This window comes from Coregonus lavaretus (assembly GCF_964263955.1).
Source record: "Coregonus lavaretus genome assembly, chromosome: 35".
NCBI lineage: Eukaryota > Metazoa > Chordata > Actinopteri > Salmoniformes > Salmonidae > Coregonus > Coregonus lavaretus.
This window is the reverse complement of record NC_140022.1, coordinates 2906142-2978230: the sequence shown is the minus strand read 5'-3', so window position 1 is coordinate 2978230 and position 72089 is coordinate 2906142. Positions and strand designations below refer to the sequence as shown.

Here is a 72089-nt window from a genome sequence, read left to right as displayed (position 1 = left end):
AACCAATGGGCTTTACTCAAATCTCCAGCTGCTTGACCCCTGACCCTGATCCTCTTGCACTGTTGACCAATGATGACATGGCATTAGACACCTTTTTGTAACATACAGCTTGTACAGTAGAGTGGTAGATATACATTTACTGTGAATATTTTGATTACTGAAAATGCCGTTTGAAAGTCGGCCTATTTTTTTACTGTCTGACTTGCCATATATCAGCCTCTCCTTTACTGTAGATCTCCTGTGGTTGTTGTAAATATCAACACTGTATGCAGGCTGCACATCTGTTATGGAAATACAATTGTATTATACATGTCTCAAAATTATAGCTGTTCTGTTGTTGCTTGCTGATGGAACAAAGCATGTTTCTGTGGCGATGACCTGATCCCAAAATCATAACCTTTCCCCAGGTGCCAGTTTACATGTCCTGTCATAAACATGAATGGAGACATCGGTAAACTGCCACTGTATTCATATTGTAACTTTAGAAAACAAAAAATTAATGCAGACCTACTTCATAGTTCATGTGCTTATAAATATTGGTAATAAAACACACAAAATAACAATATGATGTGATTTATATTGTGATTTATTAGAACTGCATTTCCAAAAAAGTATTGTAAAACAAAATAATGTAGCCTATGAACTTCTGTGGATGCAGGGCCAGTCTATTAAATGAGTTAACTGTTTCATGGTGCCCCTGCCTGTTGTTTCCTTGCTGCACATCTCAGTAAAATTAATGTGTCCCCTAACTTTTTGAATGATTAATATTTTTAACAGAAGTAAACTCTGCTACTAAAACAATACAAGTCATATTCTGTCTGTTACTGTAAGTATCCTCTGGTTTGGCACATTGAGACAGAGCTACGTCAACACTACTTAAAGGCTCTGCATGGTCAATGTGATGTCTGCAGTGGCCGTCCAGCATTTTACTGGGATACTGCCGCTGCAGAAGTCAGGGCATTCATACTTCTTGCGCTTTGGGGAGCTGTCATACGAATCCAATAAATTGGTCTGCATCGCACCACTCGAAGAGATTCAGGGCTAAACTCTATAGCCATCCAGCTAATTACAAGCAACTGGCTAAATGAAAAGACAAGACCTTACCACTTCTGAGATGTTAGAGTCCGTTTCCCGGTGCTTGCATAGGAGCTCAGCCAAGATAGCATGAAGTAAAAAGGCTGCACTGTTTTCCACCTGCATCTCCATCCCGAATCTCCTCATTGCCCCCCCAACTAAATTATCCTACATTTAGGCTATTGTTTCTATGTGTATTTCACACTATGTTGAGATAAAACTTGAAGTATAACGCTTATATGGATGTCAACCCCAACACATGTTCAGGTCATCATCATCAATCAACTGCATTACAGTTAGAAACTACTTTGACTATCACCACCGATTTCTGTATGCTAGCAGCTATGCGACCAGCTTATTCGAATGGGAGTTAGAATTTAGCAGTCATTTTTTCTAAACCTGAAATGTTATGCTGCGACAACAGCCAATTATATCCAAATCGGATTTTAGTAACCACATTGTGGGCCTGTTACAATACATCAATGATGGATTTGACAAATATCCACTTTGTTAGATCAGATTTGTTGAATGTGCGCCAATCCAGCGTCCTTCTACCTATCCCCTGCGTTCTGCAATATATTGACCTCTTTCCCGCATCTGTTCCCATTACCTCCCCGATCTCTTTCCAGGAGTTCACTCATTCGTGTCTTTGAAATCCCTACACGAGGTATCATAAATATGTTTTTTATTTGTGCACTTGTTCTGATAGCCTTTCGTCAAAGTTCTGCATGTTTGTTGTCAAGGAAGTTGTCAAGGAAGTGAGTTTGTGTTTATACAGGATGTACTTCCCCCACCTACCGTCAACCAATCATGTCAATGCGGAGCTATACGGAGCCCTCCACTTTGTTACAACATTTTGTAACAAGCATCTGGAGGCAAGCATCTGGAGGCACTGCAATTGCGTCAAACCCTCCTCCGGACCACATTTTCTGATCAGGAATAAATTGGCCTTTATAGTCTACAGTTTATGCACTGAGCCAGTCCCAGCATTCATGCTTAGTATAAGAGGTGAGAACTCTACTGTTCTACTCTCACTCTTCTTTCTGGTGTGTTTTAATAAGTAAACAGTAGGTGGTGCCACAATCTGGAGTTTGTTTTTTAGCCCAACAAGCCCAGCCACAAACTGAGGGATGGAGCTGGAGAATAACCACTCTCAAATTCATCAACACAGCTACAGATGCAAACCAAGGACTGACAATCTATGAGATTGACATGACAGTTAAAAATATTTTCACACAATAGGCTACATTGTTTGTTTTTTCTTTTTACAATGGATGAATGTTTTATTGGTTCATTTTAAAATCACAGGGAAGTTTGGGGTAGTGCAAAAATAAATAATAATACAAGAAGTGCAGAAACGTTAATGTATCTAAACACTGAAAAATAGACATGGCGACAACAGATACATAAAACAAATGGATAACAGCAGCTGAGACTAATGTGAATACAGCACAGACAGGAAATAACCCTATTAAGCTATGGCTCAAGTAAAGAGAGTGAGACAGACAGACAGTTTTGAGTTTTTTTAAAAACCAGATTAGTCAATAGTGATTTGGTGTGTGTGGCAATGTGATTAGAGTCACTCAGTAGTCGTCATCTTCTAAAAGGTTCCTAAAAGATAAAAAAAGAGAAGCAAACAAAATGGCAAAATATTAAATGGATGAATACACAGGTCATTGTGACTAAGAGTGTTTCTTCTGTACACACAGTAGCCTACAGAAATAAGATGTATTGACAAAACGTGAACATGGTCTGACAGCCATTGTGGGAGCAAATGTTTAACTGCCAATTTTAGTCTTAGCTTAATGTAGTAGGTAATATATAATAAATAGAAGATATATTACATTAAATAAAGATTATGTGACCTCTGGTGGTATCTTTGAATTAGAATGATTTGAGCTCACCTTGTTACACCATCATCTGATTCTTGAATGGAGATACTGTAAAAGGAGAACAGAACAGAAATGTGGTTTGTATTAACAAATGTAACATGTTGAGTAACACAACCGAACAGATATTAACATGCAGCTGAGTGCATTGATGCAGACAACATGACCACTATGACCACCACAAAAGTACACCATTTCAGAGCTTCTTCCTGAAGAAGAGAGACTACAGCAGACAGTGAGAGAATGAAGATGTAATACCTCTTTACAGCCTCCTGAGCTTGATGAACCAAAAAGGCAATTTTTTAACTATGTTTTTTTTTTTTTTTGGGGGGGGGGGTTATTGTAATTAATCCTAACATTCCCAACATCGTCTGTTTCAAGCTTTCCATTAGGATAATCAAATAAGGCTGTAAAAATACTCACACTGATGGACTGGAGGTTGGTGTGTCCCTGAAAGAGATCAAAATGGACAATGGACTGACAAGAACCATTTGTTTTTAACGTCATTGACTGATGTTAACATGACCACTCTATGACCACAGAAATACACATCATTACAAAGTTTGCTCAATGAGAGAGAATATAGAAGAAAATCAGAGACTGTGAGAAAATGATAAGGTAAGTCTACTTCTTAGTCATCCTACGCTTGGTTGACGAGCTGGTTGACGAGTGTGGCCTGAAAAACAGAAGGTACTTGTTGTAGTTATAATTCTTAAAAAGCTATTTCAAATAAAAGTATTTTAATCTCTTCAGGTGGAAGAGATACTCACATGTGTGATGGACTGGAGGTTGGTGTGAAACTGAAATAAATTAAAATCAACAATGTACTGACAAGAACCACATCATCGGTTTCATTATTATTTTATTACAATTATTTAATCATGAAGAATGTGTTTTAACCTGTATAGCAAATAATCTCAGGAAGTGAATGTAATTGTCATGTTTCCTTTCAAATAGGTATCAATCATGATCCCTTAAATGTTCTTCAGAATGAGTGTCTTACTTGGATGGTGGTGGTGTCTTTAAGGGAGTTCTGCTGGTTTCAGGGTCCGGTAAGTTTTTTTTCCTGCACATCAGAGATCAACTGATTAAGTAAACAGAAGGCAGCTAAATCACGTATTGAATTCACAGTAACTGTTTTAAGTTCCAAGGAAATATATTTTTTATCTCTACCTGGAGGAGGTTTCTTTTCTCCTCATTTTCAGCCACATTACCCATAATACAGCAATGAGACACACTGAAACTAACACTGAACCCATCACTGCACCAACCACTGAACCAACCACTGTACCTGTGAATGACAGAGATGACAAGAGAAGACGTATGTCAAATTCCCAGGGACACAACACCAAAGCCTCTTACATGTAAATATGGCTCTGCACTACACCTGAAAGTTAAATAGTAAAAGAGCCAGTCAATAGGTTGATTATGACTTGTCATTATTAGAATAACAACCACTTACCACTGATCCAGTCATCATCAGAGACCTGAGATTGACCTAACATAGAAATACACAGACAGTACTTCATCATGAACACAGGCAGTACTTCATCATGAAGACAGGCAGTACATCATCATGAACACAGGCAGTACTTCATCATGAACACAGGCAGTGCTTCATCATGAAGACAGGCAGTACATCATCATGAACACAGGCAGTACTTCACCATGAACACAGGCAGTACTTCATCATGAAGACAGGCAGTACATCATCATGACATCATCCTGATCATGTCAATATATTATGGAGGTATAAACCCTAACTATTTCTCACCTGCAAATGAAGCTTGATCCCTAGCTGGAATCACCATGGAAGCATTATTGGTGACATCACTGAAGGACAGTGAAGCAACACACCTAACCTCTTTGTCAGTTAGACTGGCCACTGCCACTGTTGCTGTAGTTGTCACAGTGATAGTTCCATTGGGATGGGTGACATCGACCGTGGTGGAATGTTCTATCATCATGTCATCCCAGGTCACTATAGGAGCAGGTCGTCCAGTAGCAGAACAGGACAGAGTGGTGTGACTGTTGTTGGTTTGTGTGATGAGGAGTGAGGGTCCATACAGCTCTACAGAACAACAACAGACACAGATCACAGTGAATGTAAATACTATAATGTTTTCATTTACATGATTTACTAAATGATTCGCCATCACTAGCCGGCTACCACCCGGTTACTCAACCCTGCACCTTAGAGGCTGCTGCCCTATATACATAGACATGGAATCACTGGCCACTTTAATAATAGAACACTAGTCACTTTAATAATGTTTACATACTGCTTTACTCATTTCATATGTATATACTGCATTCTATTCTACTGTATTTTAGTCAATGCCACTCCGACATTGCTCGTCCTAATATTTATATATTTCTTCATTCCATTCTTTGACTTTTAGATTTGTGTGCATTGTTGTGAATTGTTAGATACTACTGCACCGTTGGAGCTAGGAACACAAGCATTTCGCTACACCCACAATAACATCTACTAAAAATGTGTATGTGACCAATACAATTTGATTTGATTCCATTTGATAAATGCTTGCAAGACATTGGATGTATGATTTGATAAAATGGCTCCATGAAATTCTGAAGAAGTTGTTCTGGGTTAATCATTTACAGTATATAATGTAACCAGTTTTTACCATTGACTTGGAGACAGGTCCTGCCACTGATAGCTCCATCTGGAAAGGTGTTAAACAGACACTTGTAGCAGCACTCGTCTCCCCTTGACACTCCTCTGATGACGATAGAGCAATTCTGCAGACCCTCGTCTTCAAACTCCACTTTCCCCTTAAAAGGTAGATTGACATCAGGACCGTATTTGCTATAGGAGGCCACATTTTCATTCGCCCCAGTTGTCAGTTTTTGCCAGGTGACTTGCCGCACGTCTTTGGGTTTCTTGAGCTCACAGTTTAAGATTGCATCTTCTCCCAGGGTTGCTGTGACAACGTGCTGTGTTCTCACCAACTGAGAGAGCCCTGCATGAAGACAGTTACACACTACTTAGTACTTCCTACATTACAAACTCACACACACACACTTCTATCAATCTTTAGGATACAATACAGTGTATGGAGTACAATATTGTGGTGTAGTACTCATAATGGTCAGAAGGAGGAGTATGGAGGTAGGGGAAGTCCAGTCTAGGCTGGAGGAAGTTATTAAGTTATGAATGAAGACACCTGTAAACTGACTGCAGTATGGGTTCCACGTGTTGAATTATTAAAGTAACATCAACTACAGAACGTGTGGACATCAGTTAATATATAAGGAGCTATGGCTATAGATCAATCCTCTTAGTTTGTTCAGTGACTTTCACTACACTATACAGACTATACAGTGACTTTCACTACGCTATACATGCATTTCACTGCACTACTATAATTTAATTTATCTGTATAGCTTTTAATGTATCTGTATAGTTGAAGATACATTTAGTTATGAATCTAGTGTCGTGAAATAAACAGGTTTGAACAGTAAAGCACTACATTTCATACGAAAAGCAACAGTATCAGCAATATTCTGTCAATAAAAAGCTGACAAATGCAGCATATCAGGCATAAAACTGATTAGCTCACCTTTAGGGAGGACTATTAGAAGAATAAACAGGTAGTTGTAGAGTTAGCTCACCTTTAGGGAGGACTATTAGAAGAATAAACAGGGAGTTGTAGAGTGCAGGAGACATGGTGAACATGTGAGTTCTCTTATAGTCACTAGAGAGTAAAGAGAGGGATTTTGAATTTCCCTCTTTCGTGTGTCCAACCCACATGGGTTTGAATGAACCTATCACATATGGACGTTTTTGGCAGAGGCCCCTCCCCACACAGTAAAAGTGAAAGTAAACTCGGCTGGTGCAAGTTTTTCTACCATAGTGTAAGCCAATGTCAGAACTATTGTTTTACCTGTTTTAGTCGAGAAGGTTAAAGGAACTCTTCTCAGGACATAAAACAGATAGGAGCTGAAATAGTACATACATAGCCAAGTGAGCCTGGCGCAGAGCTATAACAAGCTACCCTGATTTTAAATGGTGATTTTACTGTAAACAGAGCTATAACAAGCTACCCTGATTTTAAATGGTGATTTTACTGTAAACAGAGCTATAACAAGCTACCCTGATTTTAAATGGTGATTTTACTGTAAACAGAGCTATAACAAGCTACCCTGATTTTAAATGGTGATTTTACTGTAAACAGAGCTATAACAAGCTACCCTGATTTTAAATGGTGATGTTACTGTAAACAGAGCTATAACAACCAACCCTGATTTTAAACGGTGATGTTACTGTAAACATAGCTATACCAACCTTTAATGAGCCAGTGATGCTTCCCCTCCTACAATATTTCCCCAAAATGAACCATAATTTACAGTATACTGCATTAAATATACAGCAAAACAGCATTTTTTTTTTTTGTATTGAAAACTACTCAGCAATTGCTAATAGTGAATATGTCATTATACAGTTGAAGTCGGAAGTTTACATACACTTAGGTTGTAGTCATTAAAACTCGTTTTTCAACCACTCCACAAATTTCTTGTTAACAAACTATAGTTTTGGCAAGTCGGTTAGGACATCTACTTTGTGCATGACACAAGTAATTTTTCCAACAATTGTTTACAGACTAATTATTTCACTTATAATTCACTGTATCACAATTCCAGTGGGTCAGAAGTTCACATACACTAAGTTGACTGTGCCTTTAAATAGCTTGGAAAATTCCAGAAAATGATGTCATGGCTTTAGAAGCTTCTGATAGGCTAATTGACATAATTTGAGTCAATTGGAAGTGTACCTGTGGATGTATTTCAAGGCCTACCTTCAAACTCAGTGCCTCTTTGCTTGACATCATGGGAAAATCAAAAGAAATCAGCCAAGACCTCTGAAGAAAATGTGTAGACCTCCACAAGTCTGGTTCATCCTTGGGAGCAATTTCCAAACGCCTGAAGGTACCACGTTCATCTGTACAAACAATAGTACGCAAGTATAAACACCATGGGACCACGCAGCCGTCATACCGCAGCCGTCAGAACGCGTGTTCTGTATCCAAGAGATGAACGTACTTTGGTGCGAAAAGTGCAAATCAATCCCAGAACAACAGCAAAGGACCTTGTGTAGATGCTGGAGGAAACAGGTACAAAAGTATCTATATCCACAGTAAAACGAGTTCTATATCGACATAACCTGAAAGGCTGCTCAGCAAGGAAGAAGCCACTGCTCCAAAACCGCCATAAAAAAGCAAGACTACGGTTTGCAACTGCACATGGGGACAAAGATAGTACTTTTTGGAGAAATGTCCTCTGGTCTGATGAAACAAAAATATAACTGTTTGGCCATAATGACCATCGTTATGTTTGGAGGAAAAAGGGGGTAGCTTGCAAGCCGAAGAACGCCATCCCAACCGTGAAGCACGGGGGTGACAGCATCATGCTGTGGGGGTGCTTAGCTGCAGGAGGGACTGGTGCACTTCACAAAATAGATGGCATCATGAGGAAGGAAAATGATGTGGATATATTGAAGCAACATCTCAAGACATCAGTCAGGAAGTTAAAGCTTTGTCGCAAATGGGTCTTCCAAATGGACAATGACCCCAAGCATACTTCCAAAGTTGTGGCAAAATGGCTTAAGGACAACAAAGTCAAGGTATTGGAATGGCCATCACAAAGCCCTGACCTCAATCCTATAGAAAATTTGTGGGCAGAACTGAAAAAGCGTGTGCGAGCAAGGAGGCCTACAAACCTGACTCAGTTACACCAGCTCTGTCAGGAGGAATGGGCCAAAATTCACCCAACTTATTGTGGGAAGCTTGTGGAAGGCTACCCGAAACGTTTGACCCAAGTTAAACAATTTAAAGGCAATGCTACCAAATACTAATTGAGTGTATGTAAACTTCTGACCCACTGGGAATGTGATGAAAGAAATAAAAGCTGAACTAAATCATTCTCTCTACTATTATTCTGACATTTCACATTCTTAAAATAAAGTGGTGATCCTAACTGACCTAAAACAGGGAATTCTTATTAGGATTAAATGTCAGGAATTGTGAAAAACTGAGTTTAAATGTATTTGGCTAAGGTGTATGTAAACTTCCGACTTCAACTGTATATTACAGCATACCAACTGATATTTGGTGTTTTATATGACTTGCTATTTTTGCTTTAACAAAGGCTTCTAAACTGACAGTGACTACAGGGCAAAACAGAGCAAAAGGACATCCACTCAACCATTAAAGGTTTGAGACTTGCTGCCACTCTGATCTGTCCCCTATATAAATTAAATTGTTGGGAACCACTCCCACACATCAGTTAAATTTGTACTCACTAGTGTTGAAAAGGTTTTTTGCGGTATAGTACTGTATTCTGAAGTACAGTAAATTACTGGTAGCAATTGGCCAGTAGGGTTATCGAGAGTTTCAGGACAAGGTTGGTAGAATTCCTACAGTATATTCCTGTATTATGTGGGCGTACAGCATTCTCAATCACAGGTGCAACAAGTATAGCCTCTTACAAGGGACGCCTTAAAATATGTTAATGCACCAGACTCTTTCCCACAATGCAGCATAATGAATTCCGTAAAAACACATTTAAGGTATTTTACTGTACATTCTACAGTGTTTTACTGTTGAAATTACAGAAAAGCCTTACAGTCTGCCTCCTCTCCTATCCCTTACAATCCAAGCAGCTATTCTTTGCGCACATAGAACCTAACGCTTCAATATAGCCTAAATATTGATACTTTTAAAATAATGTATTAACTTTTCTATGTGACAGAAACACAACCAGTCACAATGCTTTAATCTGATTAGGCTACTTCAAAAGTCTCCTGTAGGCCTGCGCATGTTCATCCAAAATATAATTCCAGCATCCTCAAAATGGCTCGACATTAACCAAGTTTCCATCCAACCTTTTCATGTGAGTAAAGTAGCCTACATATCGGGTAAAAAATGTTCACGACATCATGAGAAAGCATTCAGTTTATCAGGCTACAGATGAAATAAGTTATAAGTTCACAGGGTGGTGAAAGTGCACAGTGTTGAGGTTGATGCTCCTTTCAATAAATATTGAGGGTCTTATTCTGGTGACATGATGATCGATGCTTGGCTGCCATTTGACAAATAAAAATAATCTCGCACTTTTGTCCACAATAATCTCATCATGTAGAGTAGCCTACCTGCACTGTATCTGCAAGGTGTTGGTTAGAGCGCACGTGCCATTAACAGAGAGGGCACATTCCCTCTAACGTGCCATTAACAGAGTGGGCACATTCCCTCTAACGTGTCATTAACAGAGTGGGCACATTCCCTCTAACGTGCCATTAACAGAGAGGGCACATTCCCTCTAACGTGCCATTAACAGAGAGGGCACATTCCCTCTAACGTGTAATTAACAGAGTGGGCACATTCCCTCTAACGTGTCATTAACAGAGTGGGCACATTCCCTCTAACGTGCCATTAACAGAGTGGGCACATTCCCTATACCTATAAGCAACTTTTATTTGTGACAAAACCATCAGTAGGTCTAGACTTGAAAATGCGATGGAAACCCATTTACCTTGTTGTTGTTTTTCGGGTACAAGGGAATTTAACCTCCAATGTTATTTTTATGTGCAACAAGTCAATTTGATGGAAACACAACTCTGATGGGAAAATGCGCCAGGGTTTCCCTTAGCCGGTAGGCCTAATTGCTGTCTTTTGACTCCCCCAAAATGAAAAGCCTGATAAATACAATTGTAGTGGGCCAAATGATCCAGGAGAGTCTGTCAATGCCTACACCCCTAGGGCAAAAACCAAAACGTGCACGCAGGACCAACTTTGGGAAACCCTACCCTGGGCCACTTGACTGAGAAGATGGTGGGGGGAGGGGGGGGGAAACCCTGGCCTGGGCCACTTGACTGAGAAGATGGCGGGGGGAGGGGGGGGGGGGGGGGAAACCCTGGCCTGGGCCACTTGACTGAGAAGATGGCGGGGGGAGGGGGGGGGGGGGAACCCTGGCCTGGGCCACTTGACTGAGAAGATGGCGGGGGGAGGGGGGGGGAAACCCTGGCCTGGGCCACTTGACTGAGAAGATGGTGGGGGGAGGGGGGGGGGGGGGAAACCCTGGCCTGGGCCACTTGACTGAGAAGATGGCGGGGGGAGGGGGGGGGAAAACCCTGGCCTAGGCCACTTGACTGAGAAGATGGCAGGGGGAGGGGGGGGAAACCCTGGCCTGGGCCACTTGACTGAGAAGATGGCGGGGGGAGGGGGGGGGGGAACCCTGGATGGAATACTTTTTCATAGAAGTAAAACAACAGTTAGAGGATAAATAGTATGCTTATAGTGGAAAGCCTACAAGGGGAATTTACACTGAACAAAAATATAAAAGGCAACGTACAACAATTTCTAAGACTTTACTGAGTTAAAGTTCATATAAGGAAATCAGTCAATTGAAATAAATTAATTAGGCTTTAATCTATGGATTTCACATGACTGGGAATACAGATATGCATCTGTTGGTCACAAATACCTTTAAAAAAGGTAGGAACGTGGATCAGAATCAAATACGTTCTAATAGGTATACTATACCTTGAGTAGAATGGAATCTACTTGCTAAAGTTAGCTAGCTTATTACTTGTTAGCCAGTAACATTTGTAAAACGAAAAGCAGACTGCAGGAGCCACTATTTACGGTATTAAGTCCAAGGACACACACACACACACACAAACACACACACACACACACACACAAACACACACACAAACACAGCACATGGGGGTTTTGAATTGTATGAAGACAGAAAGGTGAGAATCTGCTACCTGCTACCGTTCATCCAGTACATAACCAGTCCCAAACAATACAATGTAAGTGTCACGCCCTGGCTCGGGGGACTCTCGTATGTTGAGCCAGGGTGTTAGTTTCTATGTTTTTGTTGTGGGTCTAGGTTACTTATTTCTATGTTGGTCTGAGTGACTCCCAATCAGATGCAACGAGTGTCAGCTGGTTGTCTCTGATTGGGAGCCATATTTGAACAGTCGGGTTTTCATTCGTGTTGGTGGGTTTTTGTTTCGAGTCTGTTTATGGTAACCGTGAACTGTCACGTATCGTTCGTTGTTTTGTTCGTGTTGCCTTCAGTAAGAATAAATATGTTTGCATTCAACGCTGCGCATTGGTCCACTCTGTTAGACGATCTTGACAGTAAGCTGAGATATGACAAACCAGCTCAACTCAGATGAACAAGACAGAATCAGCTTTATTCGACATGTACAGGAATTTGACTGTGAAATGCTGCTGCCACAAACTGAATATACAGACAGACGGACAGAATATACAGACCAAAACATATATAGATGCAGAATTTCCACAGATCTACATACAGTATGTACACTTTGAACACTAAGCTACATTATAAATTATGCATGTAAGAGATGTGCAGAGTGCAAAGAGCAATGTGCAGTTCTGGGATGATAGTGCAGGGTGCATAGTCTGTGGATGAATGGCGCAGAGTGCAAAGTCCATGGATGAGAGGATCATCGTGGACCAGGTGGTTGGTTGGTGAGGGCCACGGCGCGGGGGAAGAAACTGTTCAGGTGGCGAGAGATTTTGGTCGTGATTGATCTGAACCATTTGCTAGAGGGGAGTCTTTGGAAGAGGGGGTGACAAGGGGGGAAGGTGTCGGCGATGATCTCTCCTGCACGCTTCCTTGCCCTGGAGTCGTGCAGGACCTCTGTAGGCTCTGCCCTAATTTATGTGTTCTCTGTCACCTGGAGCTGCGTGGAAGATGGTCCAGGAACAAAAGGACAATGACCAAAGACTAGTCAGCGCTTCCCCCTCTGAGGGGCCTAAAATGTATCTCTGTTACAGAGGACTGACTATTGAATTAGTGCTAGAATAATACTATAGTATCCATGTTTGGTATCTATCTGAAACTTGTTCACGGAGGATAACTCTGCTACTATCTATATGGATGTATTATCTCTGTGGTAACTTGTTTCTGTACAGGGTGAACTCCTTTAATACTCTCAAAGAGGTTCTATTCTGTCTCATTTGCATTGGTCTCATCCCCCACACAAGCCTTTAAATGCTGTGACAACCTGTGGAGATTAGGCCTGGGAGTGTTTAGGTTACTGTAAACCTGGTATCGTTTGATTGCTCAATGGTGGTTGGTTTTGGGTTGAAAGGTTACACCTTCAGATGTTATAAATGGAACGTAATGCCTTTTGTTCTCTCATCCTGTATTTCCAAGGCTTCTGGGCCTCTGGCCTAGTAAGCATCTCTTTGTTCACGTTTTGTCCTGTAAATGAACCTTAGGATCTATATGCCTAGAATGATGCTTTAATGTCAGTATTGCCTTGTAACTTAATCTTTATGCCTTGTACGTGAACCCATTCATTTTACAAAGTTATTAAATAATACTTGCTCTGATATTCGCTTCAAATGACCATTCATTGATCTTAGTCAGCTAAACGCATAATACTTGATTGCACATGGTTCAACTGTAGTCTCTTGCATATTGCTAATTATCTTTATGGAGTCAGATAAACATTTTAATAGGCTAATTGCTTAGTCTTATTACTAGTCACATGTGAGGTATTTATAATATCATATACAGTGCATTAGGAAAGTATTCAGACCCCTTGACTTTTTCCACATTGTTACGTTACAGCCTTATTCTAAAAAGGATTACATTGTTTCCCCCCCTCATCAATATCCCATATTGACAAAGCAAAAACAGGTTTTTAGACATTTTTGCAAATGTATTAAAAATATAAAACAGAAATACCTTATTTACATAAGTATTCATACCCTTTGCTATGAGACTCGAAATTGAGCTCAGGTGCATCCTGTTGCCATTGGTCATCCTTGAGATGTTTCTACAACTTGATTGGAGTCCACCTGTGGTCAATTCAATTGATTGGACATTAATTGGAAAGGCTCACACCTGTCTATATAAGGTCCCACAGTTGACAGTGCATGTCAGAGCAAAAACCAAGCCATGAGGTCGAAGGAACAGTCCGTAGAGCTCCGGGACAGGATTTTGTGAAGGCACAGATCTGGGAAAGGGTACCAACACATTTCTGCAGCATTGAAGGTCCCCAAGAACACAGTGGCCTCCATCATTCTTAAATGGAAGAAGTTTGGAAGCACCAAGACTCTTCCTAGAGCTGGCCGCCCGGCTAAACTGAGCAATCGGGGGAGAATGACCTTGGTCAGGGAGGTGACCAAGAACCCGATGGTCACTCTGACAGAGCTCCAGAGTTCCTCTATGGAGGTTGGAGAACCTTCCAGAAGGACAACCATCTCTGCAGCACTCCACCAATCAGGCCTTTATGGTAGAGTGGCCAGACGGAAGCCACTCCTCAGTAAAAGGCACATGACAGCCCACTTGGAGTTTGCCAAAAGGCACCTAAAGGACTCTCAGACCATGAGAAACAAGATGCTCTGGTCTGATGAAACAAAGATTGAACTCTTTGGCCTGAATGCCAAGCATCATGTCTGGAGGAAACCTGGCACCATCCCTATGGTGAAGCATGGTGGTGGCACCATCATGCTGTGGGGATGTTTTTTAGCGGCAGGGACTGAGAGACTAGTCAGGATCGAGGGAAAGATGAACGGAGCAAAGTACAGAGAGATCCTTGATGATAACCTGTTCCAGAGAGCTCATGACCTCAGACTGGGGCGATGGTTCACCTTCCAACAGGACAACGCATACAGTGCGGGTAGGTTCTGCGGGTAGGTTAGTCTACACAATGAGATTATTATGGATAAGAGCGAGAACCTTCTTATTTGTCAAACGTAGTCAAGCATCGGTCATCATGTCACCAGATTAGGACCCTCGACATTTACTGGAAAGGAGCATCATGCTCATACCGTGCACTTTCACCAACCTGTGAAGTTCATCATAACTTATTTCATCTGTAGCCTAATAAACTGCATGGTTTCCCTAGTCGTAGTGGGAGGACCACACAACATATCATCGCGTGACTCCAAGTTTACTTCGATATGATAGTTATTATATCAATGTTTGCGCTTAAGGGCGTTTCCACCGCCATTTCTCTCATAATTAATTTTACCGACACAAAATGATCCCACCATGTCGAAAGAACAAATTATATGTAAGCATTTATAACATTTTATCGAAACTTCCTAATTCCATCACAGCTGTCGTGATATTTCTTTATATGGTATGACTTTACACGCAAAAAAACTGGATGGAAACGTGGTTAATGACTATCACATACATTCAATATAGAACCGTATTTCTATCCAATAGACAGCAGCTGGTCATCATCATTATCTATGCGTGACAAATGTCCCATTTAGAATGCCTTCATACAGCGTCAAAGAAATTAGAGGAACTATCAGTACCAGTAATGATTAAGTTACAGGGGTGATTGGTGGACGTCATCGTTACCTGGACTGTGAAGAGACACACACAAAGGTATAGACACATGCATACGCACACATTGTGATATTGATGTATGGTGGTATTAAACATTTTATATTGTAGATAGGTAGTGGTGTAATAATGTTATATGATGTGTTTTAACATGCTTGGACCCCAGGAAGAGTAGCTGCTGCCTTGGCAGCAGCTAATGGGGATCCCTAATAAATATAAATACCTGCAAGAAGTCCCCAGAGTGCTGTGAATAGAGGAGAGCCAAGGTAACCGACTTGGAACAGAATGGACTCTTGTATCTTCAGCTGAGCAGAGAACAACGTCACCACCACATATTAGAGCCCGTGGACCTGCATGGAAAGAGGGATGGAGAGAGAGAAATGGTTTGAGGTCATTCTCATTTATTGGAACTGCACAAAAACTGACGGAGTAAATTATCCAATTTTTATTTAATATCAGATTGTATCTCAAAGTATGCGGTTTACAATATTGGCTATTATTTGGTTCAGAGCCTGACCTCTGCGCACCCACAACAATATAGATTTATAAACCATACATACGCATGTTTACAATTATAAATCAGACCTGTACTGAAACTGTACGCTCGTGAACTCCGCCTGAAAACGCTCATCAGTCAGCTGTGAATGGTCCTGGCTCACCCCCAAAAAATACTAATCGGCCCTTTCCTAAATTATCCATGGATGGAGATAGGGATTTGGACTTGTGGTTTTACTTAATTCTCCGTACTGGCTAATGATTATAACAGCGATTCTGATCCAACCATTAATTCATAAATTGTGCCCCTGGCCTGAAAGGATGGAAGTTCAACATGAAGCTAGATGTAAACGCTAATGTTAACTAGCTGGCCTGGCGTATCGTTGCCCATGAAAGGAAGTTAGTGTCGTATCGGGTGAATGGTGGTCATTATTGCTGTCAACAAAGAGTCCGTTTATGCTGCATCGTGTTAGAGGCTTTTATTAAAATCACGAGATTACAGCATAAATGACAGGTGACATGGCACCCGGAGAGCGACACCTCAGAATGGCTGCTCGCTCTGCTTTCTTCTTCGTTTAACCCCCCTATTTATAAACAATGATGCTCCCTCTTCTGGCCAATCACCAGTCTCCCCTGTCTACAACACACTTCCGGTCTGTTGTATATGACGTCACACCCAAAACATTCCCTCTTGATACTAACACAAACAACATTCCATTTCTTCATGAAAAACATTTAACAAAGGCATAATCTTCAGATACGATATTCCCCCCTTCGAGACGAACTAAACGTCTCGAAAACAAACAGAATAGGATTATGACTAGTAACAATGTCTTATTGAGTATCTTTAACATTAAACCAAAAACATTCTCCTCTAGAGTGTAAATACCTTTCTATGAAATAACTGTTTATGAAGTGTGAATACATTACTATGAAATATGAACAAATCTCTATGGAGTGTAAGAGCGAAAAACTGTCCGGCAGCCATCTTTTCAGATATCCATCCATCAATCAAGACAGTAAAATTCTCTCACGGTCCCTCTGCCCCAGGCAACCACCTCGGTACTCCAGATAACCTCATAAACCCATGTAAATGCATTTGAAACTATGATGCAATTAAATACACATGTAAGCCCCTGCAAACAAAATCCTATCCAATAACATCCACTGTAAGGCTGGTCAACCCATAGGACTCTACAGTGAATCTCTCCCTGCCTAGCCTCTCTGTCCCTAAACATTCACGAAATAAACAAAAACATCTAAGATCCTCACATGTATTCAATAACATCAAACATCATTCTACAAAAATTAATCCCTGAGGCTATTACACAAATTATGTATTACACATGTCTATATTTCATTGCAGACACTGGAATGTAGTCCACTACACTTCATCTCCCCGTAGTCTCGACTTCCAATGGACTGTTGATGATGAAATCAGAATCTTTCCACACCCTCTCCTTGTTTCATCTCCTCCAGTCATTGTTGTTTCATATTGTCTTTGTTTGAGTATTTCAATCTCCACATGTCCCCCAAATGCTTCTGGAAGAAAAGAAAAGAAACCAAACAGTATCTTTTCCAAAAAAACACTTTCAAATTGAACATCAATATCAACTAAGAATATAGAAATGATCTATAAATGATGTATGAATCACATAAACCTATTCCCCCCTTTGATTCATAAATCATACCAACATCACCCTAATATTGAAAAAAAATTGAAAAATGATCCAATAATCAAAAATGATATTTATCCATCAGTTCCACTTGTCCAGATCAGGAACAGTCACCACCAGCATCTGAGTGTTGTCTCCAGGCATCACTCTCCAACCTATCTCAATATCATAGCTTTCTCAAAGGTCAGTAACAAATTACAAACATCACACAGTGTTATCAAAGCTGAAACTAAAATCTGACCCATCACTGCCCCTACTGGGCCTAACTGATTTTGCAACCAAGTCTTCTCAGATCTCCCAATCCTTCAATGATAGGCTTGAAGACTATGACATGTCGCCATGTCACCCTTTTAACCCTAGATTTAGCTGTGTCCGGTGCTATCCCTCTTATAATGATAAAACCTCATATGGAAGCTTCAACGTTGACCTGTAACCAAATCCTATCCATCCATAGGGTAAGAATATATACGTTTTATCATCACAAACCCACCAAATATCTCTAAAATTCCCCATAGTCACATTGTCAGGCAAAACTAATCCTTTAACCATCAAAGTCCTGCTGTTCCTACTAACTGGTCCATAAAAATTACATTATATTTGTCATCACTACCCTTAATGTCATGCTTATCCAAAGTCATCATATAATCATCACAATCTGATATTCCCATAAACATACCCTTTACCTCATATGTTTTATTAGAACAAAAACAACTTTTAGCCCTCAATGTTTCACCTGAATACTTCAGGGTTCCGTTGTTACCTGATTTTCCTTTCCCATTTAACAATTCCCATAGGGTAATTCATTTAACCAAGAACACTTAAACCTAGGCTTAAACCACTGTTCTGACAACGACATTATTTTATCCGTCAATGACTGTTGCTGATACCACAGTCATGACAAAGCATAAGACTGACCCATACCTGATAGAGGCCGCGCGACCGTCTAACATGTTTGGTGCTGGAATTCAAGATTCCTCACTGATCTTACAGAATGAGTTAATCTATCTCTAATTTCCACAACAGAAGAACGAGCGGTACTGATCAGATACCTCTCCTTGTCTGTCATCAAAATCAAAGACCTCATCCTGTCCTCCATGATGAATCTATATTCTCTCTACTACTATCTGTTCTCCTATTTTAACCCTATTCGTACTATCATTGACAGCACTTTCCATCCGTAACATAACCCCTTAATTTCAGAAACGTTGTTGTCGATGTCATACTCCCTACCTTTGCTATTGCCATCGTATCACTAATCCCTTCCAAAGTTACCATTAAAGTAGTTGACTTAATTGCTGTATCAACCCTAATTACTTCTAGTGCAAAAGTTCCCATTATCCTCTGTGTATTATCTACTGTTGGAGTGACTACTTTAACCTATTCTTCCTGACCTCCTTTGGTGACTGTGGAACTTCAACAGATTTCAAATCTTACATCATAAGCGTCACTTTACGAATTACATAGCCTTTTAACCAATAATTCTTAACCGGAACAACTTCTAATGCTTGCCCTAGATAAGTATACATATATTCTCCTGACCTTTCTCTGTAACATTACGCCAAATAAGTGAACAGTCACTCCTAACCTCTTCCACTTCATATCGTTGTACAACCTATCCCTCCTTTGACTAGGTGCAACAGCTTCTACTCCTGGTCCTGATAACAATACTTATTCTCCATAATTATCTCTCCATATGGGAGGAACGTCCCCATCCTAACCCTAATAAGTATTGTTTCCCCTAACATTGGTGCTGTATTGGTTCCCTTATAATCAAATGCGATATATTTATGGCTTTAATAACTATCAATGTTGAAAGAGTTAAATTGCTTCTCACTGTTGTTATAATAGACTGAAGTGTTAATGTCCTTATTGTTGCTTCATCCATTTTCCCCAAAGAAACATTGTCTCTGCTTGTACTTCCATCTATCACCACTAGTGTCACTTTTTCCCCAAATCTCAGTCCTATCCCTAATTCCTGACTTTCAACCTTTTGATTATAAAAATACACCTATAATTACCTTGATCTCCCTACTCTAAAGTGTCATTCACCATTGTTCTCTCTCTTACTACTAACTTTGAAACTTAGCTTACTGTCTCAGAGTTCCTTCAACCCTAATCTACTCCTAATTTATTTTAATCCAATCTTTCCTCTCATAACATTTAAAACTTTTTCCCTTGATTTAATCCCAAAATCTCTTACCACCAAATTTTTAGAATATGTGATTGGGACAGTTCCCCACCTGCTTCTGACTCATTACACACAGACTTGGCAAACGACTAAACACCTTTTAGCCTAGCCTGAAATCTCTTAGTGTAAGAATGTTACCCAGAATAAACAGTCACCCCTTTTAACTTTTCAGACAGATTGTCTAATAGACAGTCGTCTAGTGTACATCTTATTGTACAATTCAATTCGCTTCCCAACACTGCAATAACAGTATCTTCTAATATTAGTACCTTAAGAGTAATTAACTGTTTTACTACCTCAAATCCCTATCCTAATTAGTTATCAATTAGTGAGATGTTTAACCTCTTTAGGCTGAATCCAGATAAGTTTTTCCACTATTCACCATCACTTCTAATGGTCGGTTGTTTTTACTTCAATTGTTAGCTATTTTCTCTTCTTCTCTAATCGATGCTCTCAGCTGATACCCCCCTTCGTCTCTTCTAGGCACTAACAGGTGATCTTCACTTGCTCCTTTGTCTTCCTCTGTTGTTTTCTCCTGGCGCATTTCCATCCCAGGTAAAGTAACCCATCTGTCCACAATTATAACAGTCTTCTGAAAGTTGCTGGAAGTGTAGCTGAAATCTTCCTCCTTCTTCTATTTCTTCTTTGTTCTTCTCCAATTCTTGGGATTAAAAATGTTCTCCCCAGGTTTTCTCCTTGTCTCTTCTGTATCTTCAGCGTCTCGAGCTGTTCCTCTAGCTCTCTTACCTCTCCCAAAGTCGTCGCTTCCTCCAGGCCTGATACGCCTCGATCTATATCTCCTATTTCTTCTTTGCCAGTCATTGTAGGATAAAATCCTCTTGAACATAAAGCACCTTTAATCTCCAAATCTTCATCGCTTTCTTCATCAGAACTCGAATCTCTTGTCTCCTTCTTCGTTCAACTTTCATCAGAGATCAAATCTCGTGTATCCTTCTACGTTTCTCTCTTGCCAACTTCCTTCTGATCACAGAGTCATATCCACCCTTGACCTCTCTCAATCACTCATCTTCATCATCCTCATCCTCTTTACCCTCACTCTTCTCTTCCCAACATCTCATTTTCTTCCTTCTGGAGTTTTGGATTCATCTTCATCTCTGATGTAATAATCACCCTCCTGGATGATCACTGAAAGCTTCCTTCTCATAAAGTGGGTGTCTTTTTGCTGAATCCGTATGTGAGAAAGGTGTACTAACATCTGCCATTAGTTTCTCCTAACCCTACTTTCTAACACTACTTTAATTAAAGGATTACTATTTTTCCCCTATATCAACCCTTTTATATTCCTTTATTGTGAACTATTTTAGACTATATAGCCTATGGCTTCCCCACTGTAATTATTTTTTAAATAAATCAATTAAAAATCATGAATGATTAAAACCAATTTGTATTCCTATATCACCAATTTATCAATTAGTGTTGGCTATCTTACCACAACCCATCAAATGCAAGTAAATTAGTCAACTTCAAAGCAATCCCAAAAACAAAGCCTATAACCCTTCAATACTACAACTCCCATCAAACCCCAGTGATACAGAGCCTCCAAAATGCAATTTTTAATGAATCATTTGCCAAGCCTATGTGAAATTGTCATACCATCACATATTTTGTAAAGGATGATTTTGGGAACTAGCCTGATATCTGATCCTCTCGTCTGACTCTGCCGCGTCACACCTTGTCACGTGACGCACGTCAGCCCCTTCTCTCTCTCTCCTCTCGTTCCATGTTCCTCTCATATTTCAAAAAAACATAGAAACAGACAAGATTTCAGCAGTTAATGCAATCACTGAGTATTTCCAACCATTCAATATTCGTTCGTTCTACATTATTCACTCTAAGACTAAACTCAGAACTAAATAGATCGCTCAAAATACATTTTTATTTTAATCCGTCTTTAATTTAATTCACTTTATTATAATCCGTTACCATATATCTAATTTATAAATTCAATAGGTCACAAAACAAGTTTCATCTTTAACCCGCCGATGTACCTAGAATACTCGTGTTAAAATTTATCTTTGTCTGTGTGTTTCTCTGTCTCCCCCTGCAGCTCCCAGATGGGACCTATGACCTGTACCCACCATTTTGTTTTGTAGTGTTAACACACAACCGCATGTCGTAGTTTTAGTGCCGTAAACCAAAACGTGTCCTAATCTCGTGTCATAAACTCCCCCTTTCTGTAGTGTAGTGTCGCAAAATCATGCACATGCGCACAGCCATTCAAAAATACCTTTTCACCGTGGAAGGAAGATTTTCTACTCCCTCCCCAAACAGACAGAATAACAGTCCCGCTTTACCTCTCGTTTCCCCCTCCTAGTCAAACAACATTTAACAGCGCTCACAAAACATATAACCTGACTTACAGACAGTGACAAGTTTAAGAGACTTTAATCCATCGCAATGGCGTCTCTAAGGATACGTTAGCATGTAGCACACAACACAATTAGCATTTAGCATTAGTCTTAGCCACGATGTACCATGTAGCATGAAACACACTCCCATTTAGCCCTAACATTAGCCTTAGCCTCTAGCTAACTGCGGCCTACCCAGCCCTAAGTAACCTGCACCGTGGCCAAATCATTATCCATCATTATCCATCATTATCCATATCTCCGCCTAACTTTATGCTGCCTTGAGTTCTGAATAATTATATGAGCGGTTACCCCAAAACGAATAATTCGTCAACTATAAGATGAGCATAACATACAATATCCTCGTCCAGCTCATGGTTCCCAGAACCAACCTGACAAAATCTAATACTTCGCCCCGGATTTGTAGCCCACTCCTGCGAGTCGCCCCCGCTGGGGGTCTTTCCAGATTCACGGTGCCCTAAAGAATGCGCATATCTGCCTTAATCGTACACTTCAATACTTAAATCCTACCGTTTAATGCTCTACATTCCAATTATCTGCCGTTTCAATGGAATAACATTTTAGCAGACTCTAGTCAACAGCAACAACGCCACCCGAGGCAAGGTCGCATGGTACATCTCTCCAGTGTACACAAGTCGTATCCAATCCAACAAACTCCGAAGCGGTAAGAAACACTCACCCTTTTTTTGGCCATGCTTCAAAGCGAGTTAGCCTGGCGGTTGACTGAAACAAGGAAGAGACGCAAACCCAGCCCCACGTTGGGCGCCATTATGTCGTATCGGGTGAATGGTGGTCATTATTGCTGTCAACAAAGAGTCCGTTTATGCTGCATCGTGTTAGAGGCTTTTATTAAAATCACGAGGTTACAGCATAAATGACAGGTGACATGGCACCCGGAGAGCGACACCTCAGAATGGCTGCTCGCTCTGCTTTCTTCTTCGTTTAACCCCCCTATTTATAAACAATGATGCTCCCTCTTCTGGCCAATCACCAGTCTCCCCTGTCTACAACACACTTCCGGTCTGTTGTATATGACGTCACACCCAAAACATTCCCTCTTGATACTAACACAAACAACATTCCATTTCTTCATGAAAAACATTTAACAAAGGCATAATCTTCAGATACGATATTAGTCTAGCGAGCAACTATTTTAGCCAGGTAGCCTAGGACAACAAAAACTAAAAGCGTGTACTGTATGACAGAGTCATAGACCGTTTAGGCAACATGAAAGAGAATGGCATTGCTGGCGTTTCTCTACAAGTAGGGTGAGTCAACATGTGTTTCTGCTTGCACAAACGCACACACACACACACACACACACACACACAGAGAAATCAGTACCATGGACAGCCACATCATATTTAGCTTACGTTGATTGGACTAAATCGTTTTTGGTATATTTAGTTGTCACTGTATTAGACTAAGCACAGGTGATTAGATGTTGAAATGTTGTAGTTGAAAAATGGTACTGGAATAGTGGAGGCAGCTCCTGTTATTCTTTGAGACTTGCGGGAACTCTCCGTGGTTCTAAATCAATAGTTGTTCAGTAGAAGCATTACCTTGCTTGACCATAATGTAGGCCACGTAACTGTTTACTACATGCAATATGTTTTGTGGACTTCACTGGACAGAGTTTGCTCTCCGGTGTTGTAATTAAATACAGGTGTGGTTGAATTTATTCAGCCACGGTTTATTCTTATTGTCTTGGCCTTTAGGCCGATATATCACGGTATCAAGGCATATGAACAGGTTATAGCGCAAACAATGCAATTATCACAACACATAGGTTGGAATATGGCTTTTTTTCTGGATTGGCTTCCCCAGTGATTTTACCCGCGCACACGCATTCTGAGGTCTATTTTATAAGTACGGAGTGTTTATAAATGAGGCCCCTGGACTTTATTGCCCTGTTGCAGATGTATCAATAAGGCATTGGTATATAAAGGTAATAATTGAATGATTATACTAATGTGATATCATAAACATAGCACTTGGTAGGTTCAAAACCTGGAGGACCAGATCTAACCATCACTTACATACACTTGATATAAACCCCCCTCAGTCTTGGGGTAATGTCAGAATCTATCATTGTTGCTAGAGTAGGGAAGATGACCTCTTGACATGTAGTTTAATATATGTGGTGGTTGCACTGCATAGCCCCTAGACACAGCCCAAGAGATGTATTGTCATTGTGAAAGTAACCCATAGAAGCTAGAATACATTTACACAGCACCATTTCCTCTTCTCGGCTGTCTCGAGATTATGTGACTGGGTCTAAACTGTCAAAGGACCATCACTTTGATGTGCTTAAGTTTAACTTTTGATCTGTTGTAGGTCTGAGCAGAAAATATTGGACTAACGTTTGGTTCTGCAGTTGGTCATTATGTGTGGAAGACGTGCATTCAGGCTTTCTCTGCTTCTGCTGGTGTGGGGTGTGTGCACAGCCTTTGAAGGTAAGACGTGTCCTTTTCTCAAACACACAGCATGCATGTACAGTTTGTACAACACTGAAAAAGGAGAGAGGTCCTGTCCTCATATTTCATTTGTGAAATGTTAATGCCATTAGCATTACCTCGTATAACAAAAGGAGTTCCACTCAGCACAATTTGAACTGCATTTAGGGAAGCAGCAACATTTGAGTCAGAATATTGTCATTAATTTATATATGTGTAATTATTTTTTATGCACCTTTCTCTAATGCAATAAATTGTGCATTGCAATTGTAATGCTAGTCAATGCAAAACAAACATTTTAAATGAAACAATATACTTACAACCCATTTCCCTTCCAGTGGCGGCTCCTGAAAAAATTCTCAGGAGGGGCAATTTTTCTGATGATTTAGGTGACCTACACACATTTAAAAAAAGATATGTCCAGCAACAACATGAAGACAGGGGCAGCATATAAGTCAATACCAGAAGCATTTATTGACTGATCTCAAAAGTGTTGGCTTACCAGGGTTGGTGGAGCCCTCAGTTTCATCTTTGCCTCGCAAAGCTAACTCAAACACTCCGCAAAACTTCACACACTGGATTAGCCGGCTGAGGATGTGGCGGTTCTTGCTAATGTCGTAGTAAATATATTTGTTATAGTGAATATGGAATATGATATGTTGAGTAAAATGTTGTGCTAAGATCTATTTAGGTCAGGAGCTGGTTATAAGTTCTGTTCCTATCCAATAACAATGGACAAAAGGGTCCTATCTTGTCAGCCTTGTCAGCAGGTGGCCAAGGACAACACCCACGCCATAGGCCTCTCAGTTCTTCCAACTCACGAGTTCTTGCTCTGAGGACACACACACACACAAACACACACACACACACACACATCATCACTGTTAAACACACACACACACACACACACATCATCACTGTTAAACACACACACACACACACACACACAAAAATCCCCTCTCTTAGGCTGAACATTTGAAGACAGAGAACCCGACTCAGAGCCAATGCAACAGTGACAGTAGCCTGGAGGGGACCTCGCCCAACTCATCAGGACCAATCAGAAGATCAGAACTACTAGATTCAACCTACTTCATTTATTGCATAAAATGTCTGCACACAATGTTTCGGGGCTCTCTTCAGATAATAATAATAATAATAATAATAATATGCCATTTAGCAGACGCTTTTATCCAAAGCGACTTACAGTCATGCGTGCATACATTTTTGTGTATGGGTGGTCCCGGGGATCGAACCCACTACCTTGGCGTTACAAGCACCATGCTCTACCAGCTGAGCTACAGAAAGTGGATACTCATGGATGCGCATTGCAATTGTAAAATGTCAACACAATTGGAGACACCACGTCATTTTTGGAGACATGTTATTGACAGTAAACTATTGTAGATGCGACTGCTAACTAAATAAAACATTTTAGCTGGCTAGCTAATCATCTTAGCTAAATGTGGGGCAAACAATTCAGTTATTTACCGTTAATTTGAGGGATTGGGGTGAAAGAAATCGAGTTACATAGTGATACTTTACGATATACTGTATTGACAATATCGCAATATTTTAGCGCTAGTTGGCTGTACCTGCACCAAAACACCATTATTGTTCCTTCATAGCTTGTTCTCAATCTTTTCACATTGGGAGCCAATTTGTTTTCAGCACTTTTATTTCCATGACTGATCAAAACTCGTTCTCATGGCTTTCTGATCCCTCTGCAACAGACATATGGTGCGCAATAAAATCACAGTATCGAATCGCAATACGTATAGAATCATGAGACTCGCAATGCTGATGCATATATCTTATCGTGAGGTTCCTGGCAATTCCCAGCCCAAGTTCATTTGCCACAACAAATCTCTTCGCTAGCAAACGCGATGTCTTCTCCAAAACGGCAATGTGTCTCCAGCAATGTTTACTTTTTTGACGTTCTATGGCATCTCCACTTTCCAAGCATATATGACCACATGTAATATTTTGGTAAGTGATGCAAATAGTGAACTATGTAGGGCCAGGATGTAAAATATATGTAGCTGCAGCAATTTCTCTTATCTGATATGGTAAGTAATGGGGCTTAATTTATAGCTCCCTAAGAGTTTGACGAACGGGTCCGTGAACGCGATTCCAGATATCTTTACCTCTGAATAAACTGCCTTTATTACACCATATCCACCCTGTCCAAAGTCTCTACTTGGTCTCAGTTGGTTCTCCAGTAAACTTGTGATTATCAACACTAACCTCATCGTTGTGGCGGCGGACAGCTAGCCTGTATCCCTCGTCATCCAGTTGAGTGAGTGGCAATGTCTTTTTTCGTTCGTACCAATTTTTGGAAAATCCTCGGGTGTAGGACTTTCCGCCTTTAGTAGAAACCTGTTGAATTATTAAATTTGGTCTGGGAGGTCCTAATTGTTTCGTTGCCAATTTATCTTCATTTGTTCGCCGACAAAAAGGAACTTCTTTCAAACAATCCACTCTTTTCTCAGTTACGTTCATGGTTACGTAACGTATGACGAAAGCGCGTAAGTGCAAGCCCACAGACACCCATTGAGATTGTATTGAAGGCTCTGAAATTTGAAAAAAATTGATTTTACATGGGAGTCTATGACAGACTTCTGGGCGATTTTCAACCTGACTGAAATCGCCCCAAAAGGGGGGGGAGCCATTTGAAGCACGACTTTAGCCTGATTCGACATTTAGTGGCAGTGTGGCACTGTGGCAGATCAGACGTATAGATTACAACACTGATAACTACTGTTGCCGTGATATAATTGATTAGAAAAAAAATCCCTTCCTTTTCCCGTTTGGCAGTGCGTCGCCCATATCGCCCTATTGAACAGGCCGCCCCTGAATATGTGATGAGGTGGTGTTGAAGGAGTCAGGCTCAGGAGACTAAATCACAGAATAACAGGCTTTAATCCGCAAAATACAGGTTTACGCAGAACTGCATCAAACACACTCCAGGGCACAAAACAGGTGCATTGGAAAATACAAGGCACACGGGAAAATACTCCCATCGAACAAAATACACGAGCTCCACCGAGCTTCACAATAAACAAATCACCCACAAGGACAAGGGGGCAGAGGGAACACTTATACACTGACTAATTAGAAGATTAGAACCAGGTGTGTGTGATAACAAGACAAGACAATTGTGATGGTGATTGGGGTGGCAGTGGTTAGTACTCCGGTGACGACGAACGCCGAAGCCTGCCCGAACAAGGAGGGGAGGCAGACCCCCCCCGAAGCGCAGCACCAGCAGCGCGCCGACCCCGGCCTCGGGGACGACCAGGAGGACGTAGAGCAGGGTGGAAATCCCACTACAGGGAGGGATCGAGGATATCCCTCACGGGACCCAGCACCGTTCCCCCGGACCGTACCCCTCCCACTTCACGAGGTACAGAAGGCCCCCCACCTGATGCCTCGAATCCAGGATGGCACGGACAGAGTACGCCGGGGCCCCCTCGATGTCCAGAGGAGGTGGAGGAACCTCCCGCACCTCAGACTCCTGGAGTAGACCAACCACCACGGCCTGAGGAGAGACACATGAAATGAGGGGTTAATACGGTAATCAGGGGGAAGTAACAACCTATACGTAACCTCGTTGATTCTCCTCAGGACTATGAACGGCCCCACAAACTGCGGACTCAATTTCCGGCAAGCGGAGGAGCAGATTCCGGGTCGAGAGCCAGACCCAATCCCCCGGTACGAGGACCGGGGCCCCACTGCAGTGACGGTCAGCGTTGGCCTTCTGACGACGCACGGCGTGCTGGAAGTGAATGTGGGCAGCATCCCACGTCTCCTCCGCGTGCCGAAACCAGTCATCCACCGCAGGAGCCTCAGTCTGGCTCTGGTGCCACGGTGCCAGAACCGGTTGGTAACCTAAAACACATTGGAATGGTGTTAGGTTAGTAGAGGAGTGGCAGAGAGAGTTCTGGGCATATTCTGCCCATGGCAAGAACACCGACCACTCCCCCGGCCGGTCCTGGCTGTAGGACCGCCGGAACCTACCCACATCCTGATTTACTCGTTCCACCTGCCCATTTGACTCGGGGTGGAACCCAGAGGTCAGGCTGACCGAGACCCCCAGACGTTCCATGAACGCCTTCCAAACCTTGGACGTGAACTGGGGACCCAGGTCGGACACGATATCCTCTGGCACCCCGTAGTGCCGGAAGACGTGAGTAAACAGGGCCTCCGCAGTCTGCAGGGCCGTGGGGAGACCGGGCAGAGGAAGGAGGCGGCAGGACTTTGAGAAGCGGTCCATAACGATCAGGATGGTGGTGTTACCTTGGGAGAGGGGAAGATCAGTCAGAAAATCAATACTAAGATGAGACCATGGTCGTTGTGGAACTGGTAATGGTTGTAGTTTACCCGTTGGGAGGTGCCTAGGTGCCTTACTCTGGGCGCACACCGAGCAGGAGGAGACGTACACCCTCACGTCCTTAGCCAAGGTAGGCCACTAGGTAGGGTACATCAAACGCCCGTGGTCAGGATATCTGGATCCCTCCGGGTGCTAGGGTGTAGATGGCTGGATCCGGTTGGCCAGCTGGTCTCGACAGATCAGGTTCTCTCCTCTCCAGACGTTGGACAACCTGAAGAACCCAATCCATCGCTTCCCCCAAGCTGGCCAGCATCGTGGAATGTTCCTGGACCCGTGTCACGACTCCAGGCATGCGCTCTTCTCCCGCTGACTCCATATTCGGGTGGGTGATTCTGTGATAAGGTGGTGTTGAAGGAGTCAGGCGCAGGAGGGTAAATCACAGAATAACAGGCTTTAATCCGCAAAATACAGGTTTACGCAGAACTGCGTCAAACACACTCCATGGCACAAAACAGGTGCACTGGAAAATACAAGGCACACGGGAAAATACTCCCGTCTAACAAAATACACGAGCTTCACTAACCTTCACAATAAACAATCACCCACAAGGACAAAGGGGGGAAAGAAAACACTTATACACAGACTAATTAGGGGATTAGAACCAGGTGTGTGTGATAACGAGACAAGACATTTGTGATGATGATTAGGGCGGCAGTGGTTAGTACTCCGGTGACCACGAACGCCGAAGCCTGCCCGAACAAGGAGGGGGCAGCCTCGGCCGAAGTCGTGACAAAATACATGCATTTGCCATTTCTGAAAAGACTGCACACCTACAAATAGAGATTTATAAACTTGGAGCACGCCATGCATGTTTCCCATTATAAATCAGACCTGTCCTGAAACTGTACTCATGTGAACAAGCATTAATACTCTGACTGAAAACGGCCATCATTCAGTTGTGAATGGTCCTGGTGCACCAAACAAAAAGTGTCAAGGGAAGCCAGTTTGGATTTGGCTTCAGACCAATCACATCACAAGCCAAACGTCTTTAAAAAATAATATCATGTTGTGTTATTGTCCTTCAGTGGCTAGCTAGCAAAAAATCGTCCCTTTCCTAAATTAGCCATGGATTGAGATAGGGATTTGGACTTGTGGTTTTCCTTAAAATCTCCATACTGGCCAATGATTATAACAGCGATTCTGATCCAACCATAAATTCATACATTATTTACATTTACATTTTTGCATTTTTGCATACATTATGCCCCTGGCCTGAGAGGATGGAAGTTAAACATGTAGCTAGATGTAGTATGCTAATGTTAACTATCTGGCCTCGCGTATAGTTGTCCATGAAAGGAAGTTAGTCTAGCGATCAAGCATTTTAGCCAGGTAGCCTAGGACAACAAAAACTAAAAGCGTGTACTGTATGACAGAGTCATAGACCGTTTAGGCAACATGAAAGAGGAGCATGGCGTTGGAGTTTCTCTACCAGTAGGGTGAGTCAACATGTTTTTTCTACTTGCACGCAGGCACACACACACACACAGAAATCAGTCCCATGGACAGCATCTTTAGCTTAACTATATCGTTTTTGGTGTCTTATCTTTTAAGTGATTAGATGTTGAAATGTTGTAGTTGAAAAATGGTCCTGGAATAGTGGAGGCAGCTCCTGTTGTTCTTTGTGACTTGCAGTAACTCTCCGTGGCTCTAAATCAATAGTTGTTTAGTAGTCCGAAAATGTCAGAAACATTACCTTGCTTGACCATGCTGTAGGTCACTTAACTGTTTGTTATATTCAATATGTTTTGTAGACTTCACTGGACAAAAGTTGCTCTCTGGTTTTGTAATGAAACAAAAGGTGTGGTTCAATCTATTCTGCCACTGTGTCTTCTTATTGTCTCGGCCTTTAGGCCTATATATCACGGTGTCAAGGCATATGAACTAACAGGATGTAGTGCAAACAACGCAATTATCACAACACATAGGATGTAATATGGTTTTTCTTTCCTGGATTGGCTTCCCCAGTGATTTTACCCATGCACCCCTACTGGCGCACATACATTCTGGGGTCTATTTTACAAGTATGCAGGTTTTATAAATGAGGCCCCTGGACTTTATTGCCCTGCTGTAGAGTTATCAATAAGGCATTGGTATATAAAGGTAATAATTGAATTGAATGATAATAATCTTATACATAAACATAGCACTTGGTAGGTTCATTTCCTGTTATTAACCTGGAGGACCAGATCTAACCATTACTTACATACACTTGATATAACCCCCCTCAGTCTTGGGGTAATGTCAGAATCTATCATTGTTGCTAGAGCAGGAAGTGGACCACGGCAAGTAGTTTATTATTATATGTGGTGGTTGCACTGCATAGCCCCTAGACACAGCCCAATAGATGTATTGTCATTGTGAAAGTAACCCATAGAAGCTAGAATACATTTACACAGCACCATTTCCTCTTCTCGGCTGTCTCGAGATTATGTGACTGGGTCTAAACTGTCAAAGGATCATCACTTTGATGAGCTTAAGTTTGACTTTTGATCTGTTGTAGGTCTGAGCAGAAAATATTGGACTAACGTTTGGTTCTGCAGTTGGTCATTATGTGTGGAAGACGTGCATTCAGGCTTTCTCTGCTTCTGCTGGTGTGGGGTGTGTGCACAGCCTTTGAAGGTAAGACGTGTCCTTTTCTCAAACACACAGCATGCATGTACAGTTTGTACAACACTGAAAAAGGAAAGAGGTCCTGTCCTCATATTTCATTTGTGAAATGTTAATGCCATTAGCATTACCTCGTATGACAAGAGGAGTTCCACTCAGCACAATTTGAACTGCATTTAGGGAAGCAGCAACATTTGAGTCAGAATATTGTCATTAATTTATATATGTGTAATTATTTTTTATGCACCTTTCTCTAATAAAATAAATTGTGCATTGCAATTGTAATGCAGGTCAATGCAAAACAAACATTTTAAATGAAACAATACACTTACAACCCATTTCCCTTCATGTTTACAGAGATTCAAGTGAAAACATTGGAAACAGGAGCAGATTTACACACTCTCGCCTGCCCAAACAAAACCATTAATGAAATCATTTATGTAATATGTAAGATAGATAGAGTGATAAGTGGTGGGAATGAGTGTCAAGTGTCCTTTCGGTTTGACCAAAATGGTACAGACAGCACTTGTGACTCCAGAGTCACACTACAGACAGAGGATGACAGAGTGTTTCTACACATCACCAACATACAACCATCTGATGAAGGGAACTACACCCGTGAGTGTGTAAATCATGGAGGAATAAATGTTTTGCATCTCAACGTTTCTGTCAATGGTAAGTGTTTGGTTTGCGTGTCAGTGCAATAGATATAATCTGTAATACACATTTAGCTTGTACTGTGAACGTTTGGTCTCATTTAGTCATATCTACTATCTAAGTCCAAGTGAATTGGATTGTATGAAAAATAATCTTAAAATGGAGCATCTGTCAACAATGTTAATGACCAGGGTGGAGGAAGAGAAATGAGACATCTAGGATCACAATGAGTTCTTCCCTTTTATTTTTCAGGACCCCATGTCACAAAAAACTTTCTTTCCATTTCATGATAATAACAGCCTTTGCAGGATTTGTAGCCGTCGTTGTCGTTGCTGGAATAATCATGAGGAAATGTAATCTCAGGTAAGACATTCTTATTAGCTTGTTAAAAGAAGAATGTATGGGTATTTGACATATTTGATCATTTAATTAATCAATTACTTTGTTATGGGGGTACTGTAATAATATACTGTAAGTGCAATCTCAAATAACAATCTGATCTACAATTCATATAGAGAACTATGGGCCTCAGAAATATGCGGTAGGCTATAGATCCAAGATTTGTTTGTGCTCTCTTGCCAACTAAATGTCAATGGTGTGACAAAGAGCTGGCAAGAGAGCATAAACAGATCTGAGATCATATGAATACCCAAACGTATGACATAGGCTACTTGACCTACGTTTAAGTCTGACTCAACAAGGTTATTTTAGGTCACTAATAACTCCACTGTTGAAGCTTCTCACTTCCTGCCTTGTCAAAAATGAGTGCCGAAAAAACAAAACCTACACTGGCAGGCACAAACACACACGTAGAGACATGTTGCTCCAGAAAGCATCCGCTGTGTAAAACCATGTGATGCTACGATCATTCACTAGTCTTCTCTTCTTATACACAGCAGGAGAACACAGCAGAAAGCAGGGTACACATTTAAAGAGGTGATGCAACAACACTGTCTTTTCTGTCAGGGCTGTAATTGCTTGATGTAACCTGGAGTCGTAAGACTGTCAGGGCTGTTATTGCTTGCTGTTCCCTTTAGTCATAAGACTGTCAGGGCTGTAATTGCTTGATGTTACCTGGAGTCGTAAGACTGTCAGGGCTGTTATTGCTTGCTGTTACCTGGAGTCGTAAGGCATCTGCAACCTATGCTCTTTCACATTTTCAATTGAATTTGCCAACATTTTAAAATATTTCCACAGCCCCATATGACATTTTACAGTGTAATATGGTGACTATTGTTAATGTCTTTGTAGGAGGAGCAACAGGACATTGAGCTCTACAGCACATTAACAAGGAGAGACAATGGGCTGTACTCAACACTCCAGCTGCCTCATTCTAACCCCTGACCCTCTGGCTCCATGGACCAATGATGACATGGCATTAGACACCTTTTTCTATCACTAGGGGTTAAATAGTATTTCACCAGCCCTGGATATACAACTGTACAGTATATCCATTTACTGTATATCTTGAATACTGTAATGCCCCTATTTCTACAGCTGATACACTTCGACTTTATATAGTTCCATTGATTGGTTGCTGACACCTGGCTGAATAGATCCTATACTGTAGATCGTCTTCTGTAGCTGTAAATATCAGCGCTTACTTTATGAATCCTGCACATTATGTTACATAGAACCAATGTTACTGTGGATAGATGATGTGATCATGTGAATCCTCTACATTACGTTACGTATAACTAATGTTCCTGTGGACAGATGTGATCATGTGTATTTCCACCAGGTGTCAGTGTATTGCATTTGTAAAATATATTCCCTGCAGTAGAGAGTCATCATCAAAACATTCTTCATGACAATGTATTTTCCTTGCTTTCAATGTTCCATCTCTGTTGATCATGTAGGCCTACATGAATTACATGTTCAAGTGAAGAGATGTAACGACAAAACTAAACCATTCATTAAAACCTCATTTCCAATAAGATCCATTACCTCTATAGTAATATGTATACTGTATGGGCTGCATGTTTCCAACCCAGCATGTCCACTCTAGAGGAAAACAAACCATTATCTACATTTGGCTTATATGATATAAGAACACTTCAGCCTTGTGGTGGTGCAGAATCTATCATTGTTTGTGTCTAAAGAAGGAAGTGGACCTGTTGATGTGTCTGTGGTTGATCATTAGAACTCTCTGTGGTGAGTGCTCGGCAAAGACCCCAGTTACAAAGACCAAGATGCACTAGCAGAGGGCCAAGTGTTCCTGTGAAACAGTAAGACAGGTAGAAGCTAGACAACAGAACCACTTCGACCTCTCAGCTCCATTATAACTAAGTCAACCCAGGATGACTTTGGTTGGCTTTTTACCTTGTTCCTCTATTGAGCAAATAACATTGAATAGAAGTTAAGTTCTGTACTCGGTCTGAGCAGACAATATTGAGTAATGTTTGGTTCTGCAGTTGGTCAGTATGTTTGTATGTCTGGTTCTGTTTCTGGTGCTGTGGGGTTCATGCACAGTTGTTGCATGTAAGAGGGATGTATCACATGATAGATTTAATTTCTTAACATCAGTAATTTTTGCAACAAACTGTGCTTTGCAGTTCTGATGCAGTTGGTCAATAAGAAATCAACTTTACTTTTTCACTTCACTACTAATGCTCAATCTAAATCCCACGAAACAGTACACTCACAATAGGTTTCCCTTCATGTTCGCAGTGACTGAAAAAAATACATCCGTTTGCCCAACCCAAACACTTAGTGATTTATGTTTTGTAATATCAGATAGTGATAAGGGGGGGGGGAATGACTGTCAAGTGTCGTTTCGGACCGACCATAAAGACTTCACTTGTGACCTCAGAGTCACACTACAATTAGAGGATGACAGAGTGTTTCTACACTTCACCAACATCCAACCATCTGATGAAGGGAACTACACCTTTGAGTGTGTACATCATGGAGGAACAGAATTGTTTAATTTCAATATTTCTGTCAAAGTTAAGTGTTTGGTCTGATGGTGTACATTACCTCTGCTTACTTCACTGAAATTCAGTGACCTTTAAATTGCTACAGTGTGATAATGAAAGTCACAGTTGACAGACATTTTATAGGTGCAAAATCCTCTCACAACCTCCCTCACAACCTCTCTCACAACCTCCTCAAACTCCAGGGTCCTCCTTTATAACCGTTATGTGAATTTCACATTAAATATGTGATGAGGTGGTGTTGAAGGAGTCAGGCACAGGAGGGTAAATCACAGAATAACAGGCTTTAATCCGCAAAATACTGGTTTACGCAGAACTGCGTCAAACACACTCCAGGGCACAAAACAGGTGCATTGGAAAATACAAGGCACACGGGAAAATACTCCCATCGAACAAAATACACAAGCTCCACCGAGCTTCACTAACCTTCACAATAAACAATCACCCACAAGGACAAAGGGGGGAAAGAAAACACTTATACACAGACTAATTAGGGGATTAGAACCAGGTGTGTGTGATAATGAGACAAGACATTTGTGATGATGATTAGGGCGGCAGTGGTTAGTACTCCGGTGACAACGAACGCCGAAGCCTGCCCGAACAAGGAGGGGGCAGCCTCGGCCGAAGTCGTGACAAAATACATGCATTTGCCATTTCTGAAAAGACTGCACACCTACAAATAGAGATTTATAAAATTGGAGCACGCCATGCATGTTTCCCATTATAAATCAGACCTGTCCTGAAACTGTACTCATGTGAACAAGCATTAATACTCTGACTGAAAACGGCCATCATTCAGTTGTGAATGGTCCTGGTGCACCAAACAAAAAGTGTCAAGGGAAGCCAGTTTGGATTTGGCTTCAGACCAATCACATCACAAGCCAAACGTCTTTAAAAAAATATATAATGTTGTGTTATTGTCCTTCAGTGGCTAGCTAGCAAAAAATCGTCCCTTTCCTAAATTAGCCATGGATTGAGATAGGGATTTGGACTTGTGGTTTTCCTTAAAATCTCCATACTGGCCAATGATTATAACAGCGATTCTGATCCAACCATAAATTCATACATTGTGCCCCTGGCCTGAGAGGATGGAAGTTCAACATGCAGCTAGATGTAGTATGCTAAATGTTAACTATCTGGCCTCGCGTATAGTTGTCCATGAAAGGAAGTTAGTCTAGCGATCAAGCATTTTAGCCAGGTAGCCTAGGACAACAAAAACTAAAAGCGTGTACTGTATGACAGAGTCATAGACCGTTTAGGCAACATGAAAGAGGATGGCGTTGGAGTTTCTCTACCAGTAGGGTGAGTCAACATGTTTTTTCTACTTGCACGCAGGCACACACACACACACAGAAATCAGTACCATGGACAGCATCTTTAGCTTAACTATATCGTTTTTGGTGTCTTTTATCTTTTAAGTGATTAGATGTTGAAATGTTGTAGTTGAAAAATGGTCCTGGAATAGTGGAGGCAGCTCCTGTTGTTCTTTGTGACTTGCGGTAACTCTCCGTGGCTCTAAATCAATAGTTGTTTAGTAGTCCGAAAATGTCAGAAACATTACCTTGCTTGACCATGCTGTAGGTCACTTAACTGTTTGTTATATTCAATATGTTTTGTAGACTTCACCGGACAAAAGTTGCTCTCTGGTTTTGTAATGAAACAAAAGGTGTGGTTCAATTTATTCTGCCACTGTGTCTTCTTATTGTCTCGGCCTTTAGGCCTATATATCACGGTGTCAAGGCATATGAACTAACAGGTTGTAGTGCAAACAACGCAATTATCACAACACATAGGTTGTAATATGGTTTTTCTTTCCTGGATTGGCTTCCCCAGTGATTTTACCCATGCACCCCTACTGGCGCACGTACATTCTGGGGTCTAAGTATGCAGGGTTTATAAATGAGGCCCCTGGACTTTATTGCCCTGCTGTAGAGTTATCAATAAGGCATTGGTATATAAAGGTAATAATTGAATTGAATTACATTTACATTTACATTTTACTCATTTAGCAGACGCTCTTATCCAGAGCGACTTACAGGAGCAATTAGGGTTAAGTGCCTTGCTCAAGGGCACATTTACGTCATTTAGCAGACGCTCTAGTCCAGAGCGACTCACAAATTTTTTTTGGGGGGGGGGGGGGGGGGGGGGTAGAAGGATTACTTTATCCTATCCCAGGTATTCCTTAAAGAGGTGGGGTTTCAAATGTCTCCGGAAGGTGGTGAGCGACTCCGCTGTGTGTGGGGGGGGGGGGGGGGGGGGGGATGATATGAATGATAATAATCTTATATCATAAACATAGCACTTGGTAGGTTAATTTCCTGTTATTAACCTGGAGGACCAGATCTAACCATTACTTACAGTGGGGGAAAAAAGTATTTAGTCAGCCACCAATTGTGCAAGTTCTCCCACTTAAAAAGATGAGAGAGGCCTGTAATTTTCATCATAGGTACACGTCAACTATGACAGACAAAATTAGAAAAGAAATTCTCCAGAAAATCACATTGTAGGATTTTTTATGAATTTATTTTTCAAATTATGTTGGAAAATAAGTATTTGGTCACCTACAAACAAGCAAGATTTCTGGCTCTCACAGACCTGTAACAACTTCTTTAAGAGGCTCCTCTGTCCTCCACTCGTTACCTGTATTAATGGGACCTGTTTGAACTTGTTATCAGTATAAAAGACAGCTGTCCACAACCTCAAACAGTCACACTCCAAACTCCACTATGGCCAAGACCAAAGAGCTGTCAAAGGACACCAGAAACAAAATTGTAGACCTGCACCAGGCTGGGAAGACTGAATCTGCAATAGGTAAGCAGCTTGGTTTGAAGAAATCAACTGTGGAACAATTATTAGGAAATGGAAGACATACAAGACCACTGATAATCTCCCTCGATCTGGGGCTCCACGCAAGATCTCACCCTGTGGGGTCAAAATGATCACAAGAACGGTGAGCAAAAATCCCAGAACCACACGGGGGGGCCTAGTGAATGACCTGCAGAGAGCTGGGACCAAAGTAACAAAGCCTACCATCAGTAACACACTACGCCGCCAGGGACTCAAATCCTGCAGTGCCAGACGTGTCCCCCTGCTTACGCCAGTACATGTCCAGGCCCGTCTGAAGTTTGCTAGAGTGCATTTGGATGATCCAGAAGAGGATTGGGAGAATGTCATATGGTCAGATGAAACCAAAATATAACTTTTTGGTAAAAACTTGTCGTGTTTGGAGGACAAAGAATGCTGAGTTGCATCCAAAGAACACCATACCTACTGTGAAGCATGGGTTGGAAACATCATGCTTTGGGGCTGTTTTTCTGCAAATGGACCAGGACGACAGATCCGTGTAAAGGAAAGAATGAATGGGGCCATGTATCGTGAGATTTTGAGTGAAAACCTCCTTCCATCAGCAAGAGCATTGAAGATGAAACGTGGCTGGGTCTTTCAGCATGACAATGATCCCAAACACACCGCCCGGGCAACGAAGGAGTGGCTTCTTAAGAAGCATTTCAAGGTTCTGGAGTGGCCTAGCCAGTCTCCAGATCTCAACCCCATAGAAAATCTTTGGAGGGAGTTGAAAGTCCGTGTTGCCCAGCGACAGCCCCAAAACATCACTGCTCTAGAGGAGATATGCATGGAGGAATCGGCCAAAATACCAGCAACAGTGTGTGAAAACCTTGTGAAGACGTATGACCTGTGTCATTGTCAACAAAGGGTATATAACAAAGTATTGAGAAACTTTTGTTATTGACCAAATACTTATTTTCCACCAGAATTTGCAAATAAATTCATTAAAAATCCTACAATGTGATTTTCTGGATTTTTTTTCTTCTCATTTTGTCTGTCATAGTTGACGTGTTCCTACGATGAAAATCTGTCATCTCTGTCATCTTTTTAAGTGGGAGAACTTGCACTATTGGTGGCTGACTAAATACTTTTTTTCCCCACTGTACATGCACTTGATATGACCCCCTTCAGTCTTGCGGTAATGTCAGAATCTATCATTGTTGCTAGAGCAGGAAGTGGACCACGGCACGTAGTTTATTATTATATGTGGTGGTTGCACTGCATAGCCCTTCGACACAGCCCAATAGATGTATTGTCATTGTGAAAGTAACCCATAGAAGCTAGAATACATTTACACAGCACCATTTCCTCCTCTCGGCTGTCTCGAGATTATGTGACTGGGTCTAAACTGTCAAAGGACCATCACTTTGATGTGCTTAAGTTTGACTTTTGATCTGTTGTAGGTCTGAGCAGAAAATATTGGACTAACGTTTGGTTCTGCAGTTGGTCATTATGTGTGGAAGACGTGCATTCAGGCTTTCTCTGCTTCTGCTGGTGTGGGGTGTGTGCACAGCCTTTGAAGGTAAGACGTGTCCTTTTCTCAAACACACAGCATGCATGTACAGTTTGTACAACACTGAAAAAGGAAAGAGGTCCTGTCCTCATATTTCCACTCAGCACAATTTGAACTGCATTTAGGGAAGCAGCAACATTTGAGTCAGAATATTGTCATTAATTTATATATGTGTAATTATTTTTTATGCACCTTTCTCTAATGCAATAAATTGTGCATTGCAATTGTAATGCAGGTCAATGCAAAACAAACATTTTAAATGAAACAATACACTTACAACCCATTTCCCTTCATGTTTACAGAGATTCAAGTGAAAACATTGGAAACAGGAGCAGATTTACACACTCTCGCCTGCCCAAACCAAACCATTCATGAAATGATTTATGCAGTATGTAAGATAGATGAGTGTCAAGTGTCCTTTCGGTTTGACCAAAATGGTACAGACAGCACTTGTGACCCCAGAGTCACACTACAGACAGAGAATGACAGAGTGTTTCTACACATCACCAACATACAACCATCTGATGAAGGGAACTACACCTGTTATTGTACATATCATGAAGGCAATGCTGAAATAAAAATACATATTTCTGTCAATGGTAAGTGTTTGGTTTCCGTGTCAGTGCAATTGATACAATCTGTAATACACATTTAGCTTGTACTGTGAATGTTTGGTCTCATTTAGTCATATCTACTATCTCAGTCCAAGTGAATTGGATTGTATGAAAAATTATCTTAAAATGGAGCATCTGTCAACAATGTTAATGACCAGGGTGGAGGAAGAGAAATGAGACATCTAGGATCACAATGAGTTCTTCCCTTTTATCTTTCAGGACCCCATGTCACAAACAACCTTTCTTTCCATTTCATGATAAGAACAGCCTTTGCAGGATTTGTAGCCGTCGTTGTCGTTGCTGGAATAATCATGAGGAAATGTCATCTCAGGTAAGACATTCTTATTAGCTTGTTAAAAGAAGAATTTATGGGTATTTGCCATATTTGGTAATTTAATTAATCAATTACTTTGTTATGGGGGTACTGTAATAATATACTGTAAGTGCAATCTCAAATAACAATCTGATCTACAATTCACATAGAGAACTATGGGCCTCAGAAATATGCGGTAGGCTATAGATCCAAGATTTGTTTGTGCTCTCTTGCCAACTAAATGTCAATGGAGTGACTATGAGTGACAAAGAGCTGGCAAGAGAGCATAAACAGATCTGAGATTATATGAATACCCAAACGTATGACATAGGCTACTTTACCTATGTTTAAGTCTGACTCAACAAGGTTATTTTAGGTCACTAATAACTCCACCGTTGAAGCTTCTCACTTCCTGCCTTGTCAAAAATGAGTGTCGGAAAAACAAAACCTACACTGGCAGGCACAAACACACACGTAGAGACATGTTGCTCCCGAAAGCATCCGCTGTGTAAAACCATGTGATGCTACGATCATTCACTAGTCTTCTCTTTTACACAGCAGGAGAACACAGCAGAAAGCAGGGAACACCTTTAAAGAGGTGATGCAACAACACTGTCTTTTCTGTCAGGGCTGTTATTGCTTTCTGTTACCTGGAGTCGTAAGACTGTCAGGGCTGTTATTGCTTTCTGTTACCTGGAGTCGTAAGACTGTCAGGGCTGTTATTGCTTGCTGTTACCTGTAGTCGTAAGGCATCTGCAGCCTATGCTCTTTCATACTTTCAATTGAAATTTGCCAACATTGAAAAATATTTCCACAGCCCCATATGACATTTTCCAGTGTAATATGGTGACATATAGTTAATGTCTTTGTAGGAGGAGCAACAGGACATTGAGCCCTACAGCACATTAACAAGGAGAGACAATGGGCTGTACTCAACACTCCAGCTGCCTCATTCTAACCCCTGACCCTCTGGCTCCGTTGACCAATGACGACATGGCATTATACACCCTTTCATATAACTAGGGGTTAAATAGTATTTCACCAGCCCTGGATATACAACTGTACAGTGTATCCATTTATTGTATGTCTTGATTACTGTAACGCCCCTATTTTTACAGTTGATACACTTCATTTTTATACATAGCTCCATTGATTGGTTACTGACACCTGGCTGAATAGATCCTACACTGAACAAAAATATAAACGTCACATGTAAAGTGTTGGTCCCATGTTTCATGAGCTGAATAAAAAAAATCCCTGACATTTTCCATACGCACAAATTTGCTTATTTCTCTCAAATTTTGGGCACAAGTCTGTTTATATCCCTGTTAGTGAGCATTTCTCCTTTGCCAATATAATCTATCCACCTGACAGGTGTGGCATATCAAGAAATGGATTAAACAGCATGATCATCACACAGGTGCACCTTGTGCTGGGGACAATAAAAGGCCACTTTAAAATGTGCAGTTTTGTCACACAACACAATGCCACAGATGTCTCAAGTTGCAGGAGCGTGCAATTGGCATGCTGACTGCAGGAATGTCCACCAGAGCTGTTGCCAGAGAATGTAATGTTAATTTCTCTACCATAAGCCGCCTCCAACGTCGTTTTCGAGAATTTGGCATTACGTCCAACTTGCCTCACAACCGCAGACCACCTGTAACCACGCCAGCCCAGGACCTCCACATCCGGCTTCTTCACCTGCGGGATAGTCTGAGACCAGCCACCCGGACAGCTGATGAAACTGAGGCGTATTTCTGTCTGTAATAAAGCCCTTTTGTGGGGAAAAACGAATTCCGATTGGCTGCCAAGTGGGGCCTACGCCCTCCCAGGCCCACCCATGGCTGGGACCCTACCCAGTCGTGAAATCCATAGATTAGGGCCTAATGAATTTATTTCAATTGACTGATTTCCTTATATGAACTGTAACTCAGTGAAATCGTTGAAATTGTTGCGTTTATATTTTTTCCTCTCTCTCTCTCATATATATATATATATATATGTGTGTGTGTGTTACATGGTATTACAACGGTTCCCCCTCTGGTTTTTGTCTTGCTGAACAGTAGTGTCTGTCGCCTCCACAGCAACATGCAATTATTAATCAGTCATTTTAATTCCTAGGTGGTTTTTGTCAAGAAACAAAAAGGAAAATAAAACTGCAGTTCCACTAGGTGTCGCTGTGCTGCATTTGAAAAAGGACTGTCACAGAGCAATGAACGGATAGTCATAAGACATTTCTGAAGTAAAAATTCCAGGAAAGTGTCCTGTCTGATTACATAAATATGTGAATGCTTTATATTTGTGTAAGAGCTTTGCATTGCCTGATTGTATTGAATTCTCTCCATACTTTAGATGTTTTACCATTGTGTTTGTTCTTTGTAACATATCTTATATAGTCCATATTCTGTACTGTAGACTACATCAATTAAGACATATGTGTTTCAGAAAAATGTATCGTCTGTTTTTTCACTGTCTGTTTTTATGTACATTACATACATACATACATACATACATACGTGTTGAGATGCAGCTGGAATCATCCTGTGGTTGAGCGAGACAGCTTCACAGGTATCAATCCCACCACAGTAACATAAGATCACACCTGCCAACCAGCATTTAAGACAGGTACTTCCCAAGATATAAGGAAAATGTTTGGTTCAGATGTTGGGATTAGAACACAACACCTTTTTGCTCAATTTTCCCTGTTAGGCATTTCTATGGAAACCACACACACATGCACACTGCAGTAGTGCCCCTGGAGCAGTTTGTCCCATCTGACCTGGGATTTGAACGGGCAACCTGCTGGCCCAACTATCTAAACTCTAGGCTACTTTCAGTTTTACCAGATGTCTCCTCTACACATTACAACAACTTATATACAATCACAGCATATCAACGTTTACAGTGACATCAGATAATGAGTGTCTGCTTTTGACTGCTCCTCCTTTCCTGGAATTGGATTCAGTACAACACTTAGTTACCACAGAGTGGCCAGAGTACTGTAATAACCCTCCAGTCAGGATGGTTCCTCTTTCATTTGATTATTTTCTACAGTAACCCTGACTCAGACCTTCTGTTGGGCCACTCCCCCTGAGACACCCTCAGAGAGAAATATACAACTATTGATGGTTAATGAATTGGACCATTTTCCTGTCCTGCTAAGCATTCAAAATGTAACGAGTACTTTTGGGTGTCAGGAAAAATGTATGGAGTAAAAAGTACATTATTTACTTTAGGTATGTAGTGGGGTAAAAGTTGTCAAAAATATTAATTGTAAAGTAACGTACAGTAACGTACAGATAGCCCGAAAAACTACTTAAGTATTTTACAACACTGGTTATACTAAGATTATGTTAATGTAACATTCAATTAATAAAGTCACATAAGTATCTAAAGACTTTTCAGTTTCACTGTAATGCAACTCCTGACTTGGGCAACTCCTGACTTGGCCAGCAACTACGCACTGGGGCAGTGGACTTTTGCTATGACATTCAAGCACAAAGTCACTCACTACACATTCCCTAGGAAGAGGAAAGCCCTCAACCCCTAACACCAGACTAACAATGGAGACTCAGCACCAGCAACCGCCAGGAAGAGAATCGGGGAACTTCCTGCTGACACAATTACCATAACAGCACTTAATGTGAGAAGCATGTCGTGAAAACTCTGTAAAGCCCTATGACACACATACTACTGTAATAGATAAAAAATCTTTAAAATGTCTCACTCATAAAATACTCACCTTATTCCAATAACACGGTCATCATTTCCCACATTGTAAAATGATTTATGTAGATTGACTGAAATGTATGCTATGTTAGTCAACTGTAGACTTATTTATTCTGAACAAAAATATAAACACAACATTTAAATGTTGGCCCCATGTTTCAGGATCTGAAATAAAAGATCCCAGAAATGTTCCATACGCACAAATGTTGTGCGCAAGTTTGTTGCCATCCCTGTTAGTGAGCATTTCTCCTTTGCCAATATAATCCATCCACCTGACAGGTGTGGCACATCAAGAAGCTGATTAAACAGCATGATAATTACACAGGTGCACCTTGTGCTTGGGACAATAAAAGGCCACATAAATTTGCAGTTTTGTCACAACACAATGCCACAGAAGTCTCAAGTTGAGAGAGCATACAATTGGCATGTTGACTGCAGAAATGTCCACCAGAGCTGTTGCCTGATAATTGAATGTTAATTTCTCTACCATAAGCCACCTCCAACATCGTGTTAGAGAATTTGGCAATACGTCCAACCGGCATCACAACCGCAGACCATGGTTAACCACGCCAGCCCAGGACCTCCACATCCGGTTTCTTCACCTGCGGGATCGTCTGAGACCAGCCACCCGGACAGTTGATGAAACTGAGGAGTATTTCTGTCTGTAGTAAAGCCCTTTTGTGGGGAAAAAACTCCTTCTGACTGGGCAGGGGCACAGCCATGGGTGGGCCTGGGTCCCCAGTGGGTGGGTTTATGTCCTCCCAGGCCCACCCATGGCTGTGCGCCTGCCCAGTCAATCCATTGATTAGGGCCTAATGAATTTATTTCAATTGACTGATTTCCTTATATGAACTGTAATGCAGTAAAATCGTTAAAATTGGTGCATGTTGAGTTTATTTTTGTTCTGTATAGTTTCTGGGGTGGAGCATTAGCAGCCAATTGGTTTGGAATTATCTGTGGTTGTAGCAGTCTGTTGATGCCTTTGATGTGGTGGCCACTAAATTGGAGTTTACTTCGGCACAGAGCCTATGAACCAAAAAAATGTATGCCAACAAACTATAAATTGACTTCCCATTTCAGTTTTTTTTGTGTGCAGCTATGACATCATTCAGTTTGAGCCAACTGAAAAACTACAACCAACAGTTCCTTGTTCCTTCTCATTTATTGTAAAGTAGATGTCACATTGTAATTGGCTACAGCCGGGAAGCAGGCTAATCTCCACCCCCTCAACAATTTCAGGGCTTTCCAAAAGCATTCTTTCCCTTTCGTTGAATCTGACTCACGTGCAACTAAACGAACTAAGCAATATATTATAAAAGGTCCAACAAGAGAAACATCCACCATGAGCTTATGTCAACATTCACCAGCTGAGAATGAATACTTTTCTCATACTCCTATGCTTGCTGTCTGAAGGTAAATAGTTTCCATGGCTTCTGACTAGTGGTTGATTCCGCTCATGTAATATAACATAGGTTAGGTAAGCAACATTTCCCACGTTTGACAGGTCATTGATTATTTTGTATGTAGGCTAAGCTTTTTTATTTTAAATTGTATTTAACTTGCCTTTCTTTTGTAGCCGTCTCTGTCAACGTCGTAGCTAGAGGAGACACCACTGTTAACTTCAATGGCGATGCATCATATACCTGCACCCATGCGGACCCGACAGGTGTGCTGCAAGTTACCTGGCAGAGACTGTTCAAAGACGACTCGGTGGAGAATCTTGCCACCTACAGCAAGCGGTTTGGAGCTCAAATCATAGACCCGCACCGAGGCAAGGTGGTTTTCACTGAGGCATCTCTCGACTCGACGTCTATTACCGTGAAGAATGTAACATGGGCGGACGAAGCCTGCTATATTTGCTCCTTCAACGTTTACCCGAGTGGATCAAGACGCAAGCAGAAGTGTCTTACAGTTCAAGGTATTTAATGCACTGAATAATAACAGTTTTAGGGCTTACCTGTAGATGTCTCTATTCAGTTAAAGTTACAATATTACTTACATGAAAATGTTGTAACTCAAAAGAATAATCGTATTACTTTGAGAGCTACATTGACAGTAGGTCAGCACAGGTACAAGCACACCTGGTCAATTAATTATCCAGTCCTTGATTAGACCTAGTTGAATCAGGTGTACTGGAATAGAAGTGGAAGTCACTGGGGGTATCCTTGGAGATAAACTTTTTTGGTAAACACTCTTCTCGAGCATTCATAAGCAATACATAGATGCTTCACTAATACATTTATAAGCAAAACCATACCAATACAGGTAATATAAAGGTCCTTACATCTGGTGCTTTGCCAAATATAGCATAATCCTTTAGTCACCCTTTACAGCAGGACATTTGCTAAGGCATGATTTCTGAATAATACAGTATGGGCCTTGTAAGGGGTTTATTCTGGGATTTATTTAAGTGATAATGCTCGCTAAGCCGGTGTTTGGAGGATATATTGGCACGGGTCGAGGGCCGGCAAACTGTGCCAATATATCCTCCAAACACCGGCTTCAAGGACATTATCACTTTTATACAACGGATTACCAACATATTCAAATAATGATTGACATATTTTCATTAAAAACGTTATTTTGATTAATTTATTCATACTATATAATTCTTCCACAAGATATAGTCCCGACGCAAATCTAGGGTTGCTACCCAAACTGGCTGGTCGTTAGTTATATTGGTTCGGTTGCCAGAGACGCGACCCAGTCGTTCAGTCTTTTTGTTCTGTATCTATGGACGCGACCCAGTCCTTCATTCTAAATGTTCTATTGCCATACTGGCTGGCAACGTTCTTATCCTTTGCTGGCTAGCTAACCAACTACAGCTAATTTACAGTCACGTCAAACAGTGCAGCCAGAATAACAACAGCTTCATTTGCACAAGCTGTTTTCTAGTGACATTTATTTCGATACATCCATAACAATGAGCTAATGAGGCACGATTTCCCCTGGCATAGAAAATGTGCTCTCTCATCAGGACAGTGTTGTTCAGAGGAGCTAGCCAACAACACAGCTAACACAATCACTTCAAACTGAAGCTGGAAAGACTTCAAACTAGCTGCACTTTCGTTTGACCTTTTCTTTTTTTTAAATTTACATTTCTTTGTATATATCCATAAAATTATGCCAGCTGATTCATGATTTCGACTGGCTGAGAAACGCTGCCTGCCTGTCTGTCTCATCCCGACACGTTCATTACTATGGGACAGCTGGAGATCGAATTTGAATATTGAAACAATGTTGCAAATAGGTTTATACAAATCTCCGCTGTTGAAAACTAAATGTTAGTCTAAAAGAAATGTGAGATAATTTCTAGATGCTTTTTATAGCGGAGATCAAGTTTATAATTTGAGACGTGGATTGCGCAGTCAGATGGAACAGAGTAAATAGGCATATTGGTAACTTGTGGAATAGACACCGGCTGGAATGCGCTTTTAACCAATCAACATTCAGGATTAGACCCACCCGTTGTATAATAGGGGAATAGAAACACTAGGCTTCAGAACACCAGCTAACTGCAACTATAAATCTCCATATTGGCATTGTTACATCACTGGCAGGATTTCCCCAAAATGGCTGAATCCCAAAACTGTCTGAAAGACCATGAACTCTGCATGCATTAATAAGGAACATTTACTGCTGTCAAACCATATGAAAACAACATGATACATATTTTGAAATATGTTCTTAATTGATCTGCCTGGTAAAATACAGGTAAAATAAGTAATATAAATATTATCTAATATTCCATGTTTCATCTATTCTAAGGAGTATCTGAAGTGAGAGCCACAATGCAAAAAGTCCCCAGCACTGAACCAAAAGTAAACATGGAAGTTGTGGTCAGCTGCTCAGCCACGGGAAAACCAGCACCTTGGATCCAATGGAACATTTCTGCAGCGTCACTCATAAAGACGCCTAACAACTGGACTGTCGTTAACAAAGACCAAACTGTCACAGCCATTAGCAACATCACCCTCCAACTGTTGCCAGGTTCAGGGGGATACGTGGACTGTATTGTAAACAATGGGATGAGGACACAGAGACACGAGAGAGTCATGCTTCCTGTTCTCCCTGGAGAGAGGGAGGTTGAAGAGGGTACGTAATGTTGACGTGTCATATACCTTTAGACCATACACTTTTAGTGTCAGTTCAGTACAGAATGGTCCAACTTGAAAACGACATTGAGAAAACATCCTCATCATCCCTAGCCCTATAAATAGTATGCCAAATTCATGATATTAACAATAAACATTTACATTTGGATGCATGAATTTGGTGTTCTATTTAAAGGGCTACATCATCCCCAGGGGTATGTTGTGACAGCCTTGTGATCAGCATCATCGTGCAATAGCGCAACATTCTGTTTCCTGAAAACAGAACGCAGCGAGATCAGGCAGGTTCCAAGAGGCTAATGTTGTGATGCTATTGGTGCTGTTAGAAATCTTAGGTTTAATTTTAACTACCATGGTAAAGCACCACGAGTCACTCCCTTTAAACACACTGTAGTCAAGTGTTGTGATGAGTTCCGGGTAGTTTCCAGCCCCTCAGGGAAGCTACATGATGGATTATTGTATCATGTATCCATCATGTAGCTTCCCTGAGGGGCCGGAAACTACCCGGAGCTCAACACAACACTTGACTACAGTGTATTGCACGATGATTCTGGTCACATAGGATAGATGAGACAGAACATAATGTCAACATGTTATTCAAACTGAATGCATTAAAAGGAAGGGTGTAAAATCCCCCTCTTTCTTATCTTTCTCTTCTGAGTAAATGCTGTCTCTCCAAACACATTCTCACTGGAATTTCATGTTTCACCATCCAGATGACAGGAAGACATCCCTGTGGGCGGTTGGCATTCCAGTTATCCTAATCATTTCCCTTTTAGTCATCTTTAGCTGTGTCAAGCTTCAAAAGAAAAAAGGTGAGTCCGCACAAGATGATCTAGAATGTCTCATATTTTTGTTAGTCTTAGTAAGACAAATGGAATTAATTGTTATTATCAGAGTCATCAACTCTATTTATGGTTCTGGCTTTTATAAAATAAACTGCGGGCAATGCATGCCTTAGCGCTCAGGAATGTTTATTGATAACTTCATTTTAGATTCACTGTAGTACAGTATAGTAACCTTCACATTCTATCTGGCAGGCAAGCAGCGTTGGCAACCACAGCGGACGAGAAGGAGCCTTTTAGGAGCTGTGTGTAAACATCTGTCTGTTGTTGCTGACTGTGCTGATATGCACTGTAGCTGACAGCTGTTTTTGTTGAGGACTGGAGCACCTGTTGTTACTGAGCCTGGAGGTTGAACCTTGTTGAATCATTCTTTCGCAGTCATAAATAAGCTAATTAACACATGCATTATACAAGCCATGATATGGTTAATGCTGTTTAGAGGTACTGAAATGGCACTTTAGGTTTGAGAGATTAATGACCTCTTGTAGGTGAGTGTTGTGATAAGAGGTAGGTTACCTGTTGCCTGGCAACCCAAACTCCTTGCTCCGGGTCAAACGCTAGGCCACGCCCACTGATGTTAGCTTCTTCTCCTCAATGAGTCTGGATTTGAGTACCTCCCCGACCCTTCACCGAACGCCAACACATTCAGGGCCGTCTGATTGTTCCGGTAACCGATGGGTTGGGCCAGAGCAAGAACACACGTGGGTAAATCGGCGGTTTGAAAATTCATCATTGGCTTTTATACTCTGATTGGTTAGAGACGATCCAATCGCTGAAGACTTTGTTTTGTACAATTCCCCTCGTCACCACAAACGACTTCAACAATGGCAGTCTCAGACTAAAGTATGTAGCGAATGACAAAGCAGAGGAAGAATTTAGTTTGAGTCGTCAGGCTAGGTTACCTCATCCTCTATTAGGACAGTGCCACCTACTGTTTGACTGTATTTTATTATAACATACACCAGGTAGAATAGATGAATCTATTTATTTTCTGTTCTAAATAACGTATTATTATTTAATTTTTTTGTTTTATTTCAACCGCCTTCAATATGATAGACCTTGTTGCACTTTTGTTCAAGTTAAGTTTACAGTGTATTGTTATTATAAATCTATGGAACTACAGATAGTTATTTTTTTCATGTTATGTCAGTGTAATGTGTGAATGTATTTGAGCCCTTAGAATGTAATGGTGATAATGATATTAATGTTTGCTCTTTGTTTATTTCTTGTTTGCCAGATGGAAATCATGTTTGAGTTCCTGTTGTTATTTATTTTTATAATGTATGTTGCTTGTGTCCGATTCTAATTTCCACTTGATGTAACACTGTTTATAAATCTGGCTATTATTCTCGCCTTGATCTGTACAATGTTTTAGATTGTTTAAGATTAAAAAGTATTATTTTATATGGATTTATTGTGTTACCCCGTTTGATATAAAATTATACGCTGTATTTAAAAAACAAACTGCCCATTGTCACCTTGTTTACAGTAACATCACCATTTAAAATCGGGTAGGTTGTTATAGGTCTGTTCACAGTAACATCACCATTTTAAAATCAGGGGTAGGTTGTTATAGGTCTGTTTACAGTAACATTTAAAATCAGGGGTAGGTTGTTATAGGTCTGTTTACAGTAACATTTAAAATCAGGGGTAGGTTGTTATAGGTCTGTTTACAGTAACATCATTTAAAATCAGGGGTAGGTTGTTATAGGTCTGTTTACAGTAACATCATTTAAAATCAGGGGTAGGTTGTTATAGCTCTGCGCCAGGCTCACCTGGCCATGTGTGTAATATTTCAGCTCCTATCTGTTTCATGATCTGAGAAGAGTTCCTTTAAACTTCTCAACTAAAACTGGTAAAACAATGGTTCTGACATTGGTTTACACTGTGGAAGAAAATCTCACAAGCTGAGTTTACTTTAATCCTACTGTATGGGAAGGGGCCTGTCTTTACTCTCAAGTGACTATAAGAGAACTCACATTATCACCATGTCTCCTGCAGTCTACAACTACCTGTTTATTCTGCCAATAGTCTAGTCATTCCTAAAGGTGAGCTAATTCGTTTTATGCATGATATACTGCATTTGTCCCAACACTAATCTAAATGTACACAATATTGTTGATACTATTGCTTTTCTTTATGAAATGTAGTGCTTTTACAGCAGTTCAAACCTGTTTATTTCACTACATTCATGATTCTATTTATATACAGTGCCTTGCAAAAGTATTAATCCCCCTTGGCGTTTTTCCTATTTTGTTGCATTACAACCTGTAATTTAAATGGATTTTTATTTGGATTTCATGTAATGGACATACACAAAACAGTCCAAAAGTGAAATGAAAATAATTAATTACTAATAAATAATTACTTGTTTCAAAAAATTCTAAAAAATAAATAACGGAAAAGTGGTGCGTGCATATTTATTCACCCCCTTTGCTATTTTACATTTACATCATTTAGCAGAGGCTCTTATCCAGAGCGACTTACAAATTGGTGCATTCAACTTATGATAGCCAGTGGGACAACCACTTTTTTTTTTAATGGGGTGTGGGGGAAGAAGGATTACTTTATACTTTTCCAGGTATTCCTTAAAGAGGTAGGGTTTCAAGTGTCTCCGGAAGGTGGTCAGTGACTCTGCTATCCTGGCGTCGTGGGGGAGCTTGTTCCACCATTGGGGTGCCAGAGCAGCGAATAGCTTTGACTGGGCTGAGCGGGAACTGTGCTTCCGTAGAGGTAGGGGAGCTAGGAGGCCAGAGGTGGATGTGCCCTCGTTTGGGTGTAGGGTCTGATCAGAGCCTGAAGGTAAGGAGGTGCCCCTGACAGCTCCGTAGGCAAGCACCATGGTCTTGTAGTAGATGCGAGCCTCAACTGGAAGCCAGTGGAGTGTGCGGAGGAGCGGGGTGACATGAGAGAACTTGGGAAGGTTGAACAGCAGACGGGCTACAGCGTTCTGGATAAGTTGTAGGGGTTTAATGGCACAGGCAGGGAGCCCAGCCAACAGCGAGTTGCAGTAATCCAGACGAGAGATGACAAGTGCCAGGATTAGGACCTGTGCCGCTTTCTGTGTAAGGTAGGGTCGTACTCTGCGAATGTTGTAGAGCATGAACCTGCAGGATCGGGTCACCGCTTTGATGTTAGCGGAGAATGACAGGGTGTTGTCCAGGGTCACGCTAAGATTCTTTGCACTGGGAGGAGGACACAATGGAGTTGTCAACCGTGATGGCGAGATCTTGGAGCGGGCAGTCCTTCCCCGGGAGGAAGAGCAGCTCCGTCTTGCCGAGGTTCAGCTTGAGGGGGTGATCCGACATCCACACTGATATGTCTGCCAGACATGCAGAGATGCGATTCGCCACCTGGTTATCAGAAGGGGGAAAGGAGAAAATGAATTGTGTGTCGTCTGCGTAGCAATGATAGGAGAGACCATGTGAGGATATGACAGAGTCAAGTGACTTGTTGTATAGAGAGAATAGGAGAGGGCCTAGAACTGAGCCCTGAGGGACACCAGTGGTGAGAGCACGTGGTGCGGAGACAAATTCTCGCTACACCACCTGGTAGGAGCGCCCTGTCAGGTAGGACGCAATCCAAGAGTGAGCAGCGCCGGAGATGCCCAACTCGGAGAGGGTGGAGAGGAGGATCTGATGGTTCACAGTATCAAAGGCAGCAGATAGGTCTAGAAGGATAAGAGCAGAGGAGAGAGAGTTAGCTTTAGCAGTGTGGAAAGCCTCCGTGACACAGAGAAGAGCAGTCTCAGTTGAATGACCAGTCTTGAAACCTGACTGGTTTGGATCAAGAAGGTCATTCTGAGAGAGATAGCAGGAGAGTTGGCTAGAGACGGCACGCTCAAGAGTTTTGGAGAGAAAAGAAAGAAGGGATACTGGTCTGTAGTTGTTGACATTGGAGGGATCGAGTGTAGGTTTTTTGAGGAGGGGTGCAACTCTCGCTCTCTTGAAGACGGAAGGGACATGGCCAGCGGTCAATGATGAGTTGATGAGCGAGGTGAGGTAAGGGAGAAGGTCTCCGGAAATGGTCTGGAGAAGAGAGGAGGGGATAGGGTCAAGCGGGCAGGTTGTTGGGCGGCCGGACGTCACAAGTCGCAAGATTTCATCTGGAGAGAGAGGGGAGAAATAAGTCAAAGCATAGGGTAGGGCAGTGTGAGCAGGACCAGCGGTGTCATTTGACTTAATAAATGAGGATCGGATGTCGTCAACCTTCTTTTCAAAATGGTTGACAAAGTCATCCAAAGAGAGGGAGGGGGAGGAGGATTCAGCAGGGAGGAGAAGGTGGCAAAGAGCTTCCTAGGGTTAGAGGCGGAGGCTTGAAATTTAGAGTGGTAGAAAGTGGCTTTAGCAGCGGAAACAGAAGAAGAGAATGTAGAGAGGAGGGAGTGAAAAGATGACAGGTCCGCAGGGAGTCTAGTTTTCCTCCATTTCCGCTCGGCTGCCCGGAGCCCTCTTCTGTGAGCTCGCAATGAGTCGTCAAGCCACGGAGCAGGAGGGGAGGACCGAGCCGGCCGGGAGGATAGGGGACATAGAGAGTCAAAAGATGCAGAAAGGGAGGAGAGGAGGGTTGAGGAGGCAGAATCAGAAGATCGGAGGGAGAAGGATTTAGCAGAGGGAAGAGATGATAGGATGGAAGAGGAGAGAGTACCGGGAGAGAGAGAGCGAAGGTTGCGACGGCACATTACCATTTGAGTAGGGGCAGAGTGAGTAGTGTTGGAGGAGAGCGAGAGAGAAAAGGAAACAAAGTAGTGGTCGGAGACTTGGAGGGGAGTTGCAGTGAGATTAGTAGAAGAACAGCATCTAGTAAAGATGAGGTCAAGCGTATTGCCTGCCTTGTGAGTAGGAGGGGACGGTGAGAGGGTGAGGTCAAAAGTGGAAAGGAGTGGAAAGAAGGAGGCAGAGAGAAATGAGTCAAAGGCAGACGTAGGGAGGTTAAAGTCACCCAGAACTGTGAGGGGTGAGCCATCCTCAGGAAAGGAACTTATCAAGGTGTCAAGCTCATTGATGAACTCTCCAAGGGAACCTGGAGGGCGATAAATGACAAGGATGTTAAGCTTGAATGGGCTAGTGACTGTGACAGCATGGAATTCAAATGAGGAGATAGACAGATGGGTCAGGGGAAAAAGAGAGAATGTCCACTTGGGAGAGATGAGGATTCCTGTGCTACCGCCGCGCTGACCAGATGCTCTCGGGGTATGCGAGAACACATGGTCAGACGAGGAAAGAACAGTAGGAGTAGCAGTGTTTTCTGTGGTAGTCCATGTTTCCGTCAGCGCCAAGAAGTCGAGGGACTGGAGGGTAGCATAGGCTGAGATGAACTCTGCCTTGTTGGCCGCAGAACGGCAGTTCCAGAGGCTGCCGGAGACCTGGAACTCCACGTGGGTCGTGCGCGCAGGGACCACCAGGTTAGAGAGGCAGCAGCCACGTGGTGTGAAGCGTTTGTATGGCCTGTGCGGAGAGGAGAGAACAGGGATAGACAGGCACATAGTTGACAGGCTACAGAAAATGGCTACAATAATGCAAAGGAGATCAGAATGAAATGAACTAAACATCTGGGAAAGCGAGAGAGCGGGGCCTCCCTCACTTACGTTTCACTGAAACACTCAAATATAACTTTCCCAACTTCCACTTTAGAAATTATAATTGTTGTAAACTACAGCGGTTCAATGTTTTCTAAGAATAGACTCTAACTTAGTTTATTCAGCTAACTAACTTGGTACAGTATTCTTCCGTGAAAACCGTCCAGGGCACCGAATCCTATGACGCCATAGCCAACTAGCATGCCAGCCTCCAATAACAGGGTTTAGCACCAATACTCGGTTACAACAAACCACCAGTGTGTTAACACGCCAAACAGATCATTCGTGTCCGTGTCTAACGTTGTGTAAAGTTTTGGGTTAGTTTTAACAGTTTGAGTGAGTACATTGTCAACTTATTCAGCCAGTTAGTTAGCTAGAATAATTAGCATACTAGCTAGCCATTGCTCTCTGCCAACGAACCAACCCCTCCTCCCACGGCACGAAACACACAGAGAGAGCCAAGCTAACGTTAACTAGTCACCCATGTCCCGAAATTCCCTTGAATGACTCTGGTTACCAGTATGTAAAAACAAAACAAAAATAAATGTAGGTTTATAACTTACCCTTAGTAGCTACTGTTAGCCAGTTAAGTGCAAAGCTAGCCACTGAATCGATTCAGCCAGTTCGCGTCTGTCCCAACGGAGAGAAAGCGTCTCCAAATATTACAGCTAGGTCGTTCCAGCTATTGTTTAGTTAGCTATCCAGGTAGCAACAAGCTAGCTACGAAGCCCCTAAATAAGATCTGGTGCAACCAATTACCTTCAGAAGTCACATAATTAGTTAAATAAAGTCCACCTGTGTGCAATCTAAGTGTCACATGATCTGAGTATATCCCGTGTAGCTCAGTTGGTAGAGCATGGCGTTTGCAACGCCAGGGTTGTGGGTTCGTTTCCCACGGGGGACCAGTGTGAAAAAAATATATATGTATGCACTCTAACTGTAAGTTGCTCTGGATAAGAGCGTCTGCTAAATGACTAAAATGTAAAAATGTAAAATGTAAATCTAAACCTGTTCTGAAAGGCCCCAGAGTCTGCAACACCACGAAGCAAGGTGCATCACCAAACAAGCGGAGCCGTGAAGACCAATGAGCTCTCCAAACAGGTCAGGGACAAAGTTATGGAGAAGTACAGATCAGGGTTGGGTTATAAAAAAATATCAGAAACTTTGAACATCCCACGGAGCACCATTAAATCCATCATTAAAAAAATGGAAAGAATATGGCACCACAACAAACCTGCCAAGAGAGGGCCGCCCACCAAAACTCATGGACCAGGCAAGGAGGGCATTAATCAGAGAGGCAACAAAGAGACCAAAGATAACCCTGAAGGAGCTGCAAAGCTCCATAGCGGAGATTGGAGTATCTGTCCATAGGACCACTTTAAGCCGTACACTCCACAGAGCTGGGCTTTATGGATGAGTGGCCAGAAAAAAACCATTGCTTAAAGAAAAAAATTAGCAAACACGTTTGGTGTTCGCCAGAAGGCATGTGGGAGACTCCCCAAACATATGGAAGAAGGTACTCTGGTCAGATGAGACTAAAATTGAACTTTTTGGCCATCAAGGGAAACGCTATGTCTGGCGCAAACCCAACACCTGTCATCACCCCAAGAACACCATTCCCCCAGGGAAACATGGTGGTGGCTGCATCATGCTGTGGGGATGTTTTCATCGGAAGGGACTGGGAAACTGGTCAGAATTGAAGGAATGATGGATGGCGCTATACAGGGAAATTCTTGAGGGAAACCTGTTTCAGTCTTCCAGAGATTTGAGACTGGGACGGAGGTTCACCTTCCAGCAGGACAATGACCCTAAGCATACTGCTAAAGCAACACTTGAGTGGTTTAAGGGGAAACATTTAAATGTCTTGGAATGGCCTAGTCAAAGCCCAGACTTCAATCCAATTGAGAATCTGTGGTATGACTTAAAGATTACTGTACACCAGCGGAACCCATCCAACTTGAAGGAGTTGGATCAGTTTTGCCTTGAAGAATGGGCAAAAATCCCAGTATCTAGATGTGCCAAGTTTATAGAGACATACCCCAAGAGACTTGCAGCTGTAATTGCTGCAAAAGGTGGCTCTACAAAGTATTGACTTTGTGGGGGTGAATAGTTATGCACGCTCAAGTTTTCTGTTTTTTTAAAACGTATTTCTTGTTTGTTTCACACAAAAAAATATTTTGCATCTTCAAAGTGGTAGGCATGTTGTGTAAATCAAATGATACAACCCCCCCCAAAAAATCAAATTTAATTCCAGGTTGTAAGGCAACAAAATAGGAAAAATGCCAAGGGGGTTGAATACTTTCGCAAACCACTGTAGGTATAGGCTATATATAGCTATGTGTCAAACTCATTCCACGGAGGGCTGAGGGTCTGCAGGTTTGCACTCCACTCTCACACTTGATTTATGAATTAAGGTCACTAATTAGTAAAGAACTCCCCTCACCTGGTTGTCTAGGTCTTAATTGAATGGAAAAAACTAAAACCCGCAGACACTAGGCCCTCCATGGAATGAGTTTGACACCCCTGCTATAGGCTACAGCTGTACAGACAAGTTAAATTATGAAGGTAATGTAGTGAACTGCATGTATAGTGTATTGAGTCACTGTATAAACTGTGTAGTGTACAATGATTTAATCAGAACAAAGTAAGAGGATTGATCCATAGCCATAGCTCCTTATATTAACTGATGTCCACATGTTCTGTAGTTTGTTACTTTAATAATTAAACACATGAAACCATACTGCAGTCAGTTTAAAAACCCCTTCATTCATTACTTCCACCTACTGTACCTAGACTAGATTATAGACTAGTTCTGTACTCCCCCTTCTGACCATTCTGAGTACTGCATCCCCATATTGTACTCTATATTGCAGGGCTCTTCAAGCCTGTTCCTGGAGAGCTACCGAGCTATAGGTTTTCAATCCAACTCTAATCTAGCACACCTGATTTTAATCATTAGCCGGCTGTGAGTTGATTTAGGCTAGATACAACTGGAGTTGGTGAAAACCTACAGGAGGGTATCTCTGAAAGAACAGGGTTGGAGAGCCCTGTTATATGGCATCCTAAAGATTGATATCATTGTGTGTCTAGTTTGGACCAGTAGTCAAACAACCTTTTCAGAGGAACATGGAGTTTGAAGATGAGGGACTGCAGAACCGCTCGATCGTCATCAGAGCAGTGTCATGAGGAGATGAGTCCTGCTACGAGTGTCTATTTCATATCAGTGGAACGACCTGTCTCCAAGTCAATGGTAAAATCGTATTGCATAATGTAATGAGTAGGTGTTGACAGGAACGATGATCATCAATTAACCTCACTATGTCACCTATTTGATTTCCCACGTTAGATACCTGCTTTATGACTTGTGCTGTTCACTGTGAACTGTGTCTGTTGTTGTTCTGTAGAGCTGTATGGACCCTCACTCCTCATCACACAAACCAACAACAGTCACACCACTCTGTCCTGTTCTGCTACTGGACGACCTCCTCCTATAGTGACCTGGGATGACATGATGATAGAACATTCCACCACGGTCGATGTCACCCATCCCAATGGAACTATCACTGTGACAACTACTGCAACAGTGTCCAGTCTACCTTACAAAGACACCAAGGTTAAGTGTGTGGTGTCTTCTGGTGGTGCCACTAAGGAGGTTTCTATGGTGATTCCAGTCAGTGATCAGTTCTCATTGGCTGGTGAAAGAGGCCATGGTTTGTCAATACAGACATAATAATTGGCATGATTTGTCGAGATTGCGTAATTCAAATCTGGTATTGGAATAAGAATCAAGAGATCTTCAATCTAAGCTTAATTTATTATATGCAAAATGTATTGTATGATAAGTATGAAAGTTCGTATACGGGCTCACTGTCAAACCACGCAGGGCCGACAGAGAACTAAGAATCTGTTTTCAGATTCTTTCTCAAATACTCTGACAGAAAGCAGTCCCTTCTTCTGTTGGCCAACCAGAGCAAAGGACTGAGTGTGGTTCAGCCAATCCGTTGGCGCAGGGGTTGGTCTCAACTCCTTGGCATTCCAGTTGTTGCCAGGCTTGGTTGCTATGATAATAACCTGCAGAGCCAGCACCCAGAAAGACATCCTCCCACTGTACTCCATGTTCAAGGACAGTTTCACAGAATACAAAGAGGCAGTGAGGTCTAGTACTTTGAGACACAAGTTCTTATCTCCCCTTACTCCCTAAAACAGCTCCTCACATTAATCACAGCTTGCCAAGTGAAACAATCTACATCAATGCATTCCTTCCAAGCTATCCATCACATACAAATCCAATTATGAGAAAAATAAAACCCAACAATTCCCTCTTTTGACACCCTCTAGGGTGTCACTCATTAAAATACAATACAAACAAAAATAAACACTTTTATTAATAGACAATTTGATAATAAAAGTCCTTCAGTCCTTCCATCGACACCCAACTTGCAAACTGTTACCAGTCATCAGAGAAGTTCAAACCATCACATAAGGAAAGACAAACATTCACATGGCTAACTTGATTAATAAAGCATAAAACACAGGATTAATAGAACACAAAACACAAGATAATTAAAACTCTAGGGTGTGATTAAAGATTTTTAAAGGGAAATTTTTTGAATTCCCTCTTTTGACACCATTTATGGTGTCACTCTAAACAGAGTATAATCACCCTTAAGAATAACAGGATATGGAAATTAAATCACAACATTTAATGTTAATAAAAAATTAAAAATTATAATTTTAACCCTCTATTCCTCCCCTACACCTAACATGTACTGAGTTGGCTACCAGCCACCCAGGAATCCTTTACCTTCACATCAGGAAGAATAAACAATCACAGTGGTTAGTAAAAACATAAGGTAATAAATGAGCAAGAACTGAAAATAAATGCGTGTATGTATTTTACTAGGCAAACCATGGATCATCCAGCTTGGTCTCAGAGTCAGTAGCAGAGTCACCCGCATCATCCTGGGCCGGTAACAACAGCATCATACCTGACGCCTGCACCACTCCTACCACTGACCTCCAGAGACAGGGGACGATGCAAGCAGCACAACACATTAACAGCAAAAACACAATTACTAGGGTCAGAAATCCAGTAACCACCATAGAAGAGTACTCACCAAACCAGTCACTCAGCCAGGAAATAAGACAACATCCACAAACACAAGTATACCCATAGAAGCTATAACTTCACCCAGAATAGTCACAACAATAGTTTTCCATTTACCAAATATGTTATCAAACCAACCGTTTATGGAGCTATCAATACCAGAGTTCTCAACCAGTTCGTTCGCCAGCGTGGTGATGGTCACTCAAGCGCTTTGGTCACGGGCCCGTCCGGTGCTATATTGTTGGAGATGAAAGTACAACACATATATCCAAACAGAACACAAACCCCGCCCCTCTCAGCCAAAAGCATATCCAACGCTATTCTATTCTGCTTTGTCATTAAGATAGTTGCCGCTGTCTGCTCAGCTAATCCCTTTATTGCATCACGAGTGTGGTTTATAAATATTTTGCTGGTTATATTAAATATAATTTATCCAATCTACATTTTTATTAATTGTTGACCATCAGAAAATACTTGATTCAAACCCAGCTGCGATCTGATTGTGGATCCCATCAATATATATATATATCCTTTCATCAAAGGCTCCCGGGAGTAGGTCCTACTTTCTATGTGACAACTCACCAGTCTCTGATACGTTTGATTGTTTGCATATGTAGTTGAGTTCACAATCAGTTATCACCACACAACCATCAGATGTCAGCACAGGCCTGGTTTTGGGTCCTACAATCCTCTGTCTGCAACAAATAGGAGAGATTAGTCATGTTCTCTTTCAGTTGTGATATTCTCTGTGTAGGAGCAGAGCTAAGATGCCCTACTCTGTATCCTATCTTACTAGTCCTAGAAAAACAATTAGAATCCCCTGAGACTTCAAATTGAGGCAACCCAGGTCGGGACGACCCCGTTATCGGGCTTGCATGGAGGATAAACCTGACAGAGAGTCAAAGCCTGTCAAGGGGAACGGAGTAGTTGTCAACCCTGGTTTGGCTGTCCCACAGGCAAAACAGTCCTCTTTAGACATAGTTTTTTGCCGTATACTGAATCCATTCCAACCACAGGTTAAGATTTCTATACCCCGTTCTCACCTGTACTACTTCCTCCAGGTCTATAGTTTTGCACTATCTTTACCACAGCCCCGGTCTCACCACCTCCCTCAGAGAGGTTTACTCTAGAATTTCCCCTTTCCCTACGTCTAGCTGTCTCTTATGCCTTTTCAACTTGTGTTAGGTTAACTACTACTTCTGGCTGAAACAGGAGGGTCCGTGTGTGTTAGGAATATGGCCCCCACAATCAGACAGCTACCTACCGTCGGGAGACCTGTGAATCCCCACCCTTGCCCTGAGAACATGTCAGATGCCAGAGGCCAACCCATTGCTTCACCTTCTATCGAACTCACACAGGGATGATCAGACAGGGTAAGGGAATCTTCGTTAAGGAGCCAACCCCCGGACCCTTGTGGTTATCGGATCTTTCTCCTAACTCTGTGTTTGTTCGTCAGGTGTAGCTGGTTTTGCCTTTTTACAGTGTGTGACATGCACCCAGATGGATCTCTCAGCTGGCAAAGGCAGTACTTGGTAGGGCCCTTCCCGCCAGGCCTGCTTCAGTCTCCTGGTTAGATAGAGTGGGTCACCTTCTCCTTTAGTTCACCTGTGGGGCACAAAACCTCTGACATACAGGTGTGGTTAATAAACTATCATACATGTTTTTTTTTGTTGTTTTTTTTAAAGTATTTTGTCCTCTCCTTCGTATATATTTAATATTTAATCCAACCATCCCCCTTTTTGACACATGATTTGGCCATGTGTCAATATTACCACCTATCTAAACAATCACTTTAGTTAATATTGGTAATTCATTATCCAATTGCCATTCCTCCACTCTCTCTTCTGTTATTTTATGGTTCAAATCAAATATATTATTACCAAATTATAATGTTCTTCACAATTTTCACAGTACTATAAATTACCCTCAACTTAGTAAAATAAACTATCCTAAAGTCCTCCTCTCATGCCTTTAGAATTTACTAGTGTGGATGATTAAAATAACACCAGAATGTTAAAACAGAGTTCAGAGGCAATTGAAATCATTTAACGAACTGTTTAATCCCATAGTATACTAAACATTACCATTATTCTAAATACTTCATAAATGTTATCTACTGTCCCTACCGGTGTTCGAACCAGGGACATCGCCAGTCACTTCACACCATCTGCGATGCTCTCAAAGTAACTACTTCCAGTTCATAGAGCAAGTGACGTCACCAAATGAAAATCGCAGTAGCTTTATTGTATAATTTAGTTTTTCTATTTAACCCCTAAACACGCTCGCTACAAATAGTCCATTCAACATTACCAAACCAAATACTCATCGTACCCATTCAATCAACACATCAGCCGTGGAATTTACACTCATAAATGCAGATTATTACTCCATGCCTTGAAATGATAAATAGATTTCCACTAATAGTACCATTAATGATCTCATCTTACCCTCTGACACAAAATGAAGTTCCCTCACTGTACTATGTTAGCTCTACCATGATAATTAGTTCAATTTAACCCTCTATTTGTTTTGTACTCTATTATACATTACGTCTAAAACAACATTACTTATGGTCAGTTTAATCCGCCATCATATTATCCAACAACGCCACAATCTTAAACTCATATGGGGCGGCTGGCAGTTTAGTAACCAATAGCGCCGCGCCAACAACCGAGAGGTCACCGGTTACAATCCCCGAGCCGACCAGGCGAAAAATCTGCCGATGTGCCCTCGAGCAAGGCACTCAACCCCAATCGCTCCTGCAAGTCGCTCTGGACAAGAGCGTCTGCCAAATCACCAAAAATGCAAATGTAAATATTCTCTACTTTCTCACCCACGACGCTCGGGTGAGCAAGTTCAGAACATCTCTCGTCAGAAACCCACATGCGTTCCCAGCCATCTCCCAGTCTTTTCATGGCTCCAAAAGCCACACTTTCGCTCTCTCCAGCCCCTCCCCTCGCAACTCTCTCTCCCTCTCCTCTGGGAGCAGGTTCCTTCGAGGAGCTGTGTTAGTGTTTCCAATATTCTGTGGTTATTTAAAGTACTTTCATCTAGTTATTTAAATCAAATTATTCCCACCTAATTAGTTAAAGTTGGTGCACGTTTATAAACCGAATTGTTTAGGTCTAATTGTTTAACCAGTATTTTGCACGGTCAAACATCAAACGTTAAATCAAATAATAAACCAAAAAGCTTCAACCCAAACACCTAGAACCAGTATTATGCTATGTCAAACATCAAACACTGAATCAAATAATAAACCAAATTGTTTCAACACAACTATTCAAAACCAGTTCAGTCACACAATTAATCACTTTAGCTTTATGTTCCCAATTGCTTTAACGGGTTATATGGTTTAAGCAACCACAAACCCAACAGTTATCCCCAAATTATACAGTTTGGACAGGCACAGACGTCTTTGGAGCCCCAATTAGTTTTCTATCAAGGGATACTGGTTTATCATTCACACTCTCATTCATACGACCACACTCTCACTGTCTAACCTTTTATCCTGCTTCCTATGATTTTTAAGTCATAAACCGTACTGTCACACCACTTGTGTAGAATAACTTCTATGGGAGTCAGACCCCTCTAACCATAGTTCACTACTTATTTAAAACACCTCCTATGGGAGTCACACCCTCTAACCATAGGTCACACTGTTTAATTAAAATACATCCTATGGGAGTCACACCCTCTAACCATAGGTCACACTGTTTAATTAAAATACATCCTATGGGAGTCACACCCTCTAACCATAGGTCACACTGTTTAATTAAAATACATCCTATGGGAGTCACACCCTCTAACCATAGGTCACAATGTTTATTTAAAATACATCCTATGGGAGTCACACCCTCTAACCATAGGTCACAATGTTTATTTAAAATACATCCTATGGGAGTCACACCCTCTAACCATAGGTCACAATGTTTAATTAAAATACATCCTATGGGAGTCACACCCTCTAACCATAGGTCACAATGTTTAATTAAAATACATCCTATGGGAGTCACACCCTCTAACCATAGGTCACAATGTTTATTTAAAATACATCCTATGGGAGTCACACCCTCTAACCATAGGTCACAATGTTTATTTAAAATACATCCTATGGGAGTCACACCCTCTAACCATAGGTCACAATGTTTAATTAAAATACATCCTATGGGAGTCACACCCTCTAACCATAGGTCACAATGTTTATTTAAAATACATCCTATGGGAGTCACACCCTCTAACCATAGGTCACAATGTTTATTTAAAATACATCCTATGGGAGTCACACCCTCTAACCATAGGTCACAATGTTTAATTAAAATACATCCTATGGGAGTCACACCCTCTAACCATAGGTCACAATGTTTAATTAAAATACATCCTATGGGAGTCACACCCTCTAACCATAGGTCACAATGTTTATTTAAAATACATCCTATGGGAGTCACACCCTCTAACCATAGGCCACACTGTTTATTCGCTTTAAAGTGCCACCTATGAACTTCTAGTCATAGTTTGCACTCCCATGGGTTTAACCATCACAATTATCAAACATTTGCATAGTACATTATGAAATCGAAATAGTATACTGTAATTGTTATTTATAGTAGAATAGGGTTCACTTACATCAAACAGGTGCTTCACAAAATTAATTTGGATAAAGCCAATGTGCAAAACTTCAGTTATTACAATAGGTGTTTTGCTTACCTTTTTAAAAGCCCGGGCAATTTGTGAAACACAGTTCGATGACAGTGATGTCCAATAGGCTGGGTGAATTCCAGCGAAGTTCCGCCACCAGATCACAGTCGGAGGTCACCAATTGTCGAGATTGCGTAATTCAAATCTGGTATTGGAATAAGAATCAAGAGATCTTCAATCTAAGCTTAATTTATTATATGCAAAATGTATTGTATGATAAGTATGAAAGTTCGTATACGGGCTCACTGTCAAACCACGCAGGGCCGACAGAGAACTAAGAATCTGTTTTCAGATTCTTTCTCAAATACTCTGACAGAAAGCAGTCCCTTCTTCTGTTGGCCAACCAGAGCAAAGGACTGAGTGTGGTTCAGCCAATCCGTTGGCGCAGGGGTTGGTCTCAACTCCTTGGCATTCCAGTTGTTGCCAGGCTTGGTTGCTATGATAATAACCTGCAGAGCCAGCACCCAGAAAGACATCCTCCCACTGTACTCCATGTTCAAGGACAGTTTCACAGAATACAAAGAGGCAGTGAGGTCTAGTACTTTGAGACACAAGTTCTTATCTCCCCTTACTCCCTAAAACAGCTCCTCACATTAATCACAGCTTGCCAAGTGAAACAATCTACATCAATGCATTCCTTCCAAGCTATCCATCACATACAAATCCAATTATGAGAAAAATAAAACCCAACAGATTATAAACATGTTGGCATGTTTTTTGTGTTTATTTTTTGTGGGCTAGGTCTATCTCAAGTCTCCAATATATGGATCAGTGGAAATTCAGTGATTGTAATAGTGCCAAGTCATAGTCAACCTATTTACTTATTTTAATAGTGCCAAGTCATAGTCAACCTATATTACTGGTATAGTGCCAAGTCATAGTCAACCTATATTACTGTTATAGTGCCAAGTCATAGTCAACCTATATTACTGTTATAGTGCCAAGTCATAGTCAACCTATATTACTGTTATAGTGCCAAGTCATAGTCAACCTATATTACTGTTATAGTGCCAAGTCATAGTCAACCTATATTACTGTTATAGTGCCAAGTCATAGTCAACCTATATTACTGTTATAGTGCCAAGTCATAGTCAACCTATATTACTGTTATAGTGCCAAGTCATAGTCAACCTATATTACTGTTATAGTGCCAAGTCATAGTCAACCTATATTATTATTGTTATAGTCAACCTATATTACTGTTATAGTGCCAAGTAGGGGTGTAACGATCCATCTACTACATCGATGTATCGATTTCTATTCATATGATCCAACTACATCGATCTGTGCTCGGCGAGTTGGCATTTTGGACAACATATATCGATCTAACATCGTTTTAAAATGTAATAAATCGATTGTATCGATACTAGGAAATAACCCATTGGATTTAAGCACGTCAGACTTTATATGCAGGGGTGCACATAACTGGTACGCAGATACGCAAGCGCGACAAAAATCAGGAATGCGTAATGCCACTTGTGTTACTACGCGCCTTTGCGTACTTGACCGATCTTCTCATCTAACCTTACACATGACATGTTGCTTGTCAACTACTGTCAGGGATGTCCAAAAAGCAACAGACATTAAGCAGATTCTTTGGCGTTTCGCCACCTACAAAGAAACGCCAACTGGAGCCAGAGCCGAAGAAAATACTTTTTTCGGAAAAGTGGCTTGAAGCTAACGATGAGCGCACTGAAATGTGGTGCAAGATTTGCCGCTCAAATCCACATCTAGCAGACAAAACAGGTGCATTTTATAAAGGCTCAAAGAATTTCAACCATCCTTTATTTGACAAACATGAAAAGAGCAAGGAGCACACGAATGTGGCGCAAGCCATTGCTAAAAGCTAGCCGAGAATAAATGTCCAGTCGCCGAGACAAGCTGAATGAAGAACAGCGGCAAGCTCTGTTTAATATTTTTCTCTTTCCATAAAGCTAAACACGCACGTCCCATGTCTTCCTATTCTGAGGATGTTCCTTTACTGAATGCTTTTTGATGGATCTGAGGACATCACAAAAACTGAGCAGGAAATAGTTTACATTGTGTCTGTGTCCAGCAACGGAGAGTTTACTTCGGACTTTATTGGACTGATTGAATTGGGTGCTGACCGAACCGCACAGGCCATAACAGACGGACTTGTGAGACTTTTGGTAAGTTTCATAATACCAGATGGTCTGCATGGAGTCATGAAACACTGTTAAAAATATCAAGACTATTGCCAGCCATTAAAATGCAACTGGTTACCAGGTATTTATTTCAGTCACACTGGTTGAATTTTTGGCTAAAAGTTTACTGAATCGATTTCAAGTCACTGAATCGTTTCGGATCGTATCGTTCTAAATGAACCAATATCGTCCTTGAATCGTATCGACAACCACGAATCGTGATACAAATCGAATCGTTGTTAAAACGAATCGTTACACCCCTAGTGCCAAGTCATAGTCAACCTATATTACTGTTATAGTGCCAAGTCATAGTCAACCTATATTATTATTGTTATAGTCAACCTATTTACTTACCATCTTATGCTTTACCTGCAAATCTTTCTATTATACTGGTCATTTTCAATCTCTTTCATCACAGGTGCAGTGATTTGTTGTGGAGCCGTGGCAGTGTTGTGGTGCAAAGGGAGAAATTAAAATGTTGTTTATAAGATGTAATGTTGTTTACCCAAACTTACCCCCATGAACCCTCAATCTTTAGCTGGGTCAGACCAGGAAGATCTGGTTTTTATTCAGATATTTGAGAGAAAGTACAGTTTTACTGCGACATTGATTGTCAAACTTACTTTTCCAGAAAACCATTAATGATGTTATCCTGGAATATGTGCTGTACCTTCCAGTGGAATATGGGATTTGACTGCTTTCAGATTACTTTATCAAATGTTCTCCTTTTTGATGCACAGAGCCTGATAACCCTGAAATCAGGAGGACTCTCGCAACTAGGTTCATTATGATTACAGTGCCTTCGGAAAGTATTCAGACCCCTTGACTTTTTCCACATTTTGTTAGGTTACAGCCTTAATCAAAAATTGATGAAGTTGTTTTTTCCCCTCATCAATCTACACACAATATCCCATAATGACATAGCAAAAACAGGTTTTTAGAATTTGCTGATTTATTACAAAATAAAAAACTGAAATATTAAATTTACATAAGTATTCAGACCCTTTACTCAGTATTTTGTTGAAGCACCTTTGGCAGCAATTACAGCCTTGAGTCTTCTTGGGTATGATGCTACAAGCTTGGCACACCTGTATTTGGGGAGTTTTTCCCATTCTCTGCAGATCCTCTCAAACTCTGTCAGGTTGGATTGGGAACGTTGCTGCACAGCTATTTTCAGGTCTCTCCAGAGATGTTCGATCGGGTTCAAGTCCGGGCTTTGGCTGGGCCATCAGACCAGAGAATCTTGTTTCTCATGGTCTGAGAGTCTTTAGGTGCCTTTTGGCAAACTCCAAGCGGGCTGTCATGTGCCTTTTACTGAGGAGTGGCTTGCCACTCTACCATAAAGGCCTGATTGGTGGAGTGCTGCAGAGATGGTTGTCCTTCTGGAAGGTTCTCCCATCTCCACAGAGGAACTCTAGAGCTCTGTCAGAGTGATCATGGGGTTCTCCCCCGATTGCTCAGTTTGGCCGGGCGGCCAGCTCTAGGAAGAGTCTTGGTGGTTCCAAACGTCTTCCATTTAAGAATGATGGAGGCCTCTGTGTTCTTGGGGACCTTCAATGCTGCAGACATTTTTTGGTACCCTTCCACAGATCTGTGCCTCGACACAATCCTGTCTCTGTGCTCTACGGACAATTCCTTTGACCTCATGGCTTGATTTTTGCTCTGATATGCACTGTCAACTGTGGGACCTTATATAGACAGGTGTGTGCCTTTCCAAATCATGTCCAATCAATTGAATTTACCACAGGTGGACTCCAATCAAGTTATAGAAACATCTCAAGGATGATCAATGGAAACAGGATGCACCTGAGCTCAATTTTGAGTCTCATAGCAAAGGGTCTGAATACTTATGTAAATATGGTATTTATGTTTTATTTTTTGTAAATTTGCAAAAAAATCTAAACCTGTTTTTGCTTTGTCATTATGGGGTATTGTGTGTAGATTGCTGAGAATTTATTTTAATTTAAATCCATTTTAGAATAAGGCTGTAACGTAACAAAATGTGGAAAAAGTCAAGGGGTCTGAATACTTTCCGAAAGCACTTAAATGCTATATTATAATGTTTTTGGCTGTTTGCAAAAACAATCTATTTGCAGATATTCCTTTTGAAGGTTGCGTTGCAAATTCAAACATTTTACTCAAACTACAATATGTTCCACAATGACCCATTGGCAGGTTTTGCGTTAAACCTTTTTGGTTCACTGTACAGACGCACTCTTCCCCAGAAAGATCTCTCAATTTACCAAATTGAAATGTGACAATTCTTCTTTGTTCTTTCTCAGGAACTACTGAGCATGGTGTTGGTTGAGCAGGGCCCACACTACTTCAAGTCTGAGGCAGAGTTACCGCACGATGTCTGCTCTGGCGCTCAGCTAACCTACTTAGCTGTATATAAATATTGATCTGTCTGTCTGTCTATACTTTGAAGTTAGGCTTCTTGAGCTTAGGATTCAACATCAAACTGGTTTTATACAAAATAGACAAACTCAAGATAACATAAGAAGAACCCTCTATAGATCATTAACAATATAGACATCCAGTAGAAAAGAAGAGTTCCCTTTTGGTTTAGCCTGACTACACATCCACATCACTCTGGCCAAACGCCACGCCCACTTTCTTCTCCACGTGAGTCTGGATTTGCTTTCCTCCCCAACCTGTTCTAGAATCTGACTGTTCTGATTGGTCCCAGAAGCCGATGGGTTGGGCCAGAACCAGCCTGCACGAATCATGAATCACGTCATTGGCTTTGATACTCTGATTGGTTAGAAACAATCCAATCGCTGATGAATTTGTTTTGTACAATGCCCCTAATTTTGAAGTCACCACAGATTACTTCTAGTATTGCAGTTTCAGACTAAATGTACGGAGTGATCAATAGAGCAGCGGAATTAAATTCAGGATGAGTTATCAGGCAAATTCTTGTTAGTCTCGACATGGAAAAAGCTATTGACTAAAACTGGAACTTCCTCTATGCTTCAACAACAAATCAAAGCAGATCATTCAAACTGTATTCTGATCCTCTTGCTAAAGCAGTAAATGGACAACTATAGGATAAGATAAACCTAGAAATGGCAACAAGACAAGGTTGACCCCTATCCTTGCAACTATTGCGTTATCTAACCACTAGCTCAATCCATGTTTTCCAAGTTACTTTGCGTGTGTGATGGTGTAAGAGTAAAATAGAATCTTCTAAATATTTTTCTATGATTTATTATGATTTATTATTAAGCGTGTCGGGCAGCTGTAACACTGAGCATCTGACTTGGAAACCTGCTGATCCGTGTTAGGTGTGTGCGTGTGTGTGTGTGTGTGTGTGTGTGTGTGTGTGTGCACGCGTTTGCGGCCATTTGATCAGTTTCTGTTTCTCTTGCAGTTGGAGGTGCCTTGGCCTGCTGCAGAGATGATGTCCCCTGGAACGCCTGAGCCCCTCACCACATCTAGTGACTTTGTTTGGACATGAACTACTACTAATTACTACACCTTGGGCCATCACTGTGATAGAGTGATAACACATTTCAAATTATTTATTTAAATGTTATTTTATTGTGGGAGGCGTCACCAGTTAAGCATGGAATACAATACAGTACAATAATACAGTTCACACTCAAAACAGATTAGCCTACTGGTTAGTTTCATTTATTTACCCAAGAGAACATATAGCTAGCCAAATCTATGGGCTTTTATGTTTTTCTGTCGTGCGTAATGTGCTTATATCATATATGTAGCCTATTGGATAATGGCACAATAATTTGGGCTTTTTGGGGCTTGGGCTCATTAAATGTCGTTAACGTAGGGCTCATAAATTGTATTTAATATATGGCTCATCAGGCTCAGGTAGCATCAGGTTTGAATTTTCATGCTGATCAAAGCTCTAATCAAATCCAGACATGTATATGCGTTATAATGCTTTTGAATGACAATTCCAGTTTTGGCGGAAAATACCGGGGTACCCGGGAAAAAAGGTGATTTATTCTTGGAATGGAACATTTGTATAATAACGAGAAAATATTCAAACCTAATGCTTTTTAAAAAAAGATTTTTTTAAAAGACAGGCTATTTTTATTGTTCACATTATTTGCATTGATGATGTATTGAAGTCAAGTGGTTCAACATTCAAATGCAGTTTGATGTACCACACAGGACAGCTTGGAAAAAGCGACGGTTGGTGGAACTCTGGTGCCACCAAGTGGACAATTGCTTCAGTTCCGTTGTGGCAGCAATGCTACCAGAGATATTTGATACTAGATCAAATCTTATGTCAATATTATTATCTCCAAATTGTTTCCCCCCCACCCGTGATATATTATTATCCCAATTGAGCTGTTAATCTGGTTTTAATTTAACAACGCTTTCTCTCATTTCCGATTGGAGGGCGGATCACCACGTGATTTTAGAACCTACCAATTTGTTACTTTGTAACAGTCAAACGTGCTTATTCCCGACGTTGATCAACTCCCAATCTATGCAACCATTTTCTAAAAGCATTATCTTTGATATTTGGCAGAAAGCTTACCGAGCTCATTTTGGTGTAACCATCGTCGAATTTGACGTGTCGGAGAACAGCCCCTTCCTCCAGAAAGCATTGCGCTATCGCTTCTCGGCCTTTTGGCTAAGATCAAGATCGAGTGCAGTACCAAGGCGATCCTGAAGGTGGAGCGATGTCGTCATCGTCCACGTCACAGTCGGGCTGCGTTTTCAATGGACTGGAAAAGAAAGTTTGATGGAGAGATTTCGTTTTGGAAAATAAGTTATTTTTGGACCTCTACGGCTGACGGCAGACGATGTGCACTGTCTGCAACAAAACACACCCGAGAAGTTCTATGATGTGTCTTTCTACACCATCACCAGGCTGGAGGAGGTGAGAGGGCTCTTCCGAGCGAACGCGACAGCACCCGCCCTCAGTAGTTTTCAAGTTGAGTCCCTGTGCAGGCACAATCTGAGGGTGCTAACGGTGCACATGTTCAACCCCTGGTACACTGAAGAAACACTAGTGTGCTACCTCAGCCGGTATGTGACCATCTTGCCAGGAGTGAGAAATATTAAGGACGCCCTAGGCATCTGGACAGGGAAGAGGCAGTTTCGCGTGCTGCTAAAGGAAGACGAGAGCGGCCATGATGGCTACCTCCATCCTCCCGCGTCTTTTTCTATCGGTGCAGACAGGGGTTACCTCATGTATGCTGGGCAGCCTCGTTTTGCAGGAAGCAGCATCGCTGATGCCTGCACCCAGACAAGGTGCAGAAACTGTGGGACCCTCGGCCATGTAATGACGGATTGCACCGTGCCTAAGCGCTGCAGTCTGTGCAGCTCAGAGGAGCACCTGTGCCGTCACTGCTCAAAGGCAGCCCCCTCTTACGCCAGAGCGGGAAAAGAGCAGATGAGGGAGAAGTTATAGAGCTACGCACTATTGAGGAGGTCGTGGAGGAGCTAGTGATGGAGAGAGAACG

General features: G+C 41.5%; 2 protein-coding genes across 3 annotated transcripts; one reads left to right on the top strand and one right to left on the bottom strand.

Moving 5' to 3' along the window:
• Positions 1 to 2341: 2341 nt before the first annotated feature.
• LOC311109597 (nectin-4-like) lies at positions 2342 to 6685 on the bottom strand. 2 transcript variants are annotated; one of them, XM_084152526.1, is made up of 12 exons: positions 6600 to 6685; positions 5612 to 5947; positions 4738 to 5034; positions 4426 to 4461; positions 4137 to 4254; positions 3967 to 4029; positions 3734 to 3763; positions 3592 to 3639; positions 3389 to 3413; positions 3222 to 3269; positions 2979 to 3014; positions 2342 to 2685 (listed from the first exon to the last, which is right to left on the bottom strand). In XM_084152526.1, exons 1-11 carry the CDS (start codon positions 6661 to 6663, stop codon positions 2991 to 2993), a joined length of 1089 nt encoding a protein of 362 aa, XP_084008652.1. In that variant the 5' UTR covers positions 6664 to 6685; the 3' UTR covers positions 2342 to 2685; positions 2979 to 2990. The 2 variants fall into 2 exon arrangements, with proteins under 2 accessions (XP_084008652.1, XP_084008653.1); XM_084152527.1 differs by lacking the exon at positions 3222 to 3269 and having other exon boundaries at positions 3387 to 3413.
• A 38756-nt stretch (positions 6686 to 45441) lies between these two features.
• On the top strand, positions 45442 to 51133 carry LOC311109517 (OX-2 membrane glycoprotein-like; the record flags this gene model as incomplete). Its single annotated transcript, XM_084152436.1, has 5 exons — positions 45442 to 45553; positions 45717 to 46058; positions 47909 to 48235; positions 48969 to 49067; positions 51099 to 51133. The coding sequence occupies exons 1-5, from the start codon at positions 45514 to 45516 to the stop codon at positions 51131 to 51133; spliced, it is 843 nt and encodes a 280-aa protein (XP_084008562.1). The 5' UTR covers positions 45442 to 45513.
• Between the last annotated feature and the right edge of the window lie 20956 nt (positions 51134 to 72089).

Coding starts and splice junctions, on each gene's coding strand:
- LOC311109597 (XM_084152526.1), bottom strand. CDS start 6,663: ATGTTCACCATGTCTCCTGCACTCTACAACTCCCTGTTTATTCTTCTA. Junction 3,764..3,966: donor AAGACACCACCACCATCCAA/GTAAGACACTCA, acceptor AATTTATTTCAG/TTTCACACCAACCTCCAGTC. Junction 3,640..3,733: donor ACCTCCAGTCCATCACACAT/GTGAGTATCTCT, acceptor TCTGTTTTTCAG/GCCACACTCGTCAACCAGCT.